The sequence below is a fragment of the Vanellus vanellus genome (assembly GCF_965231255.1).
Source record: "Vanellus vanellus genome assembly, chromosome: 6".
Classification (NCBI taxonomy): domain Eukaryota; kingdom Metazoa; phylum Chordata; class Aves; order Charadriiformes; family Charadriidae; genus Vanellus; species Vanellus vanellus.
In genome coordinates this window covers 54,586,532-54,650,249 of record NC_138911.1, presented here as the reverse complement: position 1 = coordinate 54,650,249, position 63,718 = coordinate 54,586,532, and the positions used below count along the sequence as shown (strand labels likewise).

Sequence of the window (63,718 nt, the reverse complement as noted above, 5' to 3'; positions counted from 1 at the left end):
GATGCCATAACATAGTCAGAGTCCTACGTATTCCGTATCTTGCATTTATACCAACAGATGGGGAAGTGGGAGGGAATTCTCCACTCCAGAGAGCTCTGACAAAGTATGGTTTTGCTCCTTGTACAACAGGGAAGGTCCCCGCTGTCTTTGGTCTCCCAAGGTCCTCCTATCCAAGCAGGAATCAAATAGCTGCAGTCCCCGTTCTTTGCTAGAACTAGTAGGAAATCACTAACTTCCAGGAAAAATAACGGTTAAAAGTCCCTTTTTACATGGTTAAACTTTCACACTCTAAGGGAGTCCCATGCTCAGTTGGCCCCTGTCTAACATTAGATTTGATGGGGGCTTTGGGACAGTCAGAACAAGAGGAACTGATGTTCAGACAAAACTCCCTTGGTTTGTACGCAGAGGATGTCATACAGGTACAGATGCTCCCAGTAACTCTGCACTGTCTGCCTGGGACTGAAAGGAGCTTTGATCACTTGCTAAACGGATTCTGCCAGCACTTCTGAAGCCCTAACACTACTCTCATTTAAAGGAAGGTAAAAGTATCATGTATTATCTCTTTGGGAAACTTTTTTATAGATGAACCTCTGGACACAGCCACCTTAATTCCCTGTCCGGTCACTGGTGATGTAAGACCTGTGATTGCCACCGCTACTGCTGAGGATGAGACCTTGAAGTGAACGGCCAAGGCAAGCAGGATGGACTACTGTTGAGCTAGACACTAGATCTCAGAAATAGGTGGGACTTTGCTTTCAGGCTACGGGATGGCAGCTCTGAGCACACCGTGTAAAACCACCTTTTTAAGAGAATGCATGAAGGACCTTTAGACTCTCTTCTCTCCAGATTTCCGGAGATGTATTTATACTGGCCTAAAATAAATGTAACATAGAGGAAGGGAGACCGGCTTGCTGCATATGCCACAATACAGACCAAGTCAAGCGAAAAAGCCAGTGTTGGTGGCACATGAAAAATTAGCTCCCTGAAGCAAAGTAGGCAACAACTTATTTACGCTGGCTGGAAAAAAACGCTTGTTCTGTACACTTGTTCTTCTACCTATAGCTCTTCCCAAGTAAGGCTAACTAGCCTGGTGATTTTGCGTATCAGCTCTTTTGATTAGACACAATAATGTCTGTAGATGCGGGCTAATGGAACACGTGTGAGCTAAAGCACTTGGGCGTGACTCATGGGTTAAGACATGTAACTCCACCCCCAATTATCCACATCCTGATAAGAGGAGGAAAAGCAGTGATGAAATAATTGTGTACCTAAAGAAAGGTTGTAAGGTCATGATCTGATCCATATTTTGCAGTTTTACATTGCAAACTGGCACAATGATGTCTGTTTACATTCAACAGAAAACTTCTATACATTTAAGTTCTTGTGTCTGTACCAATACCAGGAGCTGTCCCAGCAGTGAGTTGAGACTGAGATTAAACCAACTAAACTGCTTTCAGCATGCCCAGTGAGTCTGGTTAAGACTGCCGCCACTGCCTCTGCCTCGCCTTCTCCATGGCTGAAGACCTTGTCCAAGATGCAGGCATGCGTGCGACCCCCACCGAACGCTTCATGGCACCACAGTGCGCAAAGAACCCACCTGAGACCCAAAGGCTGTGCAGAGGCAGGCGCAGTCCTTGCTGCGAAGACCAACCGGTCTGGCTGAAACCAGCAGGAAAGGAGCGCAGGGTAACGGGAGCGGGAGGGAAGGGCCAGTGCAATTGGATGTGCAATCTCTGTGCCCCATTAAGAGAAAGCTCATTGGCTATCACAGCCAGAAAATTAATTTTAAACATCTTTACATGAACTCACCACATTAGTGCACCGTTTGCTTTATTGGTTGGAACATCTCGCTACTAACCCAATCATTTCTTGAGCTATTTCCTTGCTAATGAGTGTAATTACTGCCCATTCAGATAAGCCCAAAGGTAACAAAATAACATCCTTTCCACATTTTTTTAATTTTGATTCTCCAAAGACGAGGTCTTTTAAAGGTCATATCTTGACAGAGTTCCTTTTTTACCCCCCTGTTGTGCTAAAATAGATCAGTATTATTGACCTTGACAACAATGCCTGAAAGGTTTAGTGACAATCTATTCTGTATCAACGAGCACATAAAACTGCTTTTATGGGCTGGGGCGCTCTCCCTGCATTTGATAGCAGGCAGATCGGCTTTTCTTGACAAGGCATCGAGTAAAAAGATTTAATGTATCCATCTCGATGTGAATTGGATCGTACCCTCCTGACATGAGATCCTCAGCCCCGGGGAGAGCTCTGCTCAGCGCTGTGTTGCTGCATTAGTCGCTCGTAATGGCTACATGAAGAAACAGAGCATGACAAGAGCTAAATAATATTGCGAGTGGGGAAATGTCCAGGTTCCCGCAGCCTCGCTGCTTTCCCAGACTTCTTAAACATGAAAAGCAATAAAATGCTTTTCAAGGGGGCTTTTTATTTATTTATTTTTTGAAAACGCTCTTTTTTGAAGCCTGCTCTGTAACGGTAGATCTTGCACGATGAATAAGGCAGCCACGGGTCCTGTTAAGGATCAGACAAGAACTCTACGTTGGCTCTTTCAAGTGGCTTCAGATTTGGGGGGGGTAAAGCAGGTGATTCGCTAACATTTAACTGCTCTTGTGCTGCTAACTGGTTTCAAAGGGGCCGGTCCTCCGCCGATGTACGCTCTTACACCTGCGCTGGGGCAATAGGGCCCTCTAATTTGAATTTTTCTTTTTCTCCGGATTCTTTTCTTCACTGATGCCCACTCCAAAATAATCAACAGAAATACAGTTTAAGCTCTGTATTTGGTGAAACTCTGGCCCACATGAAGGCAATGCAAATGCGCCAGTGGTGTCAGTGGGGGCAGGATTTCACTTGTTTAGTTAGAAACAGGTTTTGCCAGAATCCTGACTCTTTCCCCTTGAGTTACGGTGATTACTGGGGGAGAGGGGAAGGGGGGAGGGAGAGGGAAGCACTATAATAGATAAATAGATGAATAAAAAAATTACACGGTAGGAAAATGTACAATGACTATTGTTATTCTGGTATTTTGTATTAAAATTTGAAAACCAACGCACACGAAGGAAAGAAGACAAGATGGAAATTAAGAGCTTTGTTTCAGAATTTACATTTATCTGGTTTAAGGGGTTATAAATAATCCTTGCTAATGGGCTGAGTTACCTCCCATCATTAGTCTTATCTCCACAATGCCCGTTCTATCATGTTGTTCATTTCAGGGTCAAAAAATTCATCTGGAAAAGCAGCAACACACAGCCGATTTACCCAAACCCAAGCAGAGAGACATGTTAACCAGCCCTTTCACTGCTCCGCCACTGGGAAGTCAACCAAAGCTTTGTGTGTTTGGCCTCAGGGTGTCCTCCCCTGTATTACTGTATCTAGAGGTGGCATGGAAGCATCCTGGCAACCCTTCCTGATCTCTTCTGGAGATGCAGGAACACTGCCCAATGATCAACAGCTTCTGTACCATTCCAAAGCCAACTGGTATAATTGAAAACAACATTTGGAGAGGAAAGGTGCAGCTCTGTGGCACAGCCCCTAGGATCGGAGAAACACAGAGTACAGCTACACCACTCTTCCCAGTTGTGTGTGGGCACAAGGGATGGAACTGGGATGAATGTTTGCCTGTGCGCACACACGTTGTTGAGCACCAGGGTTTATGCAGAGGCCCCTAAAAATCCCATTTCTCTTTTCTTCTCAAAAGAAAGAGCGCAACTCTCCCAAGAAAGGATGTTTCTATATTTCGTGTTTCACCCATAGGAGCTTGTTTGATTCCTCTAGTAGCAGAAGGCACAGAGAATTGCCAAAAAAGAGTTTTGATTATGGTAAGCTCAGCTGCACTACACATCTCAATGCAAGTCAAGGACCACCACCATTGCTCCCAACATCATTTGACCACAGCATAGGTGCTGCAGGTCTAAGAAATCCAACTCAGCTGGCTGGTAAAGCAAATTCACTGGCGTTCAGATTCCTGCTTCAATCATTTAAAGGGTAGTTTGCAGATCAAAGGGGTCTTGGAAAAAACAAAGACCCAGGTTATTTGAAATACAATCTGGAATAAGCCACTGTGGGGTTCCTTTCCTAAGGCAGCCCCTACCTCCAGGTGTTGCTCTGGGAATGAGAACAAAAGGGGGAGGTAGTGGAGGATGAACAAAACCCCCCAAAAGTCAAGGAAAGAATGAGGAGGAAAAGAGAAAAGATTAATCATTCCATCACCAGCCGACTCCTGAGCAGGGCATTTGTGAAAAGTCCTTCCTTTGCCATCCAAAGCAATCACCTGGCATTTAGCTTGCCTGCAGCCCTTTCCCCCTATTTCAAGCACGTAATTATTTACACCAGGTGCATTGCTTCAACCCATCTCTTATGACGTCCCCATTCACAAGTGAAGGATTGTAATTTGCCAGCCAGCACTGAAGTTTCTTTGTCCAAGTCTCCTGCCCCGGGTGTAACGTTACATTGACAAGCGGCACGGCACAATGGGAAGGGAAATAGAATTTACCCGGTGAACAAAGGGCATTAGTGCTCCCTGCCTCTAACCCCAGGTGACTGTAGAGAGCTGACTGCGGGGTCTCTGGTGACAGAAGGCTTGGGTCATATAAAAACCGCGAGCGTGGCAGCCGTGCCGGCAGACAGCTACACCTGCAACAGGCCGCGGCTGCGTGCAACCACGCTGCTTTGTGCCCTTACTTCGGGTAAAGTGCTGCGGGTGCTACTTAAAGTTTAAATTAATAAAAGATTTTAGCTGGCAGGGTCCTCGGTGCTGATGGAAGGTATTCAAGTCAAGCAGCGTTCGCCCCCTCCCTTCCCGGCGGCGAACAGGGTTTGCCCCATCGCTGCTTGATTCCGGCTGTGTGGTCCGGCCTTTTGTGCGTGGAGTTGCCCGGGACTTCGCTGATGGCTGCATTCAGGATCAGGTGCGGTAATAGAAATGCTGTGAATACTCAGGTCTCGTGGCACCCATGACGCTGCCTCTTTGTTTCACTGAAGCTCCCGGAATTTGCCTGTCGCACCCACACCGGGCAGGACCCGTCCCTTTGTGTGCAGCCAGGAACTCTCCCCGGCCGGGGCTGATCCATGACAGATGGCCCTGGGCACTGCTGTGAGACAAATAAAGAGCGACAACAATAATGAGGGGAAAGTGAGGAGTGGGATTGTTTCGGTTGGCAGGTCCTGTCCTTTGATTTGGGTTGATGTAGCAAGTCTGGGCATGGCTGAACCAGGGGATGAAGGGAGTCTGAGTGCTCCTGTCTTCTTCGCCCTGGCAATGTGGCACACATGCCACCGCACGCGAGGTTGCTTGCAAGCACAATCCCTTTTCACCTGTCTGAATCAAAGGTGTCTCCTGTCTCCCTTCCAGAAAAATCTCAAGGTCAGGGACCACAACACGGTTGCAAATAAAACTACCCGGACAATGATGCCAGGTAAGCACTTTTTATTGCTCCTCTTCCCTGAAAAGTGTGTGCAATAAGCTAAATGAGTTCTGGATGCTAGAGAGGAGAAATTCCTGCTTCTTCAACCTCAGCCTACCTCCCGCAGCCCCTGTTGTCTCATCTAGACTGAGAGTGGAGGCAGTGGAAGCCCCAGTCGCTTCTTTTCAGAAGCAACTCTTGTTCCCAGTGAATATGCAGTATACTCTGGCCATACTGTCTTGTGATCCTGCTCCAAATTTGTCCTTTTAAAAATGGCAGTCCACTGCTTCTTGTCTGACCCTCCAACCAGGAGGCCAGAGAAAGGTGCACCGGGGAGGGGTCACCACACCATGACTCACACGTCACACCTGAAAGAGTGGTGTACCCCAGGGGAGGATATGGGGGCCAATACTGTTTAACCTCTTCATTACAGACCTGGGTGGCAGGAAAGAGTGCACCCTCAGCAAGTTGGAAAATGGTATAAAATTTGGAGGAGTGGTTGATAGACCAGAGGGTTGTGCTGCCATTCAGGGGGCCCTCAGCAGGATGGAGGAGCAGGTCAACAGTAGCCTTATGAAGTTTAACAAAAGGAAATGCAAAGCCCTATGCAGGGGAGAAATAACCCCGTGCGCCAGCACAGGTTGGGGCTCACCGGCTGGAAAGCAACTTTGCCCAGAAGTCCCTGTGGGTCCTGTTGGACATCAAGTTGCCCGTGGGCCAAGCATGTGGCCTCATGGCACTGAAGGCCAACAGCCTCCTGGGCTGCCTTTGGCAGAGCATTGCCAGCAAGTCAAGGGTGGTGCCACCCACGAAAGCCCCGTTAGAGTATGGGAAAATCTGTCTTGGACAGGTAGGCTCGCTGGGAGCTTTGCAGCGGTGGTGGCCCTGCCCCAGCAGAGTGCTCGTGGCTCTGCTGCCATACACGCTGCATGGACACTTGAAGATTTCCAGTCCCACCACAAAACCTCAGCCCTGCTGACAGCTGCCACGGGGACTCCCCACCGCACAGCCATTAAACCAGAGGTTACAGGCAGCGCTGCAGGAGATTCCCAGCGGGGAAAGGAAGGGTTGGGTGTGCTCCTGTGCATGTAAAAATGCTTTTTTAATAATTTTTCCATTTCTTTCGCTTTCTAATCTGTTGCCAAACGCACAAAGAAAATCCAGGGGAGGGCAGCAGTACAGAAGTTGCTTCCTCTGAGCATTCCTAAAGGAGCAGCTTACAACGGACTTGGAGAACTACGTGCTGCTGGCTGCCCCAGCTTTGCTGAACTCAGCACAACCTTCTGCTAAAGCCCCTTCTGCCGTCTGACCTACCCCTGCCAGAGCACTGCTCCTTCTGACGCAAGTGTGCCCGTTGCTTGCTGTCAAATACGCTACCGAGGCACCGTTCTGCTCTTCCTGCAGATGCTTCTGACTCATGCTGATCTGCCAAAGATTAGGGAATCCATCTTTTGAAGTGCTCCGAAACATGTGCTTTAAAAGAACATAAATTAATTGAAGCAACATTGGTCCGAGCCCTATCAAGGCAGGAATCAGATGGAGGCAGGAGGAATGTCCTTGAGCCTTTTTTTCATGGCTTCCTCTGACCCGCTGGCTGGAGGAGGAAGTGGGCAGATGTTTCAAATGGAGACATTACATCACTGGGTTTTTATAGCCTCCATCTGTACGGACTGTAAGACGTAAGTGGGGCCAAGTATAATTATGCCTAAAGAAATTAAGGTATGAGCAAGGCACATGAGCAGCCCCAAGGCACAGCTTGTGATATGGGAGAAGTTTGACTTCCCTCTGGGGCAAATGGAGACCTGTCCCTCCTTCCTATCACCTCTACCTCCTGCCTATAAACCTGCAGTTACCTGTAGAGCTCCCAGGACACCTGGCCATGCCCAGGACCATCTCTGCACTCACTGAGACTGGCGTTAGTGAGTTAAAACCATGAGCACCGGAAAATAATTTTCTTGAGGGATGCTTCTCTTCTAGGGCTTTTGAAATAACAGCCTCAGCCTTGCTGTTTGATGCAGTAGATATTTCTCCCATGGACAAGTTATTCTAAATTGGAAAGGAATAGCATAAAAAAGTAATAAAACCTGTCTATCTCCAAATTGGAGTTGATCCCAAGCACTGTAAGAAATGGACCTACCAGTGGGATGAGGATCCTATTCAATATACAAGCCCTCACCAGGCTTTTGCTTGCCCAGTTCTCCATGGCTTCTCCAGGTCACCCCCCACAACTACCCTTGGAGGGTTTCCTCAGCTGCTGAAAGGAAGAGCACAGAATTAGGTAAGAGGCTGCACTGCAGCATTGTTGGGGTTCTCAGGTTCATTTGGGTCCCAGACATGACAACAGCATGTCTGTCCCACCCCACCACCTCTCGCTTCCTGACTCTCCCAGAACAGGAAGTGCTGTTTTATAGCCAAAGAGCAGAATTAGAGACATTCTCCCTTTGGAAAGGGTTTGACATCCCTCGGTGAAGGCTTTTGCTGAGTAAGAAGCATTGCAGACCACAGGTATAGGTTTACTGTATTGCAACATCTTGATTTTTGGAGCACACTGCAAATGCAAGGGTTTTTTTATCAGAGACTACAGATTCAGCCTATGGATAAACAGGAGACTACCAGCTTTTGATTTTCTAGTAACTTTTTATTAATTCTATTTGATTTTCTAGAAACTTTCTATTCATTTCTCTATTTTGATTTCCTATTCCATTTCCTCTGCTATTTTTTCATCATTCTGCACTATAATCTGTTGAGATGAACAGACAGTTCTGGCCTCTTCCCATTTGTTACACGGGCTTGTTTTGTTCATTAACCTGTTTCTCTCTTTGTTGCTTTTTGTTCTGGAAAGCATACCCCATCTGCAAAGAGAAAGAGAAGGCAAGTGCAGCATTTTGACCTTCAAATTTTTGTCCGAATTTCTACTGCTGAGGTGTCTGGACCTTGCCTTCCTACCGGCGGCATTTTCTACAGCTCAGTTCTGCAGCAGCCAGACTTAGTGGCAACAGCCCAGATCCAGCATTCACCACTAACCAGGAGAAAGAGGCCATCCTATTCTAGGACGTCTCCCTGAAAACAGGCAGACAATTATTTGAAGCACAGGAAGAAAGAGGGCGAGAAAACTTCGGCAGCGACAGCCTGTTTTACAAGCATTTACAAGTCTCATTTATAAAAAGGCGATTACTGCAGGAAAATTCAGCGTTCACAGCTGGCTGGAAAAATCCCTCAAATATAGTTTCCTTTGACTCTCCCTTCTGCAACAGTTGGGACTCGGTCTGAAATTCAAATTAACTTTCATACCCAGCCGACAATTCCATTTTGTGCCCCAAAGCAAAATTTCCTGCATAATTGTGTGTATTTAGGTCAGTTCTCCATTGTTCACTTCTGCAAAGAAAATAGCTGATTTGCTAGTGGAGAAAATTCCTAATACAGTTTTCAAAAGCACTTTTGCAATTAGAGATTGTGCTCCTAAATGAGACTGGAACGTGGGCATGTATTTGCTTGGGTACCGTCTTGAGATTTTTTCTGTCTGCTTTTGACAGCGGGGTGGCTCCATTTAAACACAGAGCATATTTGACACTTGTACAGGACCAAAGTGGTTTGCCAAACTATCTTTTAAAAAGTAGTTCTCCTATTTTCATACTTCTATCAAATATTAACCAGAAGTATGCAATACGTGAAAATATTAATGTAAGTAATTAACATTTAATCTAGAGAAATAACACTTATCTTTCCCTGTTCTACGGTTATTTTCACTGCAATTTTTCCCTACGCTTAATTTGTGTGAGTTACTTTTATTTCGAAATTTCTGCTGTGAGAAGTACTCTGTTATTATCTTCTGTTTATGTTTGACTGTAAAGCACCAGCCACATGCATGGACAGATCCGTATAAACATTTTAACTCGAGCAGGTATCAAATTAAAATAAAATAGTCTGAGCTGAGACTAACAAATAAAAAAGCTCTCTGGAACGCTCAGTTAATTGGCTTAGACTAGGGATCTATGCAAAGTGATGTTTTTATCTTTGTATCTTGCAGAGAAGCAAGGAACATGACTCAAAATGTATATTTCCTCTACATCTTAAGAGACCCATGGTCTGGTCTTGCGGCTCCATAAATATTTTTGTGAATGTGCTGCCAGAATAGGTCCAAACAGTTTGAACACATCATGCAAAGGCTCCATCAGGGCTGTAATTCGGGCAATGACACCAAAGGTTGGGCAGCGGAAAGCCAAAAGCTGATGCTACATGTCGATTTCTAAGCATTAATTAAAAAATCAAACCAACTGTCTACATGTACCCCCCCCCCCCCAGATGCTTGTGAGGGACAACAAAGCATGGCAGATCTACCTCAGGATGCTGGGAGAGAGGGAAAAAAGAATCAGGTCAAAGCACACAATGTACAAATCCTTGGGATGCCGTAGGGCACAGTATGCAACGACCTCAGACTGTTTTGAAAATCGATTACAGAAGGCCTTCAGCTGAATGGAGTCAATGACCCTATCTGTGCATGGCAAAAGGAAAACAGCCACATCTTCTCTGAGCTAATACGCACGAGGGTTCCTGGCCTGACATCCTCATGGTGGCTGGCAAAAGGGGACCTATGGAAACAGCCCCTCCCAGCTGTTCTTCAGACCAGGAGTGGAAAACATTGGCTTTCTTTTCATAAAGATTTGATTTCCATGAGATCAAAACAGACAAACTCCAGTTTTCCTCCTCCCCTTCGAAAAAGCATCACCAGCTGTGCTAGGGGTCACGACGTAATAGACAAAGAACGTGTGTAATTCAGGAACTACAACTGCCTAATGAAATATATGTCAAAAGAGACAGCTGGCCTGAAGGCTTGGGCTGCCCAGTGTCTTTGTCTTAAGGTTTTCTCTAGCTAGAAGTACAGGAGAATTAGGACTGGTGAAATGGGGTGAGTTTTATCTCCTATATCCAATATCTCCTGTACCTTCTTTTTTGCACCGAAGCCTGCACCCTTCAGGATTTGTAACTACCATCCAGTCAAAGCTGTTCTGCTTAGACAGCACAAGCCATAACCAGCACAGGAGAACGAAGGGTTTTGCTCCTGGTGAGCAGAGCACTCAAACACAGGAGAGAACCACCGAGTGTGATTTGGGTGGCAAAGAAGTGGCAATATTAAGACTTCTAATGCTCCAGCAGACAGAAAAATGAGTTGTCTTGTGCTAGTACTCAGGAGACACTCTGCTTCCGAGAGCTGTTTCCGTCCTCCTCATTAGAGCAGGAGAACTACTGAAGTTGTTGGTTCACTGATGTGCATTGAGTCTGCTCTCTCCATCAGTGCTTGAAGCACAAAAGACATTTACGCTAACCGTAGAAAAACATTTTTAAAGAGATAAAGATGAAGGAATTTGGAATAAGGTTGGAGACCATTACTTGTAAAAAACTTGTAAACTGGAGCACAGGGATTACATTGCTTAAAAGCATACACTTTTCAAACATGGAGAACATGATACGCCAGCACCAGTTCACGAGACTAAATACATTTTCCAGGCAATGATGCAAAACCCTTTTGAAGTAAAGCAGTACTGAAGCCAAAAAAATAAAGAAGGGTCAAAAGTAGCTCCATTAATTTTCTTTGCCTTCACTAATGTAGACTGTACAGTTGTGTCTTCCTTTGTTTCTCTCTCTTCTTTCAGAAAAACCCATAGCAACGGCAGAGGAAATGAATTGCGGGTTCAGTGCCACAAAAACATATGAATGGGCTTACTTTTAAGCACGCGAGAAGCTCACTGACTTCAGCTGGGACTGAAATGTTCAGCATATGCTGCAGGGCTCTGCCAACGCGGGACCTACCGAGTGGAAACAGACTGAACGTCTACGCGCCGCCAGATAAGCTGAGACAAGGGATTCACACTAGAGCATGAATTAGCTGCCTGTAGAGGCGGTAGGAAGAGTTTAGTTTTTTAGCGGTGCACCTGAGAGCCTCAAACCCTATTAGAGCGGGTAGGTGGTGTAGAAAGCAAGCGCGCACTCTTCCTAATAGGAGAAAAGGCAGAAAAGGCACGCAGGAGATGCAAGAGGGAATACAACACCACGTAGAAGATTTGCAGACTTTTATGGAATAGTCTGGCAGCTTCGGGCCAAAAAGAGATGGTTAAGGAAGAAAAATCAAAGGGATCAGGTGTACGAGAGAGGTGGCAGAGGGAATGTGCTTCACTGCACACAAAGCGAGAACCAACCACAGAACGAGACCCAGCTGATTTGCGTACGTAGGGAATATAAAAACCAGGCTAAAGGTTACAGTCTACCTAGAAACAAGGTGATAAGTCGAGTACAGTCCCTTATCAAATTTTAATATGAAAGCTTTGTATTAGCTATTAGATAATAAAAGCTGGGCTGTGGCCTGCAGCAGCTTTCTTCTAGCGCTGAACTCATGCCCACACTGAGGTTTTCAGCTGCAGGTAAGTTGAGACCCTCACCCTCAGCTCAACATCTGAAACTGGGCAAGGTTCAGCCGGTTACTCTGGCCACCTGTTAGCGTGTCCTGGCAGAACAATAAAGTTTTCATACTGAAAGTCCTGTACGTTTTAAGAGTGTAAAGGCACTAAGCTAATGTATTTCTGTAATTAAATATTTACATTACATTATTTCAATTCATGCTGTACATTCCATTGCTAATTTTTTCAGAAAAAGCCTTCTGAAATCAGCCTTCCTTTTTGTTGTTGTTGTTTGTTTGTTTTGGGTTTTTTTCGCTGAAACTGATCCCTGATATCCTGCAAGTCTCCAGTTCATTACTGGGAGTCAACAACAATCAACGGGTGGGTGACTTGACTTACTTTTCCTATTCCAATTGTATATAGTCTTTTAAAGCTAGCTGAAGGTAAGCACTAAAATCCCCCCCCAAAACCAAAACATTACAACATCAGCAAAAAAAACCAAACAAAACCTCTGAAGTGCACACTTCAGGTTACTTGCAATATGAAGTAGAACATATTAGGATTAAGACTGATTTAAGTTGATTGTGTCACTTCATATTCTTCAGGTAACAGACTCCCACTATATCCATGACAGGGATGAGCACTACAAAACCAAGAAATCGCTCTCCTAAAGGAATACTTCAAAAGGCTTCTGGCCTTTTGGAAAAAGTAACTTGGTTAAATAGGAAAAGCAGAAAAACAAAGCACAGCTTTGACTGTGAGGAGGACCTGGAGGACAGCCATGTCCAAATATCCTATTCCTACTGTCTAGATCTTAGTCTAGAGACTCCATGGATGATTTTAAAAGCAGTCCAGAAAAGCTTTTTTGTTTGTTTTGTTTTGTTTTGCATGCTTGTAACATACCTTGAATTATTTTGTTGAAGTAAATGACACATAGCTGTTTTATCCTGTACCACCTTATAGTTTATGGGACAGGACTCAAGTTTCAGAGGAAGGTGACTGTTCTCACCAAGTTACACTCGGTATTCATGAGCCAGCGGCAAACTCTGACGTACTATTTCTGAGTAAAGGGGAGGAGCCACAATGAAGCTTCGGCAAGATGATACCGCCCAAAGAGAATCAGCAGGACACTGGACAGTGTCATGGACACCTCTACTACTAAGGAGTGGAGGTGAAGACAAGAAAACACGTATAACTAATAGTGTTTACTTCATAACCACTCTACTGTACAAATAAACTCACCGGTTTAAATGTCTACTCAGCAAACTTGTAATTCAAGACAAGCCGAAGGGGGAGGTCACAGCAAAGTTTTCTGTCCTGTTTAATAGGGTTAAAAACCTGGCTAGCAAATATTTTCTTAAAGTAGAGAATGAACACCAGAAAACGTTGCTAATTGGGAAAAGAAAATAATTCTTTCTCAACAGCTGTGGCTCATAAGTGGGATCTTTGAAAGGCTGCAGAAAATTTTAGGTTTTCCCACTGTCAGTAAAAAAAATGAGAAGCTTGCACTAAAATTGGCAAGCACAAATTAACTTAATCAATATATGAATTCTCATTATACTAACGAACTTCCAGTCCTGCAAGCTCACAAATGACAGCCATACACCAAGTTCACGCAACTCCCAGAGCCTCTCTTATGTATGCATATTTGCAGGGATAATTGTCTTATTTGTATCAGTAACTATAAACAATTCTTCTTGCTACTCTTTGCCAAATTCACCTTCATTCCTTCAGAACTACATTGCATTAGAATAACCTCTTACATTCTTAAAAATTGCTGAAATCTAAAACTGAAATCACCACTAAAGGATTTAACTGGGCTTCAGGGTTCTCCCTCTTTTAAATCAGCCCATGTAAATGCTGTCTGATTTAATTCAGCCACAATGAACACCTTAAATTAGCTTAACATTTCTATCTAAACACCTGATGATGACATTCAAATTTAGTATTACAAGTCAAGCATTAAAACCCCCAAAATTTAAATGAACCAACAATGCTATTCAGAGGTCTATTATTCTTTGGCTTTGTGGTGGGTTGACCCTGGCTGGGAGCCAGGTGCCCACCAAAGCCACTCTGTCACTCCCCTCCTCAACTGGACAGGGGAGAGAAAATATAACGAAAGGCTCGTGGGTTGAGATAAGGGCAGGGAGAGATCACTCAGCAATTATCATCATGGGCAAAACAAACTCGACTTGGGGAAAATGAATTTAACTTATGACAAATCAGAGTGGGGTAATGAAAAATAAAAACTAAATCTTAAAACACCTTCTCCCCACCCCTCCCTTCTTCCCAGGCTCAACTTCGCTCCGGATTTCTCTACCTCCTCCCCTCGAGTGGCGCAGGGGGACAGGGAATGGGGGTTGTGGTCAGTCCATCACACATTGTTCCTGCTGCTCCTTCCTCCTTGGGGGGAGGACTCCTCACACTATTCCTCTGCTCCAGCATGGGGTCCCTCCCACGGGAGACAGCCCTCCACAAACCCATGAGTCCTTTCCACGGGATGCAGTTCTTCACGAACTGCTCCAGTGTGGGTCCCTTCCATGGGATGCAGTCCTTCAGGAATAGACTGCTCCAGCGCGGGTCCTCCATGGGGTCACAGGTCCCGCCAGCAAACCTGCTTCAGCATGGCATCCTCTTCCCCACAGGGCCACAGGTCCTGCCAGGAGGCTGCTCCAGCATGGGCTTCTTGCAGGGTCAGAGCCTCCTTCGGGCATCCACCTGCTCCGGCATGGGGTCTTCCATGGGCTGCAGGTGGATATCTGCTCCACCATTAACCTCCACCGGCTGCAGGTGGACAGCCTGCCTCGCCATGGTCTTCACCATGAGCTGCCGGGGAATCTCTGCTCTGGCACCTGGAGCACCTCCTCTCCGTTCTTCTTTACTGGCGTTGGTGTCTGCAGAGCTGTTTCTCTTACATATTCTCAACTCCTCTCTTCTGACTGCTGCTGGTGTTGTGCAGTTCTTTTGTGTCTTCTTAAATATGTTCTCACAGAGGCGCTACCACCGTTGCTGATGGGCTCAGCGACGGGTCCCCCTTGGAGCCGGCTGGCATTGGCTCTATCGCACATAGGGGAAACTTCGGGCAGCTTCTCACAGAAGCCACCCCTGCAGCCCCCCCGCTACCAAAACCTTGACACGCAAACCCAATATGGGCTTTGAGGAAAAATACACCAAAATGTAAATTTCCAAGCAGATGGGATAAAACATTCTTTTAACAAGCTTTGAGCTAGAAAACACTAGAAAATACTTTGTCTCCTATGTTTGCTCTGTTAGTGTGAGACAAGGCTGAGTCAATCCTATTGTAGCAATTTTTGTTTTGTAATCCATGGAAAACATTCCCTCATTTCGCTCGACAACTCAGTAGTTCTGATTTTTAATCCTTAAAGTGATAGGGAATCTTTAGAAAAGACAAATTTGCTCCAGGTCACAGGTGAGAGCAGAATACCCTCCTGCCCCCTCCCCTGGTTTAATCTGTATAGTCCATGTCAGAATCCTACCAGATCTCTGTCTATAAAGATTTCCAGGGAAGACAAAATGAGAACCAATAAAGTATAGACCCATTTTCCCTCCAAATCATACTGGCTAAACCCAGTGTAAAGCTTTATTTTATCCTTCAGCATCCAGAAATTCTTACAAATTACATTACAAAAGTCCATCCTGTATTTTATAATACTGAATCAGGACAGAAGATACAAACAGATTTTCTTCCTGTGTGACTTGGTTTTTGAAGAGTTGGGCACCCTAATTGATCCATGGCTCTCTTGAAAACCCCAGACCAGGTGGCTTTTGGGCAACACCATGGCAGAGCCAAGCGCACACTGCTTTATCTTGGAATTTCAACATGTAAAGGGAAAAAACAGTGAAAAGGGGCACTTTTGTCACTGTGACTAACAAATGATCAAAATAAGCCCTCAATACTCCATTTTAATATAACTAAAGTCAGAAAACTGAAGGAGGCCTGGTAAGTTTGTAAGTTAGTGACAATAAAACAGATGTGAAAACAGTTCATGCCATACAACTCAAATAGACACACATGATGTAATTGCCTGTTTTATTTAGTGGAATCACTTTTGTAGATTAGAAATATTTCCAATTCCCATTTACTCAATTGCAAGTCTCCACCATCGACAGGCATAACGCAGTTTGTTCAACTGATTCCAAACCAAAAAAAAAAAAGAAGAAAAAAAAAAAGGTACAATCTCAAAAGTTAAGTTAGAAACTAAATAACTAAATTCACACATTTTCTTTGGGACCAGGAATCTGTACATAGTACAAAATATACATTTATTGAACTTTCTGTAAACACACAGTTTGAATTGTGTAAAACTGTAAATAGTGGGTGAACTATGTGGAGAATAATTTATTATATACTGTTATACATTCTACTTAAGGAAAATAGTTATGCTCTTGTATATTACTCTGTTAAATTTATAAATTCCATAATGAAGCTGTGTAATCTGCAAACATGCTTTTCAAGCTTAAATCTCTCCATTCGTAACACACATTTATACAGGTCACCAATGAAAAAAAGTTACACTTTCCACAAAATAGATATAAAGAGGTCATGAATTTTCTAAAAAGACAGGCACAGCATGTCACTACAAACGAGACTTATGATACGATGTGGAGTCAATTCTGTGAGAAGACAGGTGAAAACTCTCTAATTCAGCATGTTTGTATGTGGTCGTAGTAACAAGACAGATGCTAGAACCCCAAGTCTCTGCTTTCGCAGGTTTATAGAGCAGCCAGTTCTGGAAATCAAACCTCACACTTTTCAAACCTCCAGTATTCCCTGGCTAGGAGAATCTAGGCTTTCGTCTCGTATTAACCCTTCATCGCTAGTAATTTAGTTTTCCGAGCAGTGAACTACCCGGCGCGATTTGCCAAGAACATTTACATAATTCAGCACTTACTCCAAAAACTAGATTCCTGGCACCAAAGACTTAGGTCCGGTTAATAAACACAACTTAACTCTCGGTACTGCAGGTCATGTGAATCACACCATCAGCAATAAAACGTATGCCAGGAAATCCCAACTTCCAGCATCAAACGGTTGCACGGCATTAACCCGCAGTGCGTGTGGCAACAGGTGCCGCAGCACCGCACGTACTGGGAACTCTGTTGTATAACACCCAGTTTCCAATTTAAGAGTCTGGAAATTTCAGATTGCAGCAGACTTGCCAGTCCGGCATCAAACACTCAGAAAGAATAAAAAGTTCCCCTAAAAACACCCACAAAGATCCTTTCAGTAGGTCCATCACTGGACGCAGAAATAATGCTATGTAAAACTCAGCACATTTATTCCTAGATTTTTAGGGTCTCATTGCTTTTCCATTCCGGGTAACTCATTTTGGGTTTCATCCTTTTGTTTGTTCTTTACAGCTAAAAGCACTACATCAAAGACTGAACTTCTTAAACTGTGCCCTTCTGATGTTTTACAAGAAAAAAATGCTGACTTACATGTTTAAATAATTATGAAATTGTTATCTCCAATTAATCTAACATTTTGCTTTAACATTACCACCTTCTTCCCTTTGGATTTAAAAAGCTTTTTCAAAACCAAAACTGGATAAAGACTACATTTCTTTTTCATTCCAAGAAAAGCGGGGCAGTTAAGGCTCCAACAATACACGTGCAAACTTTATGTATTATGAGGGAAACTCCATCAATGTCAGCAGGATGTTAAGTTAAGTATGTACCCGATTTTCCCAAGACTATCTTAATTTAATTTTCCCCTGTAGTTTAAACAAAAATACTGTGCTTCAACCTGAAATCCCAGCGATGAAAGTGAAATGGGCTATTCAGTATTTCCACTGCTCAGACTGAGTTAATGCAGTAACGCAAGTGAAATTAAACTCTGGACCTTAGTCTATAGCCATTGACAGAAGCAAAAGTATGCAATGTTTTATGACCCGACGGTCTCAGTTTTCTCATTTTTCTTCTCATAGATATTTCTCAAAAGAAACAATGGCACCTCCTTCAACCCCGCAGGCGTACTCACAATGTGTTCCGAGAGTCCTGTCTACTTCAGCTGTAAAAAACCCCACACTCCCACCAGCTCTTCAGAGCCATACAGTTAATGGAAGCAAAAATGAATTTCAGTTTTAGCTCAATGTTATTGAGCGAGCTGAGAAGTGCAGATGTAGTGCTCTTAAAGGAAAATGTTACTATCTGACACAGCACTCACCCTCGCAAATAAATGGCTGGTTACACAGTAGTAAGGACCATTGGTTTAATTCTTCTTTTTGTGTGTGTGTGGGGGGGGAAGAAGTAAAAAAAAAAAAGGTAGATGTCTAGTCATATTTTAAAAAGCATTTGGGCAGGAATCAGTACAAGTGTAAAAATCTGGCTAGACATAAAACAACATATACTCCAGTAATCTGGCCTGTCATCCCACCTCTACTGAAGTTTTGACACTTTCAGAATAGAACTATTTCATTAATTCTATAAAAGGCATTTTGAAAGTTAAGCCCGCTTTGCCAAATTTTGTGGTTGCAAAGATTGAGGGTTTTGCTGAAGTTGCGTTCAAACCAAGCCTCCCCCAAACCCCTTTCCTAAGACACCATTATCACTCCTGTTCTCTTAGCTTGGAAGAAAAGACTCAAGAGTGTTGACATGAAGGAAAAAAATAGATCTGGTTTACTGCTACTCAAAAGGAACATCAAATAGAAGCACAGACAAAGCAAGGAATATGCCTAGAGCCTAGGTCGCTCTGGGTCAACTACTCTGACACAATCAGGAGATTAAAACTCCACATATTTTTTCACGTATTAAGTAAATAGTAGAAACACGTGGAGATTTTTCTGGAAACAAGTTTTCAGTGGGAGATAATGTAAACTCAACTTTTAGCACGCCATATGTTCTTTTTTATTTTTACTGGAAAGCAATTAGCGGTCCATGAGAAGAAAAGCTTTGAGTTTTCCTACAGCTTCTACTCCTGCGAACAAACGCCACAGCCCAGGTGACTGCTACCTCACTTACAAAGCAACATTATTAAGCAAAATGAGGCTCAGAAGAGGTTCAGGAGGCGCACGCCTGGGTCTGCAGAGACCTGCAACCGTGCGAGCACTCCACAGAGACAGCTCAGAAAGGGTTCACCAAAAAGATCGGATTTTCTGATCAGTATTTCACAGACAGGTCAGCCAAAAGTATTTAGCACCAGACTGTTAACTTCTAAATTCTGTTCCATTTTTACAGCTTATAGCAGGCATCACATTCGTTTTATGCACTACAGCATCCTAGAAATTCACGTGTTGTACCTCTTTTTACCATTTAAAGAGTTAAAAAAAGAAACAACTGTCCAGCCAAGTGGGGACTTTATACCCTGTATTGGTACATAAAGGCTCGGGTTATGATCATCTGAAACTGATGGAGCTGTAGAACAAGGAGCTATACTAGTTATCTAGGAGACATTGTTTTCACACCTCATGAAGCTTAGCACAGAGTAACAATTCCATTTTCTACAGAAAACCATCAGGTACAGCTCTAAAGCTCTACACAGTTTTGCTGTTTCTGAACCTCTGCAAGGTAGATCAGGTTTGTATTAAAATAATGTATTTGCCAAACGATGAGGAAAAGGGTAACATTTTACAAAAGGTTAGCCTGTTACAGACACGGCCAAATTGAAATACCAAGAAATCTAAATACACCAAGTCATTTGCGCATAAAAGCGATTCAAGAAGGTGCAGGTAGAGATGAAGGTGAACATCTCTGCATGATGAAATTCTGATATACATCGAAAAAGGTAAAACTGCAACAACCATATCATTAACCTAATTGTGGCAGCCATGCCGCCTACCCCACAGGACAGAGCTACACACATCTAGAGAAAGCGAACAGAAAATAAGTTTGTCAGCATGGAACGCATACACAAGATGACATTAAAACCAAAGTCTCATGATTCCAGTTTAAGAAAAAGAACGTTTACCAACGCAAAAACGTTTAAGTATAGAGTGGAGAAAGATCTGCAAAGGCTTCAATACTCCCTACACAGGTCAACCATTAATCTGTATTTAGGGTGCAGTTTTCCAAACTGTGGCAAAAGAAGCGGTGCAACCATTCCTTTACTCTCAGTCCTGTCTCCCCACCCTGCATCTTGCCCTAAATCCAGCTATGAGATACTGGTATGTTGACTTACCCAGCTGAAGAATACAGTTGTGGGGTTTTTTTTTTTGTTGTTTCCTAACTGCACAGCCACATAAGCGTGACTGCTGGCACAAAACGGGCAAGCTCACAGCAATAGTTTAGTCTGGATAAAAGTTGATCCTGAAACCATACCCTTAGCTCATAAATTACTAAAGTGTGAAATGCAACAAGAAGTCCGTCCTATTCCAGTGTAACAAATTAAGATGAGATTCACATCAGGGAATCAATTGAAGTGAAAAGCTCTTCCCTAATTTTGTTAAATCACTGTCTCAAAAGTTTCCAGTTCATTAACTGAGCAAAATGGCTCAGATTTTAACCTATGTAGATGAGACAGTACCAGTTTTGCAACAAACAATTTAATGGATGCTGAAGTCCACTTAACCTAAGTAGATGTTAAAATAATTAGCTTTGGCACCTACACGAACGATGAAGGTAAGTGCTACCATGACTCCTCTGCTGCTCAATATTCATCGAGCACCTTGCTAGCGTGACACCCCCTAGGACTGCTGCGATTCAGTGCAGTTTAAGGACAAGCAGATGAAGTTTCTCTCTCCAATTCTGACTTCTACTGGAAGATTAAAATGAACGATGGCCACGCATCAAGGTCTTTGTGGCGCCGCTCCCTGGCTAGCTAAGAGCAAGCCGTGGCTTCACAACTTGCACGGGACTCCCAGGCTTCCTTCTGCCCCACCACGTGTACCAGGGACTCTATTGATACAATGGGATTTACGAAGCCTTGCAAATCTAGGACCCTATTTAACGTAACTGCATTTAGTTAATCCCACATTGGTTTTAATACACATTTTAGAAGCCTCTGTCTTGAACATATTTCAATGCTGAATTAGCGAGAATTATTTGAAACAGTTGTTTATAAAGCAGTACAGGTATTCTCCCAGAACGATCAGTGAAACATTTAATCTGACTGTAACAAAACTCACAGAAACTGTAGCCAGTGAAGCTGTCAAATGTAGAAGGAAAACAAAGTTGCATGGCATAGGAAGCAACGTAGCTTTACAAATGTCATTTCCTTTTAAAAACAAGCAAATTGGGACCATCCTATTTGAACATGTATTTAAAAATACATCTTTTAACATCACACAATTTTCATTTTTGTCACACAGGAATCTTTTCCAAGATAGAAATAAATAGCACACAATATTTAAAAAAAAAAAAAAAAAAATTGCTGCCTTGCCCCTGAGGTGCTAATGTTTTTAGCATTTAACAAAAAGTTTCTGGTGCAAGAAGATGATGCACAAAGGTGCAAAAGTGCCTTTTTCTTTTCAGAGCAGTGAAAAGTACAGCTTGCCTCTTTTCTAGGATGCTTTATATACTTAATTTGTTTGTTGTTTGGTTTTTTGTTTGTTTTTATTTTTTTACTCAAAATCTGTATCTAAAATGGCAGTGTTTATGCATACATAATAGATTCAGTGCTCTGACCTCATCAAAACGCTGAACATAGGTGGGAGAGAGAAAGGCCTGAAACGGGCTTTCTTCCGCTACCCTCAAACCTAGTTACATCGCCTGTAGCAATAGCAGAATTATTTTCTTTCTAACCTTTAGGAGACCTCATAAGAAGAGGCTTCAAATATATCATTTGTCACTGAGACAGTTTAAGTGATTATGGTCTGAAGTATGGCTTTTCACACCACAGTTTTGCTTCTGATTTTTAAGTTTAAAACTCAAAGGTTCCACAGTCCAGTTCAAGGTTTTGCGGTTTCCAAAACTAAACTTTAGTCTCTACGAAAAAGGACAGAACTTTATCTGCCTCGTCCTAAATTAGGTTTAGCTTTTTGCACTAATACGCCATGTATTATTAAATATGCTTGTTAATTAGGTGCCTGTGAAGCTATAACTTAACATTATTATAGTTTTGCACTCTACAACAAAATTAGACATTTTAAGCATTTATTCATAGGTAGGTAAGGAACCGGTTCTTTAAGCAAAAATTGCTATAAATTTATAAATACAAATAGTGCTTATGTTTTCTTCATTCATGCTTGAACAGATTACAAACTGAATACAATGAAGTTACGTTTAAGCACCCCACAGAAGACAAGAGGGATAAAAAAAAAGTTTGCTGGTATATACTATACGTAGTTCCAAGACACTATAAGTTACTTTTTCACTGTTCAGTGTTCCCTAACTCTGCATTAGTTTTAAGGCTATATATACAAATATGTATATTTCAAAGTTAGGGAAAGACAAATATAGCAAAATGCATTGTACTACATTTTCCTATCAAAAAGTAATTACACACCAAGTTTTGATTCTGTTTAACTGCAGTAAGTGTTACAATCTACTTGTTTTACTGATTTTCCTTTTGGGGAATCTGCCTACTAAATGAGTAAACTACATATTACAACATTCTCAACCAAAAAGACAATACAAGGTGCACAAAACAGCAGTTTTGCAAACACGACTGACTTGAAAACTTAATTTTTGTATGCTCAATGGGAGAAAGCTAAGCTTAAATCAAATTAGTTTATTATCTTATAAAATTTTAAATTAGAATTTTAAACAACGAACAGTTAAATATTGTCAACATGCTATATCTCAAATCACAAGTACTGTTTAACCACTAGTCTCTCATTCTAAGTAAGTGGGTCAATTAAAAACACACACCATAAAATGTTAAAGATTGTCAGGCTTTGACAAATGTATTTTTATCAAACAGTAGGCAAATTCAAACCAATGCACATCTTCAGTGGGGAGGAAAAATTAAAAAAAAAAACACCACCAAAAAGCCTGAAAAAACCCACACTTGTAAAAAATAGGGTAACAGATTAATCCCACATCATCCTCTAGCATATGGCTATGTCTTGGGCAATAACCAAAATCCTTCCCATTTTAAAAATGGGCTACCAATTAATAAAAATATTCTTCCACAAGTAAATATCATTTACAATGGCACTGACATTTTAAAAGGCAGGAAAAAAGGAATTACACATTTATGGATAAATTTCTCATTTGTTAAAATCAAGCTTTATTGATAAAATGGAATTCAAAGTATTTTACTTGGAACAGCAGCAGACCCAGCCAATCAGGATTGTAAAAATGCTGCAGACTCCTACTGTATGTAGAAAGCTGCCTGTTCGTGCTCAGTGATTAGTAGCTTCAGGTAAGGGTTAATGAAAAAAGAGGTGCAAAGAATCAAGGCATTCTAATCCCAAGGTTTGTACACGTATGAACACGATTCTATTAATAGGGCATGATTTAACTCCCACTGAAGTAAAAATCAGAACTCCCTTATCTCAACGTGAGAGTAGGAGTGCGTCCAAGAAAACGATATACGTTTGTTGAAGAATGTGCACTACTCTTAGTTATTTTTCCATTACCAAGCAAATTCACACACTAATTTCTGTTAAGTTTCCCACAAGTTCATCTTTCATATAAAACAAAAAATTATCTTTACAGTTTTGTGCACCTCTCGAGCACCTAGCTGGCTAGGCTGCTGCTCCTTGCAATCCAAAACCACAACATGAATTTAAAGGGATATATATTGTTGCATCACACAAGCCAAACATTTCTTCTAACCTTTATAGTGATTTAAAGCAGTTCATAATTAAATATGAGCATTTTGTACAAAGACAATTGCACTTTACAAAAACAAAATCATACAACATAAATTGCTGGAGTCTGATTTACAACATGAATTATGGTTTGAAATCACGTTTACAGAAGTCTGTTTTACAAAAAAGATCAGTTCCTGGGCTACATGTCGTACTGCTGTAGTCACTCTCACCAACACATCATATTCCCTTCTTTAATTAAGGTTGAGGATGGATGTTAAGAAGGGTCACTGAGGTTGGGCTGCACTTCCGTTTGAAGGATGAAACGTGAACTCCACAGCTAGATGAGCAGTTTTACCACATATCATCAGTTGACGCAGAGTCCTTAAAGAAAAAAGAAGGAACCCTTTAAAGTCTGGAGTGCCCATAGTTACAGCAGTTTCTGGATAATCCAGACTGAAAAGGGTATACACTTAAATCATTTTAGAAGTCTGTTTTCTCTCCCCTTTCAGAAACAGCATTTAAGAAGTATCTAAAAAACACATGCTTAATTAATGAAGCATTAGTATCAAGACATTTTGAGATCTCACCAAGTGTTTTATAATGGCCTTAACCAATCCACAAAATACTATCCTAGGAATATTATTCAAAAGCATTCCCAGAGTAGTCAGAAGTAATACAAAATGGATACACTTACTATACAAGTGCATTAGAAGAGCAGGATGTGCCTCATGCCATTTGTTGTTATCATTATCATCTTTTGTGTTTTTAACCCTCCCTCGCTACATAGGAAGATACAGTCATCAACCGATACCCTGTTATAATTCAGATCAATTTTAACACTTATAATTTATGGTCAGAGAAGTGTAGTTTGGGCAACTGCAGGAAACCCTAATTTTGGATGGTAATAAAACCACATGGAGAAGAAAAAAACGTATCTAAAAAAAACTGGAAGCAGATACATGCTGTGCTCTAAACCATAACTGTATGGCCACACTACATGGCATTACAACCATGCATCGGAGTATCCCTAAAATTCGGTCCATTTAGGTCCACAGGCAACAGTGGATTTTGTGTAACTACCACACCCCTGAAAAATGTTTAACGGATTCCTGGTTCAGTTGCAAAAAAACTAGTACAAATCGAATATTTAATTCCAGTAAGTGCTTTTTAATCCATTTGCCTTTGTGTCATGTCTGTTTTCTTTTCCCTTGCTCAGATTGCACCACGACTAAGAAGTGGGACCACAGCTTGGTAGTTGAGCAACAGCAAAGTCGGTAGCACAGGCAGCAGAGCAAACCGCTTTTGTACCGCAATCTTTGGTTGTTGCAGCATTACTTGCTACCTTCCCCTAAGTAATTAAGGGCCATGATGGGCTCTAACAACAGTGTATGCTGGTGCTTCCACAGCTACACTTAACTTCCCATCATTACTAAGACTGCGGGAGGCAGAAATACTCCTCTTTAAAAGCACTGCCTTACTGATTCCTTCAAGAGAAAAGAGGCTAATTAAATCTCTAGCAATGCCATGTCGACAATTTCATACCACTGAAGTTCTGCACCCTTCATTCAAACTTGCACACAGAATTCATTACAAACCACAAAGAAGAACAGTTGGCATGGAGGTGTAGTAAAAAAAAAACCCAACCAACCAAAATCACTAAAATTACCCTTTGCAAAAGTACCACCTCCAGTTTTTTCTTCAAGACCAGAAGTAGCAAAGGAGAGCAATTATATGAAAGACCAAAATGGTTCTGTTTGTTTCAAGTGCAAGGATGAAGAATAAAAGCAGCAGTGAGTAAAAAAGCAGGGGCTGCATGCCAGCCATTCAGAATGCAAATTTCTGTATCCAAGTTGCCAACATCAACGCAAAACTAAGAAGTTTGTGTACTGTACATTTGTAGAACAGTAACATACTACAGAGTGTATTTTGAAGGTAAAGCATCCTCCTTCAGACACTATTTAGGACTTCTTATTTTAAAGATATGAGAACTGCCAGATAAACTAGCACCCAGTTGTAAAGCCAACACACAATTCTTTATGTCTGGATGTGTTTCACTTATGTCACACGCAAGGAATTTTTGCTGATAGGTAAAGGATCAATTTAACTACTTTATGAAGTACAGGACTTTCAGTGACAGAACGTTGTTTCCAGTGATTAACTGCAACTGGGATCACTGTTCATATTTTAGAGTTTGTTTTTTTTTTTTTTTTCCCCACTGACAGTGGATTCATGTCGCTCTGATCCGACACATAAGAACCTAAACTGTATGCTTGCTGTAAGATGCACTACGCTTAAGAATAAAAGTGCTTACGCAGTCCATTTGGAAAATTAATATATCCTTAAAGCTGATTAATGACTCTTTGCACCATTTAGCAGGAAAGCATCTGGAAACCCAGGCAGGATTCAAATAATGAAATTCCAGCAAACAAAGGAACCAACCATACTGGAGTTTTGAGACTATGATCAGCAGAAGGCAGCAGAAAAAAAGCGTAGTCCAAAGAACACGACATTGCTATTGCTTCTTTGGGGAAAGGGGTCCTTTAACAAGAACTAGCAGTATGTTTCTTTACAAAACAGCTAAAATAATTGGAGAGAGAACATAAGAGAAAGCATACTTACAGTATCATCATTCCTGTAGGGGTTCAGTCTGTTATAAACGGCTTCAATCACACTCCGTCTAGAGCAAAAAAAAAAAAACCCACAAGATTTTAAGGTTGTGTTGTTTGTGTTGGTTTTTTTTTTTTTTTTTTTTTTTTTTTTTAAGTCAAATTCCCTAAGTACAATTTTAATTTAAAATGTAAACTTTAAAAAGTTTCAGATCCACAGAACCAAGTTCACTGCAAATTAGTGCTAAGTGTCATTAAACATTGAACATAGCTACCATACCCTTTAAAACCTTTAGCTTCAAGAAAAACAAGGCTGAATACCACTCAGAGTTCAGCAGAAGAGCACAGTGACATTCAGGTGAGGCTGCCATGCTGCTTGGTGCTGTATCTCTTGACTTTGAAAAAGGGCGTCAGAAAGCTTGATGGATGTTGAATGCCCTGGTCATTTGTGTCTGGTGAACACTGCAGTAGTACTTCATGTGTTATGGCACTTTCATAGGGGAATCGTGTTTTTTTTTTTCTTTTCTGGATGCAGAAAAATTGCATTCTGAAGTACATTTTTGTTCATGTTACATTCTGAAATGTACTTTCCAGGTTTGCACCTGGAAAAATTATTTCTGAAGCAATACTCTTTTACAATAAAAATATCCAATACTCTCCTGCAACTTTTCTCAAAATAATTAAAACTGCAAATAGAACCATCGAATGGTTTAGGTTGGAAATGACCTTAAAGATCATCTAGTTCCACCCCCCTTGCCATGGCCAGGGACACCTCCCACTAGACCAGCTGGCTCAAAGCCCCATCCAGCCTGGCCTTGAACATCTCCAGGGATGGAGCTTCCACAACTTCTCTGGGCAACCTGTTCTAGTGCCTCTTTTAAAAAAAATTTGCTTAGCATATTTATGATAGCTTGCAATTAACTTTCATCTCTGGGATTCTTGTCTTCTCTAATACTGATAGAAACATTGACAGGAAATATATTGATAAAATAGTAACAAAAAAAAAATGCAAACATGGAATAGAGGTGTTTTGTTGGTGGTGGTTTTTGGGGGGGACGGTTTGTTTGTTTGGTTTTTTTTTTTTGTTTTTTTTTTTTTTTTTTTTTTTTTTTTTAAACACAGGGTGAAGAAGTTTTCCTGAAAACTGATACTCAAAAAAACCCAGTGTGAGGCTGAATGAATAGGAAGCCTTTGCCTTACCCAGCATATAAGGAAACAACTTTGGAGGGGGAGCAGGAAGGAAAGAGGGGAGTAAAAGACAGGAATTGCAGATTGGACTTAAAAGCAACTTTCTTCCAGATCCCCTTCTGCAGAACCAAGTGTGACGAAGCAGCAGACTACAACTGTGATACAAAACAAACTTCAAAGAACAACCTTTTAACTGCTCATGAATGCATGCAGAGCAATCACAAAGTGCACTAGAAGGAAAAAAAGCAGATGATAGGCTTTACAATCATCCCGTAACAATGAAAAGTCAGGAACTACCATGCAGCAGTACAGACACCATAGTGAATCTAGTGAATGATTATAGGGCATGGAAGAAGAGGCTGAATTTAAAGCAACAAAAACAAGCAATTACAGCCAAAGTACACTGCACATATGAACTGGAAAGTTTCCATTATCTTTCAAGAATAAGGTATCTTTGATTCTAAATAAAGGCAGGTTTCTTGAAAAGCATTATTTTCCTTCCAAATTGGCAGTAGTGCTTTGAGTTATGCTATCATCCAATTAAATCCATACTTCTATCAATCCCTATTTAAACTAGTATCACTAAGACACAAAATCCCATGGAAGTCAGTCACTTCGGCACTTCCTCACAACTGTGATGCTACTGCTAGCCAAAGGAGATTGAGAAAAATCAATCTGTACACCATATTTCATAAGTAGTAGACTCATCAATACTTCAAGAGTACAGCAACACATCCTAAATAGGTGCTGCTATTATACATAAAATTGCCATCTCTTCTTTTCCTACTCAAATAGTTCAAAATTTTATTTTGTAGAAGTCATCTTTACAGTTCAGTTATTTATTCAATTACATACCTAGAGTCTTTATGTTTTGGTGTAACAATACAAAAATCGTACTCTGAAGGGTTAAAAATATAGTCTGTACCATATGTGGCCAATCCATTTTAACACAGCACAGGTTCATGAACAATCTTTTGATCCTAAAAACACTTGGTTTGGTGTGCAAACGAGCTAAGTACATTGCTTCCTTAAAGACAATTTGAGAAGCCACAGAACAACAACACTGAACTCTTCAAGGACAAAGCCAGCCTATATAAAGGTGTAAATTTAACTTCCCACTTTTCTTTTTTGATAGACTTCTATCGGCTCTTCAGATTTGTCACAAGCAGAGAGATACAAAAGCAAACTTTTACACAATTACAATGTTGCTTTAGCTACAGACAAGAAAAGAAAGCTGCCAAGCAAAACATCGTATCACTTCTTGTCAAAGTGTAGAGCCACTAAACTCAGTGCATTATTTTTGCATCTTCAAATGTAACCTCCCACCCCGAAAACCCAGTTAATTACAAAAAACAGACACACTCAGGCCACCCTTAAAAAAACCTCAGTCCTTCCCAAAACTACAGTTTGACATTTAATTTTAGTAGTGATTCATAGTTAACTGTCATCATGCTTGTCCTTTCAGAACAACTGAGTAATAAAAATTGGAGAACAGATCATCACCTTTTGACTGGTACCTTTCCTCCCTCCCCCCACTTTTAAGAGTGGCCTTACAGTTAATTTTTTATTTAAATAAAAAACCACATTTACATCGATATGAACTCACTTGCTCGCCAATTCACCCCCCGGTGGGAGGTTTGGGATGCTCTCAGTTGCTAACGTACGCATCACGTGGACTAAGTCTGGGACTCCTTCACCCTGCTTCTTTATGATCTCTGGGAATCAGAAGTACTTTTTTTGTAAGTGCAGTCCAAATTTAACTTAAAAAGATTGAAACACTCAGTTTTATAAAAAGGCAGCTTAACTTCTGTTAATAGATATTAAAAAAAAAAAAAAAAACAAAGATGACAGACCATATTCAACATGGTAATTGTTAACTTTGGTTCCATAAGAAAAAGAACCTGTAACAGATTTGACAAAGATACTGCTAACTTTTAACATGCACACTGGTTTTAGAGATAAACAGCTACCTAATAAAAGTGGGAAAAAATTCTTTAATGGTTTTCCTGCTATACATTAGATAGAAGATGTAATAGCTTCCCAACAAAATGCCCTGGGCACGAGGCAGATACTAACATCAGCTTTATCGCTGCAACAGAAGATAAAAGATTATTGCCATCATAGAAAGCGTATTTTCAAGAAACAAAAGGTTAGACACATTAAAAATAACTCCCATGGCTGTATGTATATTAACCAATACTTCACTGCATTACAGCAACATGCAAATTTTAAGAACTTTTACATACAAATTAGAAGCCAGGGACATCACATCTAAGAGACAGTTCCACCCTATATTCACTTAGGGTATATGTGAATATTGGGCAATTACTTAAAGCTGATCCACTCCACCTTCTGGGTGAAGAGAATCCGTACTGTAGCCACAGTCACATTTTTTAAGAAATTCATTCTTTAACTTTATTCTTAGGCCTGGTTTTGTTTATTTGTTTTCTCCAAGTCATAAGCACACAATGTTATTTGAACACAAGAGATTTCACACCATACCACCCCTGAAGAGTTGCTTTTTAAATAGGGATTTTATGAAATTTGAAGACAAAGCACATTTTTTAAAATGCATCTTATCAGTTCCTCTGTAAACATGACCTCTTAGAAATGATGAGATATGAATTATTAATACTTAGTGCTCTTGATCTTCAAGTGAATACTGCAGCACACATACAATAATGCGTACATACATGCACATATATACATGCACATATGTACACACATGCTATTCTTCATGTAATAAGGCATTTACACAGCTTGAAGAGTAGTTGGGATTCATCAATAACCACTTTTCAAAAGTACTCTAGCGTTCAGTTTTTGCCCTAAACAATAATTCCAGAAGAACATACCAAGTTTCCATTTTATAATTTAATTAGTGAGATAAGGCACATTAAAAGCTTTTAAAACCAGCATGTATCCAGTCCTTTTTAGCTAAAAAATTACAAACAACAATTGTGAATTACTTTTTATGCATGTAATGGTTTTTCACGGCTGTATGTGTTTACAAAAGCATCAGCTCTGTTTTGCAGTCAGGCTGTGTAAATTATTTGCAAGGTCCAGTGGAAACACTGTCTAGCCCTCAACCAGTGTTAAACTGCAACATAAAGCTTTAAGCTGTTTACTTCAAAACCTACATTTTAAATATGACACCACACACCACAGACACCTCAAAAAAACTTGCCATTTCCTCAAAATCTATAGCCAAAATTCATTTTACCATCTAGTATTTGGTAAATAAATAATCTAACACTCTTAAATCTGAATAAGAAGCAAAGATCTCAGATTTGGTTTGCCAAGTTCCTTTATTGTGCAATTTTGAACATCTAGTATATTCTACATTGTGCTAGTGCTAAAGTTCTGCTGTACAAAAATAAGGAATTTATAGTTTACCTATACTACACAGTTTCACAACCTGTAACTGCAGTACATTTAACATACAGTCTCCACTAAATGAATACAATTTTATTTTGATAAAACTATAGATACAGACTGAATGAACACTGAAGACACAACAAATGGAGTCGGTCTGCTAGCTGTGTTTAATTTATTGGAATTATTTTCTTTCAATACATCTTACAACCCTCCCCCCAAACTTTAATTTACTTTTAAACCTTCTACACATTTTCATGGCATCAAGTACTGGAAAAATGTACTTACAACCCTAAAATAAAGGACTCAAACATATTTGCTTTTTCATATTCTGAATGGGAATTCCACACAAAGTTTAAGAAAAAGCCAGAGCCTTGATTTTGTGAAAATATGGGAAAGAACGTATAACAGCTAACTTAAAATTATTTATCTCTCTATAGGTATAAATATTGCAAGGATTATCTATTACGGAATATTTTTCCGTAAAAAAAAAAATGAGAACAGGAAAAAAAGCTTAGACAAGTTTCTTTTTAGAGTCAACGCATCAATAACACATATTAGTGCAAATAATAGCAACACATTTTGGAACAACTGATTACTTCTACCATGAAGTTCACATGATATTTTAGGAGCAACACTGATTTATTGCAAGTAATGGCACAAAGATGCTTCTCCACACTTGCTCCTTCTTCCATTATTACTTATTGTAGCTATGAATCTGGACCACAAACACATCAAAATGTATAAAAGGAGAGTCCTAGGTGGCATGGTAAATAAAAAACTTTCTACAATTTTTTAAAATCTGAATTGCCTCTCCTTAGTCAAGATGACCATTAGTACTAAGCCCTACTCAGTCTTAAGATTTGCACTACTTCTTAACAGTATAATGATATGCTCTGGGCTGATGGAATAAAAGTACTACCAGAAGAAAAATGCACATCAGTAAGCATCAAATCTCATTACTTGTTGGATTGCACTGGGTATCGAAGTGCATAGAAATACATAATATGCATTTTCACCAAGTTTCCATTTTAATGAATTTTAACTTTAAATGGATATTACAGATTAGTAAAATCATTCTAAAAGTACTGTTCACATTTTTTAGTTCCTTCAGCTGAAGATTAGGCTTTTAAAGTTAAGCACTGCCAATCTTAAAGTATCCTAGGATACCAGTAAGATTGTCCACTGTAGTGTTGAAAGTTTCAGATGCTGTAGCAGTCCTACCTTACTAGCCAATATTGCATTATTCATTTACACCAGAGAACAATTTAACTGCACAAGAATTATTAAGTTAAATGTAACACAGTTAATCAACTCCTGTTCTTGAAGTTCTGATTTAGTTGAGCCTCTCAACTTCCCTCACGACTAAGACCTAAAAGCCTAAATTCTGCACACATCTGATACAAATCACTGCTGGGTTGAATAGTGTTTACTACATATTCTTTAATTTAAATAGTATCTTTGTGCAACAATAGACAAAAGATTGAGGACAACTCTAAAAAGAGAAGAAAAAACCCTTGAGGGGAAGTACAATGAACTTTCTCAGGTTGTTCAGACATCATCCCATTAAATTAGTATTAAAGTGCTTTATAACTACATACAGAATCCTTCTACCTCTACGCAAGTGTCACACTTCGCTCATTCCTGAAATTTTGTGTTTGTATAAATGCAAAGTACCAGCAGCCAAATTCGTTTTATGTACCATAATCTCACGCAGTTCCAGTGTTTAGGTTCTTCATTTACAAAATGAAGTGTCTGTACAAAAATGTCGTCTTTCCTCATGGTAATATTCCTGGGGTACAATAAGGCCAGCCTTAACTTGAACATGTTTTCATTCTCTAGGTCATGAGTTTGTCTGAACTCAGACAAAATACCTAAGATACAAAGGTAATACTTGCCCAAATTAGGAGAGTTAGCACGCTGTAAATTAACATGTGAAATTACAGCATACTTGTTCTTCACCAATCCTGTGAGTGGGCATACATAGTTTGCTCTTCAAACGCCTGGTACAAAACTGCTCACTGCTTTGCAATAGAGAAAGCCATCTGACACTTAACTCATGCAGTGTTACCATGCACTTGGATATTCCTGCTATGCTGTCAAAAAGATTCACACTCTTGCTTACTGTGCACCAACTTCTCCTATTAGGCAAGTGTTAGATTAAAAGACAGAAATGTCTGTCTCGACATCTGTTCAGGGGTAAAACAGATGTAGTTTGCCAAGACCTTGAGAATAAGGCCTTTGAAAAGGGTGATACTTCCTGACGGAGTACCTACACAGGTAGTAAGTACTTTAAAATTGCACATTAATTTATCTGGACCCATTCTCATTCTGTGAAATTTCTGAAGCGGCACTGTTATGTGCGTGCAAGTCAAGGAGGAGCAAAAGCGCACAATATGTTCCTTTAACTTAGTAATTACTGATACCATAGCTGTGAAGAACTCTGCATATTGTGCCCTGCGTGCTATTAAGGATTCTTGGGGTATATACACATAACTAGACTTGTAAGATATATGTCTAGAGGAGCCCACTTCAAAAATACACTTAACCTATGCAAATAATGCATACAGCATGTCTTATGTTTCCAGAAACAAACTGCAGGCTGTGGTAATTTTTAAATACCAAAAGGCACTATAAATCTAATTTCAATGAGAAATCTTTTAAAACAAATTGATTTCAAATATCATTTTTAGTTAGGTGACCCAAAATGCCTAAGACTTGCCATTTCAGTTTAAAGTTTAAGAACTCATGAAATAAAAATTTAAAGCAAAATTTTAAAGTTACTATCAAAGTAAGATGAGCTCCCAGCTTTTGTTCATCATGAATGCTTAAAGATTAGCTTTGACAAATTTCTGATGTACTTTCAAATAAGTAAATATATTAGCAGGTGCCTTAAAGATGACAGTGATCAAGCTGTAACCCTACCATAATTGGATAATAAAATATTATGGCTAAATTGTACATAACTATATGGAAAAATGACACTCAAGTTACATCTTCACAGTCACTTTGCAAGATATTCTGATTCTTTCCTTTAACTCCCTACAACAGGAATCAGGGTCTACTGGTCGGAAGTTAGCGCTGTCAGTGGACTCATGAAGAACACTGAGCCCAAATGAATTATTTCTCTGCCATCCTGAATAATTTTCAGGGCTATAGGCTGCTGCACTTTCATAGCAGAATTTTTTCAGGACATACAGCAGGACTGTATGAGTGCCTTTTTCAGAGACGTACACTAGATGGCCAATGGCACTTGAAGGTCTATTAAAAAGCCTGTATGTGTTAAAGAGTTTAGTTGTTGGAAGGGGAAGGGGGCCAGGGGGTCTGTTTAGAAACAAAGTTACTTATTTTTTTTTAAATGATCCACCTTCTACTCTGCTTTCCAGGTACTTGTCCAACTCTGCCTCTCTTTTCACCGCCTCTGGCGATACCTTTGGTGCATTCGGAAAACAGATCAATATCACACTCATGTTGTCTCGACTTCCCTGGTGAAAAAGAAAAAATTATTTGAGAATGTATACACACCAGGCTAAATACACATCAAAGCATTTTACACACAAAATTTCATAAATCTTATGGTATTAGAATACAACTTTTACTACTATGGATTAATATCATCATTAGCCTTAATTTCCCCCCACCCTTTTACATATTCCAAAAGTCTGCCCATTCATTCAGTACAACTTTTAAGTCACTTTGTTCTTTACTGTTTCATGGTCTGAAGACTACATGGAGCCAATTACAGACAGCTCATTGCCTTTTAAAAACTGACATTACTAATGAGTGATGTGTAAGTACAAAGTTATGTTACATCTTGTTTTAAGTACTATCCAATCATCTTGGGAAAACAGCTGGGTAAACAAAACCATTACTGCACAGCTATCAGGGTTTCCCCCCCTTTTTCTTTTAAAACAAGAGAAGTTACAAGTGAGAGAATCTGTTAAAAGGCCAACTGGAAGAGGCCCAGGCCTTTAAAAAAGCATTCTTTGAAATGGAAACATTTAAAACACCAACTAAATAGAACCCTGATACTTGAATGTGTTAAAATACAAACACATTCTGCTTATGAAAAGTAACTGTTTAGCTTACTTTCAAAACCCCTGTGCTCTGGTCCACAAACATGCATCCACATGCTTAACTTTTAACACCAATTATATCCACTGAAGTCAGCAAGTTCAAGAACAAACCAGTGTTTAAAACAAGAGTGTATGTGTGCACAGGGAGGTGCTGACAGTTGGCTACTGCAAAGCTTACGGCATCCACAAGCCACCGTTCCTTCCCTGGTATTTGTTTTCAGGATTACCAGACAAAAATTGTCAACAAAAATACATGCATTATCAATCTGGCAAAGTGTTGGAAAGCAATTACATTTTTCCAAAAGGGAAACAACAATCTTGTAAGCCACGTGGCAAAAGTGGAGATTGTGTCTTGTCTCTAGTATCAAAAATGCTGACTTTTTTTACATTGTGACTTATAGCTTGCCTTTGGAAAATTAAATGTCAAACTATGAAACTCAATACTTCAAATCTCTTCTCTAACTGCACCATCCAGCAACTTATTAAGACAAAATAGAAGTTATTGTAGGCAAAATTACACAGATTTTTTTAAACACAACAGTTCCATCTTCTACTTCAGCTAGTTTGAGCTGTATCACAGAACACCGAGTAAGAAACACAGTAATTAAACCAGAATAAAAACTAACTCAGAAGTCAGATCTTCATATAGTTGAGAAGAAATTTTAAACTGCAAAATATTAAGTCAAGGTTCATTCCTTCTGCATTTATCTTGGTGTAATTATGACAATAACGTTACTACTATATACCCAAGAAAGGAAGGGAAAGAATATTCTCTAGCCTGATTAAGTCTTAAGAGTTAAGGTTTTGTAAAGTACATTGTATAACAGAAAAGGGCACTTATTGTCCTTAACTTGCCCATAAATTCCCATCAGCTTCTACTTTCCCAGTAACCGCAACGTATCTGTATATGACTTTAAAGTCTTCATTAACCAAAACCACCCAGAAAACCATACTGTTTCTGTGGTGTGTTCATTCCCCCTCTATCACCATTTTTGTGGGAGTCATGGTAATTACTGTCAAAGCATGTTAACATAAACCATTTGATACTTATACACTGGAATCAAAACTTATTCTTAACTTGTTCATAAACTTCTAATAGCGAAAACAGTAAACTACTACTTTCAAGTCTGGCTACCTTGTACAAGCAGGTGTCAACTATCTCATTGCAAACTTTCTCAAGATCATCAGTGACTTCAAGTCTGGATCTTACAAAGTCACACAGCTCTTCATTTCCCATAACATCCCAGATACCGTCGCAAGCCAGTATGATGAACTGATCATCTTCTTCTGATCTCTCAATTTCATAAACTTCAGGCTCAGGTGAGACTAGCTGTTCTGTAGGACCTTTCCCATGGACACATTTGTAATCAAAGTCCCCAAGTGCTCTTGAAACAGCAAGAGAGCCATTCACACGCTGAATCATTACAGAGCCACCTGCATTCTGTATACGCTCTTTCTCCAGTGGATTACTTGGTTTGTGATCCTGCGTGAAGAAGTGAACCTTCCTGTTTCTACAAAGTAAGCCTCTTGAGTCTCCACAGTTGATGAAGTATGTATGTTGGGGAGAAATCATGACACCCACAGCTGTTGACCCACTTCTGTCTGCACCATGTTTCTTCTCGGAGATGACTCTCATGTGTTCATCAATTTGCAGAAAACCTGTTCTGATGCCGCTCTTTACACTTTCCACAGATGGTGGCCCATCTGGCCCTTTAAAATCCTGGTTGCTCGTGATGTGATCTAATAAATGCTCACAGCAGTACTTGGCAACCTGTGATCCAGCGTGCCCATCATATACAGCAAAAAATGACCATCCATCAAGTCCATTTGGCAAACCAATCACAGCCGTATGTGCATCCTCCATTTCTACTCGCCAGCCTTGCATACTACTCAGACCATAACGAAGCCCATTCCCTTGCCCCTGGGCATTATGCTTCTCCATCTTTGGCTTGTCTAAAAATGCTCCCATGATGACTTTCCTTCAGTTCTAAAAAGAAAAAAAAGGATTATTAAGATACCTGTTCAACATCTCTTGTTTAAACAACCTATTGGAAACTATTAAATAACAGTCCAAATACTGTTAAGATGGCAAAAATACACAGAGGTAAAGCTGACTTTTCTGTGTCTCTCAAGTCAAATTTGCATTGCTTTCATCTAATTTAAACAAGGACATTGATACTAGCTGAACTGAACTTTTCATATTTTAAGCATTTTCAACTGTTTCACTTCAAGAACTTCTACTCCACTATCATTCACTGTTCTGACAAAAGCCTCTAGTATAAATATAAAATTAGTTTGAAGGAGAACTTGTTAACTGGCACACATCTGAATAGCTATGTTCCCTGTGATTACTGAGCCAATGAGAGCTGTCACTGTCCCCAGGACAGTGGCATTCCCTAAATCCCTACCTGCTGGCTACAAAGTCCTGCTCACACTCTGCTTTTCCGATAGTGACAGGGAGACGAAAGCAAACTGATTTGGTTTTCTTTTGGTGGAGGAGGTTCAGGTTTTTTTGTTCGGTTACCAGGTTTTTGTTTTGTTTGGCTGGTGGGTTTTTGTTTTGTTTTGAAATAGATAAAGCGATCTGAATGATCGAGATGATGCCAGAGTCTGCATAAAGGAAGAGGCAACACTGGATAACTAGCAGTACTCGGAACACAGCAGCTGTCCCTTCAGGCAGCAGCAAGCCATTAGTTTGGCTCAGCCATCTTGTGAAAGCTCATCCTTAGATTTTCAGTTAAATTACGCAGCAAGCTTCTCAGATGTCTGTGCTGCAGATTTACTTAAAACGTTAATGTATTCATGCTTCACTGAAAGACAACTGTCCCTGACAAGTCTAAGGAAATCTGCTTGGAAATAAAATCACAAATATTGTAAATTCATGCTACCTTACTCAAGCCAGACCAACATAATGCGCACCCTATCCTCCTCCACCTCCCATCATTGGGATGTGATGCAGTAAATATTCATGCTTAAGAGAATAAGAATTGTATTTGCAGGCAGCGTAAACTGACTGGTTTATCTTCATGGCTTTCACACCCTAACCATCCAACCCACCCTTCTAATCCACATCAGTTTATTTGTGCATTCATTATTAAAAAAAAAAAAAAAAAAATCATACAAAATAGGTCACACATTTTACATACTTGCAAATTCTGCCCTGGGAAACATCAAAGAGCGTGCAAATCACTGTTACACAATACAAGGCAACAGAATAAGACTACGAGCTTTGCTATTTGAAGACAGTGGACAAAAAATTAACTGTGAGAAGAGCCTCTGAAACAGATCTTACCCTAAGCCCCAACTAAGCAGCTGTACTAAGAGAAAAGTTAGCATACTAGGGATTTTAGAAGGTTTTAACTTGTACGTGGAATACATTTGATCAGTTTTTGAAGTGACAGCATCACTTTTGATAACATGCTTTTATTGCAATACAGCTCCAGCTGTGCCACTATATATCCAATGAAGCTTTTCACGTTGCCTCTTTCAGCTGCTATCAACCATTCTAAAACATCTGTATGTGTTAGAATAAACAGTAAAGAAATGTTTATATTTGATCTCAACACAACAGTGATTGAAAAGTGAGGCATAGAGACTGGATACACACTCTTTGGCTCCCATGCTTTGTTAACAAAAACAAAAGCTGCACATACTTCAGCTGTATGAAGAGAGATGTCAGCAGCAGTACACCTCTGCTTCCTCTCACCGCAACCCCTGCTTTTAAGTTCTGTCTCTTCTTAAGCTAACACAAAATATTGATGCCCACACAAACTGTAACTAGCTCACAAAATATAGTGTACACTGACTGCTCTTGTATCCTAAGCACATGCATGAGATTCACATTACTGCAGTTGCTAGGAAAAAAATACGACTTAAGACTTTTTTATCTTCACATGCAACTCCAGTGAAGTCAGAGTGATCAAAATAATTACAGAATGCTGCTGTAAATTAAATGGGGAATTATTTTGCAGAATAAAAGACTTTTTATTCATTCCGCAATAGCAGCAGAGTTAAACTAATGCCTAACACTTTCTTATTGTCGAAAAGATCATAAAATAGAATGCAGATATTCAATTATTTCACCATAATTTAGAGCTCAAAAAGCAGAAACTGCCCTGGCAAACACCACATTTTTGTGAAGCATTTGACATTATTAGTGTGTTTAAAATAAAACAGAAAAGCATCAGGAACAGGATACAGTTAAACTGACCACAAACACTGTCAAATTTGGACTAAAAAAGGTAGTTTTCCTTCTAATCTCTCAGATTGCTAGGTAGGCAATATTCAGACAGAGTTGTGCTTTGTAAGCTGTTTGTCCCTCTCAGTAGTTTGTCATGTAAACCACAGTTAAAAACACAAAAGGAAAGGTCATATGCAGTTCTAGCAACTCATACAGAACTGCTAGCGCACTTCAAAAATTAACAAATCCACTCTCCATTTAAAATCAAGTTGCCTTATCCCTCCCCCAGAAAGTAAACTGAAAGCTGTTGCTATTCTAAATTAAGCCTTGTAGGTGAGATGTCAACACATGATTCTTCAAGGGTGCGAGCTACCCACCACACATGTGAATATAATCAGACAGAAGGATAACCACAATGTGGTCACATAACTTCTACTTAGGAAATTATTCACATCCCATAGCATAAAGTAGTTACCTTCTCAAAAATGCAGTAACAGACTGCAGTTGCTTTCCTTGCAACACTCTAGCTAAGCATACTTCCACCAGAACACCAGTTTAAAGCTGTAGGAGAGTAGGCCAGGTTTTCAAAATCCTCCTCTGAAGGGAAAGCATAGTTTACTTGTGGATAGGACGAATATGTCAAGCCTTTAGTTCTTCCAGAATTTCAATTCTTGTTCAGAAAAATTTAAGTTTAATTTGACCATCCGTGGATTCTTATGAATCGGAGGTGACCTGCTACTTCGCCCCTCACACCCTTATGTGTAGCTAAAAACTGAAGAATTTAAAGAGTCTTAGTTATAAAAAGAAATAACCTTAGTTTTAAAAGGAGGGACACACAAAAAGGCTGACATAAGAAAGCTGTGCCTCCTTCCTACTAAAAATATCTTCTAGATCTGTTTTCGAGTCCATATCTATAGAAACATCTTTCACACATCAGTGTCTACCTAAATCACTAGTACATTCTTCATTCTTTCATGAGCTGGCTTGTGGACTATACGATTAAGTTGGAATGACACCTTTAGTTAAGCATATAACTGTATGCAAATCAGATTAACCTATAGTAGTGCAAGCACCCAAGTTACAGCATGACTTCATTATGTAATAACACTAAAGAGAGAAGTCAGACCTAGAATAGTCTGCATGCATGATGTGCAATAAAGCAACAGATTCTGAACACGGTTTAACTTAGTGCTCTCTCATATTTTCTTTAGTCACCAGGAGTCCTCAGGAGTCCTCATGTTATGACCCTTATTTCTCCATTTAATTCTACTATCCTTCCTGTTGCCCTTCTTAACCCAGCCATACATTTCTGCAATCATGTTAGAAAACTGCAGTCTCACAGTGGGAGACAGAACCAGTCCTCTACTCCGGAAGCCTCAACTTTCAGGATGCTTGAACGATGTGCATACGTACTAAAGGACACAGACGCTCTTCATATTCCTATTAAAGCCAGAGAAAATGCACTTTAGTCATGAAGTTTAGTGGCAAAAATGTACACCACCCACTGTTGTTGTTTTTTTTTTTCTTAGAGAAGGGCAATTCCAAATAGTACTACAGCAGTGGTGCCCTGAAAAAAGAACAGAGGTGCAACATTTTCTTCAGAAAGGGTAACTCAAACATCATCTGGCACCGCAACTGCCACGATTAGTCAAGCAAACTGCAATTTTAACCTCAGATGATTCTTGGTTCACCATCTCCATATCAGTGACTTCCACTAGTTTCTCCAAAAAAAAAAGAAGAGCTTTCGGCAGTCAAAGTTCCTTGATTTTGGCTCTGGAGATTAGAGAGGCTTCTCAACAAATCTAAAAGTGAAAGTGGATTCCTATGCATAAAAATGAATATGGAGGGATGCATCTATGCATCTACAAGTGCATCTAAACCATGACTTCTGAAATGCTGATTTTGTGGAGGTCAAACTGAAGGACAGTCTCTACAGCAAGCGCACAAAAAACCTCTACTTGCAGTTTGCAGACAGAAAAGCAAGTACAGGGCCTAGAAAAACCAACACAAGTAACAAGATCTTGGATAAAACACAAGAGTGCCAAAATTCAAAGGACTGCAGCATTAGAAACAAAACTGAAATAATCAATGGAGCATGCCAAAGAGTCAGTAGCTAAACTCCTTGAAAATAGACGCAACTGGAGAACAGGCTGGCAAAGAAAAGGAGGGTAATTAGTATACCAGACCATGGACAACCACGGACAACCGCAGATACATCACTGGAATGCATGAAATCTCTTTGCCCCTTCATTTGTCCCTCAAATTGTGCTATCCAGACAGCACAACTATAATGCCTTCTGATACACATGCAAAATAAATTTTACTGTTTTGGTATTTGCTTATCTATTTGCTTGAAGGTTCAAATGAAGATAAGTGTCAAATTGTTCACAAAAGACAGTTAATGTAATTGATGTACCCTTGTAAAAAGACAATTTATTTTTCCAAGGAATTCAGACAAGGACTTGATTGTCTTGTCGAAGAAAACCAACCACCCCCATCTGAAACTTGTACTGAAACAATATGTAATTTAATAATCCTTTTTAAACAATGTTTGAGTTGTATTCCCTCCACTAGGATAAGCTGCTTATATGAACCACACTGAAGTCATAGGCACTTGTTCAAACTAAGCTGAGAAATGTCCCCATACTCCAATTTCCTGGAACAATTCTCCAAGTGACATTATGCCCTGTGTGTTGTAATGAGCACCATAAAGAAAGATTACAACCTTTACTTGAACTACAGGACACAGAACAAGTCACCAAATTACACAGGCTGCTACTGAATAGGAAAAGGGCATTTGATTACTTCAGCTCCAATCCGATCTGTGGTACTTTTACCCCTGCCTTAAGCAGGCTGGATGCAGTAACCAGTCAGCTTTGTGCAAATGTGGAAACATTTTCAGAAGCTAGCGCCTGTTGAATGAAAAACTGACAGTACATACTGGATACCCCAAATCAATTAATGTTAACAAACAACATGTCAGAGATCATTCCAGGGATCGGAAGAATGACTAAAATAAAACAGAACACGCAGATGAGGAGACATAATTACACCACAGTCATGGGCTGAATGAAGTCATGAAAAAGCTTCTTGCCAATGAAACTATTTAAAAACTATTGGAGGCTGTATGATCGAGTTCTGGCACTCACAGTTCAACATCAATAAAGTACTGAAAATTACAGTTGCTGTTTCTGAATGCGTACTTTCAGACACAGGAATACACGACAAACTAGATGTGAACTGTCTATGAAAAAGAACTGAAAGAAAGAAAATACAGAAATGGGGCTATTTTAATAAACATGGACTAACACACAATTTCCCCAACAGAATACTCATTTCTTGGAAATGCAACTGTAGCCTGCATTATATTTCAATAAGACAATTGCAAATAGAATAGCATACCAAGAACCTACTCATCGGGGTAAGAAAGTTTGTAATAACATTAGCAATTTTTTGGTTTAGGACAGATGTAGGAGCTATGGCATGTGGCAGACAAAGGGAACAGGAAAAGGCAGACAGACAGAAATGTTAAAGAAAGAGAAATATCAAAGCTCTCAGAAACAGGCCTTCAGACAGGCAAGAACACCTATACATGGATGCAAGTGAAAGGGAAAAAAAACCCAAAGGTAAGCAAGCTGACTCTGTGTACACAGGAAAATATGAATTGTTTCAACCTCTTCTCACTTACCCTCCCTCTCTCCCTGTAATTAATACGTAACAGTGATTACAATTATAGTTTCATAACACAGCAGAAAACACTAAATCACTGCACTTCTGATACAGACACCTATGAACTCTGACCTCTTGATAGCTGGTTCACAGACACTGCCATTTCACTGAGCTAGGTTGTTTTGTGGGGGTTTTTTTGTTTGTTTTTTGTTGGTGGTGGGGGTTTTTGTTTGCTTGGGTTTTTTTGTTTGTTTGTTTGGGTTTTTTTTAGACAACTTCTCTTCTGCTTAAAATCCTTTCTGCTTGCTAAAAGCTGACAGCCTTTCTGAATGCCTCATACTAAGCAGCAAAATATTTTACCCCACCTGTTTTCCTATGTCAATTTATTTTTCATGTGTGTACATGGCAGGGAGGTAGGATTTAGGAGAGGATTGTTAAAGCCTTCAAAAGTCTTCTGGAACACAGAAGGCAATGTTTCTAAGTTAACACCCTCCCTCCAACAACATGTTTCAGCTTTTTCTTAGAACATCTTTTTCTGCATCTATCTACCTTTCCTGCAGACAACTAAACCTGTTCCAAGGTTAAACTAGGAGCTGCTATTCTCAAAATGAATGTACATTGGCTGAGGTTCAAACTCCCTCCAAAGGAGATATATGTAATTTGATTTTTTGAAAAAGAAAGCCCTGGACATTGAAAAAGATAATTCATCTCTCTAACAAATTGTTCCTGCAGAAATTTGAAAGACGGTGATGTAGTTTCAAGATTCCTTTGTGGCGTTGTTTTCATTTTGCTCTATGGTCAGTCACTGAAGAAAATAACTTTCTTACAGAGTCACCAGGACTACTGCTGGGAACACAAAAATCACTAAACTGATTTTGAGAGGAGATAAAACTTGCATCCACAAATACCAGTCACTCACTAGGATCCTAACATGACTGGCACCCCCAGAACACAATTAAGGTAATATTTCTTGGCTCAGAAGAATTCTTGCATCCTTCTAAATATTTGTATTATGCATTAGAGGTGGGAAAGCCTAAGAAAAAAAAGCACTAAGCAGCAGTATCAAAGCACAAGCAGCCCAATCACTATGAAAAACTGTGTAGACAACCAAAATGGCATTAACAAGTACTATGAAAATCAATGAGGTAGCTCTGCATAAATTCATATGCTGCTGTCTGAACAGCATGAGAATGAAAAAGCCATGGTCCTTGCTTGAAAGCATTAATAAGCAGAAAACACGCCCATGCTGGTGTTTAGTTCAGCACCTTTCTGGTTATACTTCATTTTCCAAAGATTTCTTACTTAAAAGTGTTGTAAGATAAACAAAAGACACTAACTTCAGACACAGAGATTGGACAACTGCTTTGTTAGGCACACAAACTCCTGCAGACTCCAGTCAAAATGCAAAGCCTCATTGAAGCAAGCACTGTAAAAAGGAACTGGAAGATCCAAGGAAGCTGGAGTCTATTTAGACAGAAGTCGGGAGAAGGAAAGGCCTTGCTTCATTTTATAAATCAATGAGATGCAGTAAGAGCCAAATTTTTTGAAAGAGCAAGGCAAAGAAGTGAAAATAAGAACTGCAACCAAACTGCTCATGTCAGAAAGAGTATACAGTGCTATGCAGCTATTCCAACAGAACTACACACTGCAATACAGCTTCACCAGAAAGAAAATATGGGCAAAAAGGAAATAGAAAAAGACAACACAGAAGACCAGAGTTATAGTAAGCCATAAAAGTTGAATTACATTTTTTTCCCAGTATTTGTAATACCAAGAGTGCTCTGCCATCATAACAGAATATTAACCCACTCCTACATATCGTGGGCCTAACTGACAATTTTTACTTGAGTACAAGGAATTGAAAGTCCATGAATTGAACAGATTTCAACATATCAAACACTTCAAATAATAGCTAAAACCCCTCTGTTCTTTACATTTCTTTTCTTTGATTTCTCATTTACAGCTTGAAGCCCCACCATCTTCATTCACCGACAGTATTATCAATCAAACAATACCTGCCATTAAAAACAAAAAAGCTGAAGATTCAGAGGAATGTTTTCTTTAGTGGAAGAACCATACTATTCCACTGCTTTTCCAGAAAGAAATAAAAAAACAACCCACAAACCAACAACAAAACAAACAAAAAGCATTTGCTTTTTTACCAAGTTCAGCTAAACCTATTCAGAAAAATGAAGACAGAACTGGGGTTCTGGCCTGTCCTGCCACTACCCAAGACAGGAAAGCGAAGTTATAGGGTAGAAAGCCTCTAGACCAGAATGACTTATTAGAATGGCCAGGACTGTTCAGGTACTTCGAGAGCCACTGGAGCGAAGTCAAGCTACTGCCATTTTGTCTTTGTCAGTGTTTTAGCTGAAGTGTTAAACTAGGAAAAAGATGCTACATGGAAAAAGGTCCTAATGGGATTATTTGCTGAGACTCCAAAAACAAAGGGAAGCTTGAATAACAATAATTTAAAAAACAACAGAACACCAAGTGCATTAATTGAACCATTCCTGAAATACAGGAAAAAAAAAAAAAAAAATTACACACACACAGACTCTCTCATCTGTGGTGAAGTTCAGGAAACTGCCACTTTTTTACAGTTAACATAATTTGGTATTGTCATCTGTGGTAATGTGTATGAATTCTTGTCGAATCCCACCATCCTTCTGTCATACTGTTCTCCTGATAACCTCACCACAAACATCTTAAAATCTAAATTAATACCATCCTATATACCTTAAAGAAATTGAACAAGAAAGAAATCATCACACTGTCTCCCCTTTAATTTTTATTCTTTGTGTCTCCAGTTGCTCACCAAGGTCACTACTCTTTTTTAAAATTAATTATTTAAAGCTTTCAAACTTCAGATTTTCCTAACTTCAATAGTAAGCACCAGCCACCTATTTCTTACTTGTCTTATGAGTAATTCGTTTATCAACATGGAAGAATAAAACTCAAGCGAAACGAAAGTTTATACAGATAATGTTTGGGAGTAAAATAAAAATAAACTACTTGGAGAAAACACAACCAGTGTGCATGCACCAAATGATTAGAATATCTCTGCATGAAGGCCCCAGAATTTCCTGTTTAACCAAGTACTCAATATTATGAAATCATTCAAAGGAAGATGCATAAGCAATTTCCCAGGCCCTTCACTTCAAAATATTTGTGGGGTTCTAACCTCAGCAATATTACCACTACTCTGGTGAGGATATAGGAAAAGCTGCATACAGGAGACTTAAAATCTGATGACTACATATGGGAATAAAATATGAAATATTCCAAAGTATACAGCTGTAACCTGGCTTTGCTTGCAAGGAAGTGACGTCAAAACTATGCCAGAAGCACATTCAGACCTGGAAGTCAAATCCTCAAAGCTTAGGAAAAGCCGGAGTTTGTTCACTTGTACACATACAGAGCTTTTATTTACAAAGCTATTTTGCCCTCACATCCCCAGCATTCCATTAAAAGAACAAGGACAGAGGATGACTGCTGCAATAAAGCAGATTTTTCCCCCAAGCCTACATAAAAATAGAAAAAAAAAAAAGAAACCAAGGGAAAAACTCTATTGTTTTAGCCTTTTATGCAGACAATAACTTTCAGGACAGAAGGCTTTCCTCTGAGGGTCATGCTGATTACCAAGTTCACTTCTATCACTATCCATGCAGAGTTTACAGATTTGCCCATGATGAACAAGGCAGTAAGGTGGTCTCCTGAGTCCAAACTTAAGTTCATTGCAGCTCTAAATATTCTGGTCACCAAATGAGGGCATTGTTGAATTCACTTGTTCTCCAAAATATAAGCAGTGCTAACGACAGACAGCATTTCCTAAGCTTACAGGGCCTCATTCTGCAGCTTCAGAATGGTTCTTTACAGAGGGAAACAGGGCTAGATTTTTAAGGCGGCTATAATTGATCAGGGGAACCAGAAAACTATTTACTAATAGAAATGGATTCTTTCTTCATGAAATGTTCCTACAATTTAATACTAACCACTTCCTTGCCCACATTTTTCCGCATTCTGCACCCCTTTCCAAAGACTGGGTTTTGTTTAACTTAACGGACAGCTGAAGTATTCCTTAAATTCATCTCCAAACACAAAGAGCTTAGGCACAGTTTACACAGTTCTTGCGGCTATTGCATTTCAGAGTATTTCATAAGTAAAAAATACAACAGAATTTTATGCACAAATAGCTATGATATATGGTCAAAAGAATACAGACTACCATTCAAATTCCACATCAAAAGTACAGTTGGCAGTTAAAATGAACTGTATGCATAGATACAGAAAATCCTTCAAGTTAGAGCTGAGACCCAAACACGAAATCCTTTTTCATCCTCTAGGTAACAATCCAGCAAGCATGAGAGCAACATCATACATCTGAGTAGTCCCACATAATTCAGTTGCACGTGGTATATCAGCTTAAGCACATTTTAGTGCTTTGCTTTATTTAAACTGCAGCTATCAGAATACAAGTCACGTTACACTTCATCTTCTTGCATTTGTAAACTATTATCTTAGAAGACTTTAGAGGTCTTTGTATCTATTTAAGTATACCGAACCGAGAACTGACATTAGCAATGAAGAGGCTAAAGTACTTTCTCCTCTATGTGTAAACTGCTAGCATTTCTCTACATTTCAATACTGAAACTGATTAGCCAGTTTTGTTTTTTCCTTTGTATCACTCTTAGATGCTCTTTTGCTAGTATATCGCTATAAAGTTTACACATTAAACAGTAGAAATGTACTTCATTGGAACTATCTGTAGATGAAGGAAGTTTTTATTCTGTTGTTTTAGTCACATATAAATCTTTTTAGAAGACCTGTTAAAAAATCTGAGCAACTGTTTCATGTATTTATTAATACACTGTTTTGTAGACTTCAGTAGCAAGCTGAAATATCCATTAGTTAATTTTACTGGTACGTGAAAACAAAAAATTTAAAATGAGCACCCAGTAAAACACAGGCATGTTCAAACACACGCACAAAAAGACCTAGACTTGACAACTTAGTATGTGGTTTAACACAGAGCAGAGTTTAGCAGCTAGAAATGCAGAAAAGCAGACATTACAGCATTGGTTTAACACCGGTAACACTCAGCCAGATACTGCACCTCTATCCAGGAACAAAAATTAGACTCCTCACTGCCATGGTACCACACTTGCTTTCTTCTCCTGCCCCAATTACAATTTCCTTGGTCTAAACATTCTTCCTAGTCTTAAGATTTAAGTGATTTAACTCAAGCAATATTAAATCTTAATAAATCCTAAATTGTTCCTTCACAGACAAGATAGCAACAGTAGCAACATAAAGCTACAAGAAGATAATGCCATCTCCACTGTGATCCACACCACATCATGGCTCAAATACACAAATCCTTCTTAAACAACATATTTATGTGCCGTCTAATGGAATGTACATAAAATGCCATAAAAATCACATTTTATCATACATTCCTTGGACCTTATAAATATCCTAAGAAAACCAGCATTTTTTCAGGGATTACATATTTTTTACACAGACTTTATACTCTGCAATTTGCCTTTCTTTCAATGAAGAGCATTGTAGTGAAGCACATTTAAATTTTACATAAGTTTATTTCTTATCCTAGCATTTTTAACTGAAATTTGGATCACGTGACTAAAACTACAGAGAACAGTAAGAGAGATGAGACTAAAGATTGCACCATTTAAAAACAGTTACAGATGATAAAACAATGTTTAAAAAAATGTAATAGTGAGGTACAACTTATGTGAAGAGGAGGAAAAATTAGGAAGGGCCACATACAATGGTAACAATAAAAGTTTGGCTCAGGTGTAGCTATGCTAAGCCACTATTGTCTTGACTTCAAACACTGTTACTATTAAAGTCTTTTAAACTAGTTGCAGGTCTGCAGAGAAAAAATGAATACAATTAGTTTACAGTACTTCCCATTCTAAAACTTGCTTATTGAATAACACAACCTGCATTATTCAATCACTTAATTCCAATGCTGTTCTGCTTAACCAATTATGTAAAAACATATTTTTACATCAGAATAGACCTGAACATGTAAAAATTAAGTCAATAGTAGTGTCAATATTTCAGTAAGAAATACGTTATTGTTAAATGACATACATTTATGTCATCTTGTGAAAGTAGCTGCTCTATATTCCCTAGTTCCACTAAAAAGGAAAAGTGCAATAAGATCTCTTATTGACAGCTGCATTCAAAAACATACCAGTTACATAAGTTTGCAAATTATACTGTGCCAGAGTTAAATATCTAAGCATTTTAACGACAGCGCTTAAAATGCTATCTCAGCAAGAATGACTCAACTTCACTGCATAAGCTGCACTCCAGATAAGAAGCAACTAGTTTGATTTTATAGAAGAAACTTTTTTGTACTCTGCTTTAATTCAAATTGCACAAAGTAAGTTCTGCTTGTTTAGACCTGCAAGCTTCACCAGTCACTTGGCATTTCTACCTCTCCTCCTTGGTTTCAACAAAAGTATCTCAAGCTTACCTATAGGCAGTTAAGTGAATACTTGGAAAACAGGTATAGTTTTCTACTGTACCTCAAGGGGAGAGATTTACCAAACAACCAAAGGACTAAACCTATAATATAAACCAGACATAGGCCTTGTCTGTATACGAGAAAAACACGGCTATGCCAGAAAAGCGTGAGAGTACAGACCAGCTCTCTCCAGTACAAGTCACGTTTATCAGAGGGTTTTATCAGATATCTGTGTCTGCGAGGAAAACATTAATAACTGGCATGATGCATCAGCAAGTCTTTCACTCTTAGCCCAGTCTCATATACAAAAGGTAGACCCAGAAAGGCCTGGAAGGTAAAGCTTTAGGAGCAGCTGTCCCTACACCGGGAAAAATGAAGGTGCACCTATTAAACCTACTTTCCTTCAACTTTCCTTTGATTGCTACTTTGATTGGATAAGTAAAATGTAAAACTCCCCCAACCCATGTTTTTTCCCCACCCCATCCTTTGTCTCTGATGTTATTTGTAGAAAAACTATGAATAGTAACAGAAGGGAAGCTATCAAAGAAATGCGGGTAGAACTTGCACAATTCTTGGTCATTTGGCAATTCACGCAGGGACCTGAGTAACAGCAGCCCTCTTGCTTTAATTTCACTAGTACTTCAGAAATCCTGCTTCAGCCACCTGACCACTGAAACAGTGCATGTACAGGCTCAGGAAAGCACTACATGGGCTTGTATTTGGAACGTCATTTCCTAGAATGACAAGAGTTAGAACTTCATAAGATGATTCTACTTAAGTCTGATGTTAAACATCACAATCTAAGGAAAACATATCACCTACCTTCAAACCTACTGCTCTCAGAAACTAAAACTGCCTTCTGCTTAAAAAAATAAAAATAAAGAATTCCTTTGTATGACATAGAGGACCTTAAACCTTAGTGTTACCACACAGGTCATCTGAATGACCAGCACTTTCTCATTTGACAAAAGGTACAACTCAAAAAAAAAAAAAATTAGTTCCTCACAAGTACTACTGCAAACTTAAACGTTAGTTTTGCAACAACAAAATTTTGCCATACACATGGCAACACTGAAATATTTTAATTGTACTAAATAAATACAAACACATATCAAACAGACGTCTACAAAATCAATTCTTCTGAAACTATTAACCTGCAGCCAGTCTTAAAGCTGTATCATAGCTACTATAATACAAGCTAAGGTAATAAAAAGGTTAGACGTATGCTCAGAAACCTCTGGCATTTAACATGCAAGCCCAATTACCCAGTACATCACTGGACAACTTTTTAATCGAGGAGAGCGTTTTCTTCTACCTACTTTTAACATGCATGCTATGGCAGATCACAGATCATCAGCATAACCTTTGCTCGCGACATTGTTTTCAAAGGCAGCAAAATCCCTCTCAAACTTTAAACGCCTGAAAGGCGTTGGCAAGGGAGAATCGCCCGCTGCATAATAATGTCACTATTTGGGGAGTGCTTGATGCTCCGACCCTCGCTAGGGTGGGGTGCTTTATAAATAGATGCGTTTGGTTGATGTTTTTTTTTTTTCCCCAGTGCCGTGCCCCAAGCATTTGGGTGGCAATGGGAGAGGAGGCTGTTTATAGCCGTTATTAAATGAACCCTGAATCGGCCAAGAAAGTGGGGGTGGGGAGGAGAAAAGGAAAGCTGCTGCTACCTAAGCCAGGCCCAAAAACCTTCTGCTCACCCTCTTCCTCCCTTTCTTTCCCCATGCCCAGCCCCAAGGGGCTGCCGTGCCACCCCCCACCCCTCCCTTTTGCGAAGCCGCCTGCAATGCAGGGGCTGCGCAGCGGAGCCCCCGCGGCCAGGCCGCCTTCAGCCCCCCGGGGAGGGGGGAAAGGTCGAAGAGGGGTGAGGGGGGGAAGGCTCCTGGCAGCAGCATCCCAAGCCGGCCCGAACCCGCGCCGCCTCCCTTCCCATTTCCCTCTCGCCGCCCCGACCCGGTACCAGCTGCTGCCGCCGGGGATGGCGCCTCGCTCCTCACCCGGGCTACAGGAGGGGCGACCTCCCTCCGCCGCCCTCTCCCCTCTCCCGCCGAGCCGAGAGGGAGAGCGGCCACCGCGTAGGCCACCCCCGCTTGTTTACAGGCCCCGGGGCCCAGGCGGCGGCGGACGCGGCCCTCCAGCGCCCCGGCGTAGCCCGGCCCCGCCGCCACCCCCTCACCCCGCCTCAGCCCGGCCCGCCGGAGGCCCCGCACTGCGCAGCGCCACTTACCCCCCCGGCCGCGGCGGACGGCGCCGGCTGTAGCGGGCAGGGCCGCGCTCCCGAAGGTGCGTGGGGGGGGGCAGGGAGGCCGGGGCCAGGCGGGGACGTCCGCGGTGGGGCCGGCCGGCCGGGGCGGGGGGGAGAAGGGGAAGAAGGAGGAGGAGGAGGAAGGGGGCAGCGGGCTGGCGGCCTCGCCTCAGTTCATTCACAGGCGGCGGCTGCCGAGGGCGGCTCTCTGCCCAGGGGGAGCCCAGCGCTCATTTCGCCTCCACTCCTCTTCCCCCCCCTCCCGCCCCCCCCCCCCGGCCTTCTCGCTCGGCGGCCGCCGCCGCCCCCCTCCCCCTTCCCCGGCCCCCTCCGCGCCCACTCGCGGAGAGCCGCGGAGCGTCGTCCGCTGCCCCCCCCCTCCCCGCGCCGCCTCTCGCGCAGACACACACACGCACTGCGCCGCTGCCGCCGCCTCCTCCTCCCATCTGCGCACGCGCGCCCCGCAGGGGAGGGGCGGGGAGGCGGGAGCTCGGGCGCGCGCGCGCGGAACCCCCTCCCCCGCCAGCGGCCGCCCCTCCGTTAAAAAACAAACACCGCCACCAAAAACGCCACTTTTCAGGGCAAAACCCCGCCTCTGGCGTAGCGGGTGGGATACTCGGATGTTGGGGCTGGGCGAGCTGGCGGGGGCGGGGGGGAAATACAGAATGGAGCAGGGCTGTTAGAGGTATTACATCACCCTCCGTCCTGCCGTCGTCACCACCCACCCCTACGCACCCCGCGCCCTCCCTCCCACTGAGCATGCGCGGAGTGCGTGGGCGAGGCGCGAACTCGGGCGGGGTGGAGGCGCGAAGACGTCATCGGCACCGCCTCCTTCCCTGAGGGGAGAAGCGGGCGCGAGTGGTGGTGGCTTCTGAAACCGGTGCCGGTCTCTCACGCTTGCTGTTCGTCTGAGACCGAGGCAGCGGGGCCGAGGCCGCAGCCCTGGCGGAGTCAGCCGCAGCGGCGCGCCTCCTCTCCCTGAGGAGATGCCTCCCGCTCCTCGGTGGGGCCGGGCTGAGGAAAAGCCCACCCGGCTCGTGTCCCGTCCCCTAAGCCGCGGGCGGGCGCAGGGCCGCGCTGGGATATCCTCTTACCCGGCCTAGAGCAGGGGCCTGCTGAAAGCACAACAACTGCTGGCAAAATCAGCAGCGGATTACCAGTAATGAACGCATAATGGGTTTAATAATCCCGTGATTTTTCAGCTGCCCTTTGATGAAGGCTGGCCTGCTGACAAAAGGGATGGGAGCGTGTTGTGCGGGGAGCGGCTCCCCCCCCCCCGCCAGTCTGCAAGGAGCGAATTTAGAGGGCAAGCCATGAGGCAAACCTCTGTTTTGCCTTACGGGGGGAGGTGAATGTGGCGGGGCGGCGTTGGGGGGGGGGGGGGGGGGATGGATGCTGAAGGCCGCTGCGGTGGGAGAGGGGTGATTCGGGTGTGGTGGTTGGGGGAGGCGGGAACACTCCGTGAGGCTAATTCCAGCAAGATAGGGTTAAATCACGGGGCTGGGGATTTTTGAAGGTGGAGTGGGTGCGAGGAGTGCTTTTAAAGGGAGGATTAGGGATGCATAGCAGTTTTGAAGCTGTGAAGAAGGAATTGACTACAGAGAGAGAGATACTGAAGAGAGCTGGGGAAAGGTGAAGTGGGTACTCAGCTAAAGAATCTGTAAGGTTGTCTACTTTAGGTAGTTTATACATCGTTAACAGCAATCAGAGCAAACAGCCATACGCTAAGGTATCCCTAAAGTGAATGTTTGGAAAGCCCTCAAATTGCTGGTTATGTTCCTCTAGCCATTGGAGATAACGATCAGTGCAGCTTCAACCCGAGTGTGCCAACGACTGAAGGGCAGTTAATTGAGGGCTTTTGCGCAGATAAAACCTACAAAAACAGCAAAGCCCTACCCGGAGATAGCTAAAAAAGCTGTAACAAATACAATAAAACCTCGTCGTTGTAGGGCTTTCCTGTAATGGATAAACTGACTGTGTTTCAGTGTCATTACAAAATCTCCAGTTTCCATTGCTGACTGTGACTGAATGGTATGTTTGGAGCCCATCTCACTGTATTCATCCTAATCGTGTTTGTTAGCATGATACTGAACACCACTCAGTACTGCTCCATGTTGTGTTAACTATTTCAGGCCTTTAAACTGTAGTTAAATGCGGCAACTGTGTCAGTGGAAACAAAACTTTAGGGAGATTTAAATGCAAAATATTCTGAAAATATGTTGCGGGGGAGAAGAATGTATGCAGCATATTCCACAATGAAAGGGAGATTTTGGAAGGTCATGGAGTAATTCCCGTAATCTTTGTCAATGCAATTTTGAATTTCCTCTTGGCATCCAAAGACAATTAGTTACAATTTTGATACAGTTCAGATTTTAAAAACTGCATTTCTCCCCCCCCCCCCCCCCCAAAAAAAAAAAAAAAAGCAACAAACTTCTGCAATATACAGGCAAGGCAGCGATTATGCAGAATTGTTCCTGCAGGCATGTGCGATGCTTCAACCTGTGTGCTTAACCATAAATTTAATTTTTCACCCTTCTTTTCCACTTTAATAAATCTCTCCTAACATTTTGAATTATATACGACTGTGGATTTCATTTAGATTCTGTGTAGCATTACCTACAGCTGGGGTTTTGTGTGTGTGTGTGTGTGTGTTTTTAAATACAAGTGAAGAAAAACATGGCCCAGCTTTTTTTGTGATGCCCTAGTTTTAAGCTGCAGGAATGTAATGACAGCAGAGCGTTTGCTGCTGTCATTTTCTATTTATATGTTTTTCTTGGAAAATTGGATGGAGTCAAATTACCACAGTATTTTTCTTAAAGTGTAACTTTTATTTAGTTTGCTAGTTTTGCCTGGCCTTTTGTACTGACAATGGTGTAAACAGTTACAAGAAATTCAAACATCACATTTAATTAAAACAACTATGGTTAATGTATGCCACGACTATGAATATTTGTAGGTGAGAGACTACATCTCCCAGCATACAACTCTCTTATTTTCCCCATAGCTCTAGATCAAGATGGGTTACCGCTGATTGGGACCTGTAGTCACTAGAGTCATTATCACCATAGTCAAGAAGGCAGTAATAAGAACCATGGGGAAACTCTTTCAATAGTGCATCATAAACCATGACTGAATTATTGAGAAGAATCATATTTCACTGTTTGGAACAAGAAATTTCTATTAGCATAATACAGCGTATTTAAAATTATGTGCTGTTGTTCCACAGGATATTTTTAGAGCATATAATTTTTGAGGATTTTTTTCTGCTTCCTGTTACAGCTTTAAAAAAGTCTTTAGACGGATGGTATTTGCCAAGAGTATTTAAAAAAATATCTATGTATCTAAATAAACAGATATTTACCACCTATGCACTTCTCCACCGATGCCTGATTATTGCAGGCATGAGGATGATTTTGTCCAATGTATTCACTGAAACTGTCAATTTAGAAAATTCTACGTTTTGTCCAACAAAGCTGTTCCCAATGACATCATTTCCCATAAAAAGAGAATATGGGGTTGTAGTTGCTACTGGGATCACATGGCAATTTAACTGTGTTTTGGAATCAGTTTCCACTGTAATGGCCATATTCTGTGCCAGTCTGCTGTAATCTCTGCCTGTTGGTATTGCCCAATGGTCCTTTTACCTCTTTCAGTTTTAATACCTGATGATTAAACTTCTTTTATTATATCATGAGGTATCAGAATTTTGTCTCTATGTTGCTTAAACAGGGGGCATTTAGTACAAATATTAACTGTTGTGTTGCATGATTTATATTTCTTGAGCCTTAAGTGAAAAACCTGTTCTTTCAGTATCTCACATGTAGTTTATTCAAAAGGTCAGGAAAAGCAGAGCCTTTTTGGTTTCAGCTTCCCTTACTTATCATCCCTGCTTCTCTTATTGCCTACCACGAATATTTGATGTAGGTGGGAAGTAATATTTATTTGAAGTTACTCTGCAGCCTAAAAAGCTGGTAGACTGTGGGGTTTTGTTTTCTTTGGAATACAATTTATATCACCCAATAACACTCATCTAAAAATTAGACGTATAATCAAGCTGTTGTCCAGGCTGTCTTGGTTCAGCAGAGAGAGACAGGCACCTTCAGATGATCATTACTCCCGCGCTTACATTGGTGTCTAAAGCAGGTTGGGTGAGTTCCCTTCTGAAGGTGACTTCTTCTCTCCTGTAGTTTGACTACAGGAGAAGTTGAGATGACCACCTAGACTAAGCCCTGACATTTTAGCTGTCTAAAATGAATTGGTTACCTGTGATGCTTAGAGGTTATCTAATAGAAATCTTCATATTCATGATAAGTGTGGCCTGTAATAGTGTGATCATGAACTTGCCAGAACTTTATACTTGGCTTGTGAAGTACTGATGCCCTGCCCCATCTCCTCCAGTGGGCTGTGCCTATTTTTGGAATCTAAAAGCCGGCTGAATCACTATGCTGCAGACTTTACGTCTTCTTGGTACTATTCCTGCAACACCCTGGTGTGATGACATCTGTAGGTATCTGCTCAGGCAGCTGTGCCATTGGGAACTTCATAAAATGCCAGTACTGTAGCTATGATTAATAATCACATGATGTTTAAATCATCAAAAGTGCACACCTAGGGTGTATTCTGTATCCAAACTGAATTTATCTGAAAGATGCCACAAAGACTTTGGTCTTTTGAAGAACACCATATGCAAATGTCCCACATTCTGGAAATGCAGCAGTTCTGATATAATTTGCTTTCTGCTGGAGTCTTGAAAAGTGCTATGCAAACTGCCACACTTTGGCCCCTCTGAGATGAGATTTATGCTCTCCCGGTAGCTTTTTAAGACAACATTCAAACAGTTAGGATATTTGTTTAAAACAAATGCTCGTAATTTTTAATCTACAAAATTTGGTACAAAACATTAGGGCGTGACAGTGTGGTTTTCTATTCTAGTTGTAAGAGACAGAAAGCAATGCTCAGTCATGAGTTTTATTTTTCTGGTGAGAATTTCCTGATAGAAATAACCAGCAATTCAGGAAAAATCAGCAATAGCAAAGTACAGTAAAGACCTAAATACAGGCTCAGTGGGGAATGGCTGGAGAGCAGCCCTGAGGAGAAGGACCTGGGTGTGCTGATTGACAAGAAGCTCAACATGAGCCAGCAGTGTTCGATCACAGCCCAGAAGGCCAACTGTATCCTGGGCTGCATCAGAAGAAGTGTGACCAGCAGGTCAAAGGAGGTGATTCTGCCCCTCTACTCCACTCTCGTGAGACCCCACCTGGAGTGCTGCATCCAGCTCTGGAGTCCCCAACATAAGAAGGACATGGACCTGCTGGAGCGTGTCCAGAGGAGAGCCACGAGGGTTAGAGCACCTCTCCTATGAGGAGAGGCTGAAAGAGCCTGGAGAAGAGAAGGCTCCAGGGAGATCTTATTGTGGCCTTCCTGTACCTAAAGGGGTCCTACAGGAGAGCTGGGGAAGGACTTTTTACTAGGGCATGTAGTGATAGGACGAAGGGGGAATGGCTTTAAACTAGAAGAGAGTGGGTTCAGATTGAACATTAGGAAGAAGTTTTTCACTTTGAGGGTGGTAAGGCACTGGAACAGGTTGCCCAGAGAGGTTGTTGAGGCCCCATCCCTGGAGGTGTTCAAGGCCAGGCTGAACATGGCCTTGGGCAACCTGGTCTAGTGAGAGGTGTCCCTGCCTATGGCAGGGGGGTTGGAACTCGATGATCTTCAAGGTCCTTTCCAACCTAAACCTTTCTATGAAATATAAATAGAGGGAAAATCCTTTTATGCTGAAAATTAATATAAAGCTTTATTCTAGAACATTATTATTATTTTTGTCCCGCCATTTTTCTCCTACTTTTTTGTATGGGAAATATGGGAAAGGCATGGCACACCCCAATCTCTACAAAAGTTCAAAACTTACACAAAAGTAAGAAGACAAAAATTCAGGCATCTCAGGAAGATACATGCAATTTGTCAAGGTTTTCACAGCCCATCTGCAAATCACCTGCATTTCACATGGTTCCTCTTATCTGTAGCAAAATGTCACTGAAGACCTGGTGGCTGGGAAAATTTGCTTTTCATGTGAAACAGGGAAATTAAAAAAGAATGTCAGTCTAGTCTACAAGCATTTTAAAGAAAATGAAAAATGAAAGAAACGAGAACAATTTAAATGTTGATTTTTTTTTAATCCCTCCCTTTAGAATCTCATCTGCCTCAGTAGTTGAAATGGGAAAGTCTTACTAGAAAGCCCGTGTGTCCTGAGCCTGTTATATAAAAAGGGACAAAATGGCCATGTTTGATGTGTGAAGAAGTGCTGGCACAGCATTCCAGGGTATGCCAATTCTTTGTGGCTCCTGTGCTATCTACCAGATTCATGATGGTACGATGTAAATGGTGTTATTGGGACCAGCTGCATTACTTTGGAACAGAAACCATGAAACAGCTTAAAGCAACATTAGTAGAAAGTGTAAATTGATTTGAAGTGTTCTAAAGGCCGGGGTGAATTCACACATGACAGGACTCCAGGACAGATACCTTTCTACAGTTCTTTCCAAGCTGAGGGGGATACACTTTCTTGAATCCTCATCTGACAGTGGTGAATGCTTACACCGTCTTTGTGTTCCATTGCTGAGAGTCCAATTTTCTTGACAAGGTCTTCTTGTGCCATAAGACAAGCTGTGAAGTAGAGAACAACCAGAATATTTTATCAGCTAGGCTTTAGCCTATTCTGTTCATTAGATGGTTCTTCTGTTTTAAAAATGTGAGGGTATATGTAAGTTGCTGTTTTCATTTGCTATTAGTAGTCCGTGCATGAAGGCTTGTATCCTCGCTGAAGTCAGTGACAAAGCTTCCATTGACCTTAGCGTTTCAGGATCAAACCCTTAGTCATTAGCATGTTGTAAAAACGGCTGTTATCCCAGCCAATTTGAATGGGCCTGCCTACAATTGTCAGTTGTTTAACCTAAAAATTAGCTTAGCAATCACAGCTAAAATTACATGTCAGACTGTTGATGCATAAGAGTACTGAGTCATCAAGTGTCTTATGATGCTCTTAGAGTTTTATAATTATTGACATTCAAGCAAGAGATTCTGAAATTCGATAGACTGCAATTTCCACATATGAAGGCGATTAGTTCTGATGAGAGGATAAGATTTATATTCTGTAAACTCTGTTTTTTGTGTTACTAGTCCTTTTCTTCTTTAAACAGCCGGATCTAGTTGCCTTCTTTGTACAACCAAACACAGCTTACTTTTTGCTACATTCATTCATATAAAACTGTTCAATCAATTGTACCTTTTAACAAGCCTGTTAGCTGGGAAACAGATGAGGAGATAATTTTTTTACATCAATTAAACAGTTAAATGAAACTAAAAGCAACATGTCAGAATCAAATAGCCAAGGCGTGGAGATACTTGAAATCTGAACATCGCTTAGTATTTTGCAAAATAGTTTTTCCACAGTACCAAGGATTCTGGAGAGTCCAGGATTTAAAGGATAATTCTGTTCTGGAGCTGGATTTTGCCACTTACACCCTTTTTACTTGACAACATAACTGAAGTTTAAATTTAGTTTCATTACATAGGTGCTGATGTGGTGTGACTGTAAGAAGTAAAGATATGTTTCCTGTTTGCTGGTTTAAGGCACATGATAAAAATGGATATGAGATCACAAGCTATATGTGGTAGTTTTCTTAAGGAAGCAAAACAAGGAGTAATTTGGATTTTTAGCATTTTTATGACAACCCTCGCCCCCCCATGAGGGTCTTGTGTTTCTTTGGGGATGGTGCAAAGCAATAAGGGCCATTATGAAAAGAAACTGTTGTGCAGTTCAAACTTAGAGTTTCAGGGGGAGGAGCCTATCAGGGAAGGAAAATCTCGTATTGCAGGTCACATTAGGATAAGTTCTTTTGCAGAAAAATGAAGTGCAAGTAATGTGGTGCAGCTTAATATCAGAGTACTACTCAAAACATGGATGCTACTTGGAGATAATCCAAGTCTCCACCCTAAACAGAAAGGAGTCCTTCCTTCTTAGGAAATTTCAGTTAATCCAGTGGATTAGGAGTCCAGCTACTTCTTGAGAGATTTGGGAATGTGTTTCGAATCACAGAATGAATCATAGAATCATAGAATGGTTTTGGTTGGAAGGGACCTTAAAGATCATCTAGTTCCAACCCCCCTGCCATGGGCAGGGACACCTTCCACTAGACCAGGTTGCTCAAAGTCCCATCAACCTGACCTTGAACACCTCCAGGGATGGGGCATCCACAACTTCCCTGGGCAATTTGTTCCAGTGTCTCACCACCTTCACAGTAAAAAATTTCTTCCTTATACCCAAACTACATCTATCCTCTTTCAGTTTAAAACAATTACCCCTTGTCCTATCGCTACACTCCCTGATAAAGAGTCCCTCCCCATCTTCTCTGTGGGCCCCGTTTAAGTACTGGAAGGCTGCTATAAGGTCTCCCTGGAGCCTTCTCTTCTCCAGATTGAACAACCCCAACTCTCTCAGCCTGTCTTCATAGGAGAGAAGTTCCAGCCCTCTGATCATCTTCGTGGCCCTCCTCTGGACCTGCTCCAACAGGTCCATGTCTTTCTTACGTTTTGGCCTCCAGAGCTGGATGCAGTACTCCAGGTGGGGTCTCACCAGAGCAGAGCAGAGGGGCAGAATCACCTCCCTCAGCCAGCTGGCCACACTTTTTTTGATGCAGCCCAGGATGCTGTTGGCTTTCTGGGCTGCAAGCGTGCATTGGTTGTGTGTGCAAAAGCATATGTTATATTTTTACTAACACACTTCTTTCTTTGCATTTTTTAACCTTTATAGGAATAATTAAAATATTTGGGTAGTATTTGACACTATGGTGTCATATTTTAATTACTGCCTTGTGTTGTTCAAAATAAATAGTATAATCCCATGTAAGAGACAAGATAAGGAAGAGTAAAAAGGCTTGTCTTACAAAGATGAGAAAAACGATGAGGTGAAAAAGGGAAAGCATTGGCGATGTTAATTCACAGCAGCCTGCTGAAAACGGGAATGGAATCATTAGCTCACTCTACAGAGGTCACAAGATTACCATTCTATGACATAAATTTCAATTAATATAGACAATGTCTCAACATGAAAGTGGCAGCTGACCTGAGCTGAACCCAATTCAGATGAGAGGCTCGTTACCAATAGCAGTCAGCAAACAGGAATTTTCCTGCAAGTGCAAACTGAAAAGCAAAGTTACGTACCTGCAGAGCACTGAGCAAACACTTTGTTCTGCTGCTAAAGCCCCGGGTAGAATTTGTGAATACTCAAAGATAGCGGTTTTGGAATGCTTCGTTCTCGTCTTGCTGCGAAAACAACCTACTGAGAAACCCACAGGAAAAAAACACCATCACCCTGATGCAATTTCTAATGCTGTCTACAAAAATGAAATTTAGCATCTTTTCTGAACACGTATCCTAAAAGCGTTGAAATTGATCCAATGCCTTTCAAATTAAACTCAAGATTCCCACTGACCTCAGCGAGTCTGGATTGGGTTTAAATTTCCTATTTGCTCGGGGAAGCATTAGTATTGTCAAAGAGGCTTTCATCAGTTTAAGATGGATTAATGATACAGTAGCCATTTATCATAAAATCATAGAATAATTTTGGTTGGAAGGGACTTCTGGAGGTCATCTCATTCAACTCCTGGCTCAAAGCGGGTCCAATGAGATAGGGTTGCTTAGGTCATTGTCCAGCTGAGTTTTGAATACCCCTGAGGATGGAAAATTCCGCCTCTCTGGGCACCTGTTTCTGTGTTTCCAATCAGAATTTCCCATGTTGCGATTTGTCTCTGTTGTTTCTTGTCTTATCACTATGTACCTTTGAAGAGTCGGCAATTGAAGACAGCAATGAAATCTCCTTATACCCTTCTCTTCTTACAGCTGAACAAAGGTGGTCTCTCTTCATCTTGGTGGCCCTCCACTGCACTTTCTCCAGTATGTTGAAGAATGTACTCACCCAGGAAGGACTAGAAGGTTGCTTAAACAGCTTTGATTTAAATACTTGTGGCTAGTCTCTTGCCTGTTGCTGTGTCATATAAAATGCTTTTTAACATCATTAAAAATCTCAGCTATGCAAAATAAAATGTTACTATCTTTTGCAACTCTCCTGAACCTCTCTGGGTCAACACCTGTGCTACCATTCCCAGAAAGCAGATGGATCCTCAACAAAGCACCTGGCTCCTTGCACTGAGGCTTAATGTCAAGTAAAAGTTGATTTCAGAAAGTGGAGTAGGTGAAACACTCGTCAGACCATGTACACATCTTGGGTTTGTGTTCCTGTAGATTTTAACTGAAACTTCTTGCAGCATACCATCCTATACACGTCCGAAGAGGAACAGGGCCAGCTTCTGGACAGGCCCACCACATCTGCCTGATCCTGGGCAGCGCAGGAAACATTTTTAGGTGTTGGTAGTAGTTAAGAGCAGTCTTAGAGCCTCTTTGTCTTGTTTTTGGTTACCAGAAAGGGACTGTTGGAGCATCAGGTGCACCAAACTTACCCTCTCCCAACACCAGCATGTCCTGTCCTTGAGCTGATTAAGAAAGCACTGCGCTCTAATTTACTCCTCCGACATCCAGGGATTTTCCCAGATGAATAATTAGATCAGCTCTCTGTTCATGGTGTTGCTGGAATGGAAGCTAATATTTACCCACTGTAGCTCCTTACCTCCTTAAAATATGTACTATCTAAGCAGGACTACTGCCCATGACTTTTGTTAACCAAGATACACAGAAAAAAGAATTTCCCCAGTAGCATATGCTTCTAGAGCTCCTTACATAATACCTTCATTAAAATGCCAATCACAGGGTTCTGCTAAGAGCCAGGTCAGACTGTGATCGGCTTTTTAGGCCATGTTCACTTCTGGACTTCTTGCCTGAGAAATTCCACAGGTTCACATGCTTGATTATGCAATTTTTTTTTTTTAATTCATTAAAAAAAATCCCCCCAGGCTCAGTTTACAGCCCCAAAGCTGATCTTCCTCGGAATTTATATTCTGATAGTAAAAGATTTAGAAACAGAAATCTGGATTTCTCTCTTAAAAACAATGGTAATGAAAATTCTCTGATATTCTGTGTTTTGTTTTGGGAAGACCAGCAGAGGGTGCCTGAGCTAGAGAGCAATCCCCATCCCAGATTTGTGCTGGAATTGTTAACAATATGACTGTAAAAAATAAATAAACTTTAATTTAGTGCTCTATTAAAACCAAAGAGGAACACATTAATGCATAAGAAGGGAAAATAACTGTCTGAGGAAAACTGCACTATTAAAAGACTGTCAAAAAAGCAAATAATTAAAGATAAAAAAATAATTTGGGGATTAGGACAGGAATTTTAGTTATCTGATTTTGTCATTGGCTAACAGCTACTAAAGGGCTGTTTCCCTGAAGTATCTTTTCATGGGTTCTGGCTGACTATAGCGGGTGCTCAGGGAGACAAAGCTCTGCAGAATCAGTCTTTTGGGCACCACCTTCTTCTCCTCCTCCTGTCCCTCACTTAATATTAAATGTTGCAAGAGAGAAAGTTTTCAGTAGCTCCCTGCACGAGTAGTTTTTTCAGTATTAGTGCAATGAGGGAGCCCAAGCAGAAAGAAACCTTTCTAGATTCATCACAACAGATTTAAATTGAATAAATATTCAAGGGGGCCCAAATCTTGAAACCAAGTCTTGACCTTGAAACCCAGCCCAGGATGGTAGACAGAGAACAGGGATCAGAATGTAAATATCACTGATAATGTCCTCCTCTTCTTCACCATCGGAAGAGGTTTTTTCTATAGCAAGAAAGCAAGAAAGCTTTTTTAGTTTTTAAAGAAAAACATGAAATAGTTGCTTTCTCTCACTTACCCAGATGTGATAATTCATATGACATGGAGTGTTCAGATATTTTCTAGCCTTACCCATAGCTATTTGTCTGAGGAAAAGTGCTTCATATATTTGTATCTTGACTTCTAATAATTAATTTGAATAGACATGAAGAATTACATATTACTAATGTCACACAAGCAAAATGGCATTATCATCAAATGGAGTTTTGTTCAAATAACTTGAACATGTTCTGTATTTCTGTTATTTATATAAACACACGTGATTTAGTCACACCCCTTAATGTAAACTAAAGAAAGTATGTTATGAAAAAGAAATGGATAATACAACTTAAGGAGTCTGGGTTCCATCACTGTCCCATCATGCTAAACAAATCTTATCTTCACATAAATGGCCCATCTCCTGCAGAAAAGGTTGGAATTTTTCTGGATTTCTCTTTTTGTTATTTCTCTGAGTAAAAGTGCTTTTAGCGTCAATAAACAGGAAAAGAAGTCCAAGTAGCGTGGTCTAGAGGAATGAGCAGAGCTCAGGCAGGCAGTCCTGAGTAAAATTCACCCTCACACGAAGGGCA

General features: G+C 40.7%; 1 protein-coding gene across 2 annotated transcripts; it reads right to left on the bottom strand.

Moving 5' to 3' along the window:
* Nucleotides 1-21,011: 21,011 nt before the first annotated feature.
* On the bottom strand, nt 21,012-51,559 carry PPM1A (protein phosphatase, Mg2+/Mn2+ dependent 1A). Of its 2 annotated transcripts, none has more exons than XM_082484884.1 (6): nt 51,296-51,559; nt 35,847-36,698; nt 34,003-34,120; nt 28,870-28,978; nt 26,089-26,146; nt 21,012-23,850 (listed from the first exon to the last, which is right to left on the bottom strand). In XM_082484884.1, exons 2-6 carry the CDS (start codon nt 36,678-36,680, stop codon nt 23,821-23,823), a joined length of 1,149 nt encoding a protein of 382 aa, XP_082341010.1. In that variant the 5' UTR covers nt 36,681-36,698; nt 51,296-51,559; the 3' UTR covers nt 21,012-23,820. The 2 variants fall into 2 exon arrangements, with proteins under 2 accessions (XP_082341010.1, XP_082341011.1); XM_082484885.1 differs by lacking the exon at nt 51,296-51,559 and adding an exon at nt 39,367-39,465.
* Nucleotides 51,560-63,718: the final 12,159 nt, after the last annotated feature.

Excerpts from the sequence above, each read along its gene's own strand:
- PPM1A (XM_082484884.1), bottom strand. The coding sequence starts at position 36,680 with ATGGGAGCATTTTTAGACAAGCCAAAGATGGAGAAGCATAATGCCCAG. Across the intron at positions 28,979-34,002 it reads CCTGGAAAGCAGAGTAGAAG|AGATCATAAAGAAGCAGGGT; the intron begins GTGGATCATTTA and ends TCTGATTCCCAG. Across the intron at positions 23,851-26,088 it reads CCTACAGGAATGATGATACT|GACTCTGCGTCAACTGATGA; the intron begins GTAAGTATGCTT and ends TTTTTCTTTAAG.